The 72,089-nt window shown below is 43.3% G+C and overlaps 2 protein-coding genes across 2 annotated transcripts; one reads left to right on the top strand and one right to left on the bottom strand.

The window, feature by feature from the left end:
- Positions 1-12,119: 12,119 nt before the first annotated feature.
- On the top strand, positions 12,120-46,824 carry LOC309977514 (low-density lipoprotein receptor-related protein 2-like; the record flags this gene model as incomplete). The annotated part of the gene is made up of 30 exons (XM_082863626.1): positions 12,120-12,216; positions 13,635-13,754; positions 14,151-14,390; positions 15,223-15,336; positions 16,377-16,496; positions 17,784-17,909; positions 18,488-18,691; positions 19,417-19,585; positions 19,887-20,055; positions 20,887-21,112; positions 21,904-22,029; positions 23,402-23,626; positions 27,085-27,396; positions 28,058-28,270; positions 29,565-29,759; positions 30,327-30,542; positions 32,176-32,411; positions 33,303-33,432; positions 33,671-33,852; positions 34,684-34,870; positions 35,437-35,655; positions 36,045-36,228; positions 37,250-37,451; positions 37,540-37,704; positions 37,881-38,081; positions 38,933-39,482; positions 41,116-41,226; positions 42,605-42,841; positions 44,732-45,200; positions 46,677-46,824. 30 exons carry the CDS (start codon positions 12,120-12,122, stop codon positions 46,822-46,824), a joined length of 6,093 nt encoding a protein of 2,030 aa, XP_082719752.1.
- Positions 46,825-54,110: 7,286 nt separating this feature from the next.
- On the bottom strand, positions 54,111-54,992 carry CLDN23 (claudin 23; the record flags this gene model as incomplete). Its single annotated transcript, XM_082863643.1, has 1 exon — positions 54,111-54,992. One exon carries the CDS (start codon positions 54,990-54,992, stop codon positions 54,111-54,113), a length of 882 nt encoding a protein of 293 aa, XP_082719769.1.
- Between the last annotated feature and the right edge of the window lie 17,097 nt (positions 54,993-72,089).

Below are 72,089 nucleotides of genomic sequence, written 5' to 3'. Positions count from 1 at the left end.
TAGAAATATATCTAATATATTACACTTAATATTAATAAAATCTGGTAAGATTTTATAGTTTTAATATACATCATGTACCCTTTTTATTCTAAGTATTTTATAGGTTTTGTTATTTCTAAATTTTTTTTGCTTTTCCATTTCAACTGCTTTTTTGCTAGCAGAGAGAAAAAGATACTGTTATATTGTTTACAGGCATGTTAGCCAATTCTCTTATTTCAGTATAACTTAGTGTTTATTAAGTTTTTTGGATATAGTGACATAGAAAAGAAAGAAAATATTTTATTTATTTTTTAGTGTTTTTTTTTTGCGGTACGCAGGCCTCTCACTGCTGTGGCCTCTCCCGTTGCGGAGCACAGGCTCCGGACGCGCAGGCTCAGCGGCCATGGCTCACGGGCCTAGCCGCTCCGCATGTGGGATCTTCCCGGACTGGGGCACGAACCCGTGTCCCCTGCATCGGCAGGCGGACTCTCAACCACTGCGCCACCAGGGAAGCCCGAAAGAAAATATTTTATTTATAAAATACATTTTATTATGCTGCTTATTTTGTTCCCTTGCCTTGCTGCCTCAGCTAGGATCTCCAGGACAATGCAGAGTAATCATGAAAGCAGTGTTTCAGCATTTGTTTATCATGATGCTTGCTGCTGCTTCCATTTAGCTCTTAGACTATCTGTGAAGATCTCTCTATTCCCATTTTACTTATACTCATAAAAAATTAGGAATGCTGCTGAATTTCACTGAAGGTTTTGAGCATATATTACAAATCATGTGGATAATGTAGTATTAATCCTTCAATTTTTAAGGTAACTAATTTTACTAATAAACTTCTTAACGTTGAATCAACTTTGCATTACCAGAATAAACCCTACTTGTTATTCAGTACTATGTTTTTTTAAGTACCTAATATAATTTACTTTAGACTTTTGTCTCCATTTTCATGTGTAATATTTGTCTACTATGAAGTACTAAAATTATACTAATTTCATAAGACAAACTGGAGTTATTTTCAGTTTTTTCCTCTGAGCTGTAACAGTCTTAATAGCTTCCAAATTATTTACCCTTTAAAGGTAAGCTGGAACTCAGGTTAAAAAAAAAAAATCACCTGAGTCTAATACTTAAAAAAAAAAAAAAGCATCTATTTAGGTATAGCTTACAATGCCTCCATTTTACATGAATAGTTCAATGAGTTTCAGCAAATCAACCTGCAATCACCATTCCATGAAAGATGCAAAATATTTCCATCAACTCCAAAAGTTTCCTTGTATACTTTTGTGTGTGTGTGTGTGTGGTACGCGGGCCTCTCACTGTTGTGGCCTCTCCTGTTGAGGAGCACAGGCTCCGGACACGCAGGCTCAGCAGCCATGGCTCACGGGCCCAGCCGCTCCGCGGCATGTGGGATCTTCCCGGACCGGGGCACGAACCCACGTCCCCTGCATCGGCAGGTGGACTCTCAACCACTGCACCACCAGGGAAGCCCCTCCTTGTATACTTTTTCAGTCAATTCCACCAGCCTCAGGCAACCACTGGTCTAAATTCTAAAACTATAGCCTAGTTTTGCCTGTTCTAGACCTTCATATAAATAGAACCATACAATATATACTCTTTTGCGTTTATCTTTTTTGCATAACACAAATGTTTTTGAGATTCATCCACATTATTGGACCTATCAGTTGTCTGTTCTTTTTTATTGTTGAATAGTATTCTGTTGTATGGCTGTACCCCACACATTGTTGATCTACTCATCTTTTGATGAACATCTGTTTTATTACAGTTTGGGGCTAGAATGAGTAAAGCTGCTGTAAAATTAGTGTAAATGTCTTTTATGGACACATTCTTTCATTTCTCTTGGTTAAATCTCTAGAATCTAGAGATATTGCTGGGTCATATATTAAGTAAATGTTTAATTTTATAGGAAACAAACTGTTTTCCTAAACTTGTTGTTCTACTTCCCCTACTTATCAGCAATGGATGAGAGTTCCAGTTGCTTCACATCCTGCCTAACACTGCATACTATCAATTATTTAAAAAACATTTTAGCTTTTCTAAGTGCTTGTAAGCTATATTTATCTGTGGTTCTAATTTGTAGTTCCCTGACAACTACAGATACAGAAATCTCTTTTTATGTATTTAGTGCCCACCCATATCTACTTTTATGAAGTGGCTCTTCAAATCTTTAACCACTTTAAAAATATGGTCATTTGGTTTCTTGTTATTGAGGTATAAGATTTCTTTATATATTCAGGATATGAGAACTTTTTGAGATGGTCTATGGATACCAGTGAGTCCATAAGGTCAATTATTTTCAAAATAATACCAAACTATTATGCACCCTTTTTTGTGTGTGCTGACATTTGCACTGATGGTAAAAAACAAACAAAAAACTAAAGGTTGGTAAAACCACTGACTCCTTTGTGTGAATCAAGGTGGTGGCACCAACCTATACTAGTGATCATTTTACCCTTTACCGCCATACACTTTTAATTTTATTGGTTTGGCCAAAAAGTTCATTCGGTCTTAAGGAAGAATAAGACATTTTTCATTTTCACCAAGAACTTTATGAAACATTAACTGAACGAACTTTTTGGCCAACCCAATAAAATATGCCTATTTCACTTAAGCATGTATTTGATGATACAATCAAATAGTAAAAATTATTAATTTTATTACATTTTAACCCTGAGGTGCATGGCTTTTTAATACTATCTGTTACTACATGGGAAGTTTGCATAGGCCCTGCTGCTGAATGCCAAAGTTTGAGGAGGAAAAAACTTGTGCAGTTGTCCAAGTTGCAAGCATACCTAGACACTCTTTTCTCAGAATATCATTTTCACTGGAAAGAATGACTGATAGACATCTGGTTATTCAGCCTCAAGTGTTTGGCAGACATGTTCCTCAAAAATGAACAGTGTGTATGTGTCATTTCAAGGAAAACGACTGACAGTGTTTGTTCCCAATGATAGAATTTGAGCTTCCAAGGTAAAATTAGAATCCACCATCATGAGCTTGATAGCTTCCCAATAGTTAAAATCGTTTCTGATGACATTTGTAGTGACGTTAACAAGTACGATTTTTTAAACATTGTATAATAGAAGGTGTCAACATTTGGAATATCAGCATAACTTAATGAACCAATATTTTCCAGATGAGCCACACCTGAGGTTACAGTTTTATATGGGAAGATCCACTCAAAGTACAAGACAGGACAACAGATATTAATAAGAACAGTATGAAATGCTCGTTGATATGGCTTCAGGTTCCACACTACAGCTAACCTTTAAGAAATTATCATTTCTTGGGCTTCCCTGGTGGCGCAGTGGTTAAGAATCCACCTGCCAATGCAGGGGACACAGGTTCGAGCCCCAGTCCGGGAAGATCCCACATGCCGTGGAGCAACTAAGCCCGTGCTCCACAACTACTGAGCCTGCGCTCTAAAGCCGCGAGCCACAACTACTGAAGCCCGTGTGCCTAGAGCCCATGCTCCTCAACAAGAAAAGCCATCGCACAAGAGAAGCCATCGCAATGAGAAGTCTGTGCACCTCAACAAAGAGTAGCCCCGGCTCGCCGCAACTAGAGGAAGCCTGCTGCGCTCAGCAACAAAGATCCAACGCAGCCAAAAATAAATAAATAAAATAAATAAATTTTTAAAAAAAGAAATTATCATTTCTTAAATGTTGGCGTTGGTATCTGTATTAATTTCAAAGGGCTGACATAAACAACCCACAAACTGGGTGGCTTAGAAGAACATAAATGTATTACGTCACAGTTCTGGAAGCTACACGTCTGAAATTAAGGTGTCAGCAGGTACATGCTCTCTCTGAAGGCTCTAGAGGAAGAATCCTTCCCTGCCTCTTCCGGCTTCTGGGGCCCCAGATGTTCCTTGGCTTGTGCAGCATGATTCCCATCTGTGCCTCTGACTTCACATAACATTCTGCCTGTGTCTTTTTCCCTTCACGTGTTTTCCTTCTCTATATGTCTGTGGCCGAATTTCCCTCTTATAAGGACACCAGTCATACTGGATTAGGATCCACTCTAATGCCCTCATCTGAACTTGATTAAATCTGTGTAGAGCCTATTTCCAAGTAAGGTCAACTTTCTGAGGTCCTGGGAGTTAGAACTTCAACATATCCTTTTTGGGGGAAGCACTACTGAACGCATAACAGTATCAAAGAAAAATATTTGCAGTGATCTGGAAAGGCTAGTGAAATACTTCTGTGGCCAACACATATCTGTGTGAGGCCAGGTTTTCTTCATATACTGTAATCAAAACAACATCGTAACAGATTGAATGCAAAACCACATGAGAATACAGCTGCCTTCTATTAATCTCATTAAAGGGACTTGTAAAAATGTAAAATACCACCACCATTCTCATTAACATTTTCGTATTTTGGAAAATGTGATTATTTTTCATAAAAATACATCATTTATGTTAACATGTATACATTTATTATAGTGACTGAATTAAAGTGTTTAAAATTGTTTTAATTTATGATATAGTAAATATTGATAGGTACAGGTAAATATTGATAAACAAAACCTCTTTGGTTGGAGGGGGTGTCCTTAATAATATTGTGAGAGTAGTCTTCACTAAGGGCTAGTGGCCTTGTAGGCATCTACAGAATGTTCCAGGTGTTCCATAACTGCTCCAAATGTCTTTGAACTCTGTCAAGGTCAGGAGTTGTTCAGCTTATAACTACTCTTCAGTAGTTATTCTTCACCTGTACCCATGGAGTCTCACTCCATACATGTCCAGCTTAGAATCCAGCGAATGAACCCCTCTGCAGAAGCTCTTTTTCTGTGTAGCACCCTGTTCTCCAGCACTCCGCCCCAGACAATCCAGCTGCTTCAGGCTCCCTGGACTCTCATCTGTCCCTCTGTCCCGAGACCACTGTGTTCCCCCTCCCTTTCAAGGTTTGGTAAATGCCTCCAGGTAGAATGCTTTTTCAACCTAGGTGTTTGGAAGATAGAGCACAACGTAGATTACTTTCATCATTAGGCCTACCGTTCTGCTTTTTTGTCAAACTGCACACGCCACTGCCCCCCTGAACCGTTACTGGAACGTACGCTCTATGAAGGGACGTAGTTTTGTTCGTTTTGCTCCCTGTTGTGTCCTCAGTGCCTCGAACAGTGCTTGGAACAGAGAAGGTGTTTGACAATTTGCTAAATGAATTCAAGGAAGGTGTGAATTTTAATGCTTGTCATTATATGACCTGGATTAAAACATTTGACAAGGAGAATATAATAATTTAGAGATAAAAGTCTTATTTATATTACTTATTATTTCTATCACCTGTGTCTGGGGCTTCCTCAGATGGTATGCGTTGAGAGCTGATGCTGGCTGTTTATAACAACAATAAAGCTGCTATTTCTGTGTCTATATAATCTTGTTTAGTTGAGATTTGAAGGCAGGTCTACGGTACTGCAGTCCCAGGTACCTTACCACTAGCTTCAGTGCTTTCTTGAGGACCAGTGAGGAAAACTGGTCTATATTCTTATACCTCTGAGTTACTGTGTCACTGAACATCATTAAGCAGCTCAAACAAGCTGGTTCCAAAGCAGCAACATTTCAGTAGAAATCGATACATCTAGATTTTTGTTAAAAGCAGAAGGGTCCTTTTAATTGGATTATGCAATCAGAGCATACAGTGACTTTAAAGAAAGCTCCAGAGCATATGGCATTCTGAAGTCTTCAGAGTGTGGTTTGATGGGACCAGCAGCGAACACGAAGAGGAGGTAAGATTTAAAAGAAAGCTGTTGGAGTACTGTGTTGCAAATAAAATCTAAGAAGGCACTTGGCAATTCACTTTTCTATTTTTTTCCTGCTGTTTTCCTGCTGCCTTTCATTCCCAGACACTATAAGTGTTCCTTGCCAGTTTCTATTCTAAATTCAAACTCCATCGTGTTCTCTCCAAGAATCTGACACTTATTTCTCTCAGTAGACTGGAAAGAAGGAATGTCACAGCTTAGCTAAGTAAGGGGGTGAGAGGGTGGTCTGTGCCTCCCTGGAAGGTGTCACATGGTCTCATTTTTATCCACAGTCTAATCCCTAAATGGCAGCATGTGGGTAAAATGACCTCTAAATTCTTCCAGTCCTGTAAATCTACCATCCTGCAGGGATTATGCTCGACTCTAGTTCATACCCATTCAATTTGATACACGTCCATGTCCAATTGCTTGTTAAGGCATTCCCCTCCTGGCTGTGACACAGGCTGAAAGGGGGATAGTGTTCTTTAGGGCTTTTGTTACCCTGTATTTACAGTGTGCTGATGACCAGCCGAAGAGGACTGCAATCTCAGTGCTGTCGTTACAGACCCGGGGTCAAGAAGGCCTATACTGCCCGAGTGAGTGGGAACACGGGAGGCAGCGAGGGGTCCATTAGGACAGGAGCCCAGGGGTTTGAGTCACAGTGAAGCCCTCAGTTTGGGGCTATCAAGCCCTTGCTTTTCAAAGTGATGTCTGAGGGCTGGCAACAAAGGCATCACCTAAGAGTCTGTTAGAAGGTCAGGCTCCTCCCCAGACCTGCAGGACCAGAGTCTGCATATTCAGGAGGTTTCCAGGTGTTTTGTAGACACACAAAAATCACAGCAACAAAAAAACTTAGGAATAAGCCTGAACAAGGAGGTGAAAGTTCTTATATGTTCAGAACTATAAAACACTAATAAAGGAAACCAAAGATGATCCAAAGAAATGGAAAGATATCCCATGCGCTTGGCTTGAAAGAGTTAATATTGTTAAAATGACCATACTACCTAAAGCAATCTACAGATTTAATGTGATCCCTATCAAATTACCCATGACATTTTCACAGAACTAGGATAATCCTAAAACTTATATGAAACCATAAAGGACCCAGAATTGCCAAAGCAATCCTGAGGGAAAAGAACAAAGCAGAAAGCAAACCCTCCCAGACTTCAGACAATACTACAAAGCTACAGTCATATAGAAAACAGTGTGGTATTCGCACAAAAACAGGCATATGGGTCAATGGAACGAAACAGAGAGCCCAGAAATAAACCCACATACCTACAGTCAATTAATCTTCAACAAAGAAGCTAAGAATATACAATGGGAAAAAGTCTCTTAAGCAAGGGGTGTTGGGAAAGTTGGACAGCCACACATAAATCAATGAAGTGAGAACACACCCTCATACCACGCACAAAAAGAAACTCAAAATGCCTTAACGACTTATACATAAGACATGACACCATAAAACTCCTAGGAGAGAACATAGGCAAAACATTCTCCGACATAAACTGACATAAATTTTATTAGGTCAGTCTCCCAAGGCAATAAAAATAAAAGCAAAGATAAACACTGGAACCTAACCAAACTTACAAGCTTTCACATAGCAAAGGAAACCATAAACAAAATGAAAAGACAACATACCGACTGTGAGAAAATATGTGCAAACAATGGGACTAACAAGGACTTAATTCCCAAAATATACAAACAGATTATGCAACTCAACAAAAACAAGAAAAACCAAACAGTCTAATCGAAAAATGGGCAGAAGAACTAAATAGATATTTCTCCAAAGAAGGCAAACAGATGGCCAACGGGCACATGAAAAGATGCTCAACATCACTAATTATTAGGGAAATGCAAATCAAAACTACAATGGGCTATCACCTCACACCGGTCAGAATGGCCATCATTAAAAAGTCCACAAATAAATGCAGTGCAGAGAAAAGGTTACCCTCCTACACTGTCAGTGGGAACGTAAGTTGGTGCAGCAACTATGGAAAACAGTATGGAGGTTCCTCAAAAAACTAAAATAGAGTTGCCATACGATCCATCAATCCCACTCCGGAGCATATATCCTGATAAAACTATAATTCAAAAAGATACGTGCACCCCTACTATGTTAATAGCAGCACTATGCACAATAGCCAAGACATGGAAGCAAGCTAAACGTCCACTGACAGATGAATGGATAAAGTAGATGAGGTACACACAAACAATGGAATACTACTCAGCCATAAAGAACCAAAATAATGCCATTTGTGTAACCCAACGGGACCCTATGGAGCCTTCCCAGAACAACCCCCCACCCCATGTTAGTCAGAGTGTATTTAATCAGAGAAATTAGAAAATGCAGAGAAAGGAAAACAGTCAAGCAAGACAAAATAATAATAGTTTAGCCATTAAACAAAGTCAAGTTCCTCCTCAAGGGCTATAGATCCTATTCTGAGCCACACCATTTGTTTTGCAGCTACTGAAACCCCCGCCAGGTGGGAGAAGTTAACTGTATGCTGCCCACAAGCACTTAAACCCCAGACCAGTTGGAACCAGGTTGATGATGTTGATCCTGATTACCTCACCACCAACCAATCAGAAGAATGTCCAGGAGCTGATCACACACCCCACAACGCCCCTCCCTCATCCTGTCTTTAAAACCCTTCCCTGAAAGCCTTCAGGGAGTTTGGGTCTTTTAAGCACTAGCTGGCCCGGACTCCTAGCTTGGCCCTGCAACAAACGCTCTGCGGTCCTTCACCACAACCAGGTGTCAGTAAATAGTAGGTTGGCTTTACTGCCCCCAGCAAGCAGACCCAATTCTGGTTCAGTAACATTTGCAGCACTGTGGATGGAACGAGAGCTTATCACACTAAATGAAATAAGTCAGAAAGACAAATACCGTATGATACCACTTACATGTGGAATCTAAAATATCACACAAATGAACTTATCTAGGAAACAGAAACACTCCCACATACAGAAGAGACTTGTGATTGCCAAGGTGGAGAGGGGTAAGGGAGGGATGGAGTGGGAGTTTGGGGTTAGCAGATGCAAACTATTATGTATAATGGATAACAAGGTCCTACTGCAGAGCACACAGAACTATATTCAATATCCTCTGATAAACCATAATTGAAAAGGATATAAAAAGGTATATATATATATATAACTGAATCACTTTGCTGTACAGCAGAAATCAACATTGTAAATCAACTATGCTTCAATTTAAAAAACAAGTTTGAGAAGCTTTAAGTATTGTCGACCGTCCCTACCTTAAGTGTGGCAAGGGCTTTGAATCAGCTTAGCGTCTGCTGTCCCACTGCAGGAGGGGCGCCAGGTCCCAGGCCCCAGGCACTCGTGGCCGCTGAGCACCCCCGGAGGAAAGGCACGCGAGGCACCCCAGCTCCGTCTACAGCCCCGCTCCTTCCCGGCAGCTCTTCTCTGGGATCTGGAGAGGCCAACTCCCCGCGCAACCCGCCCACCGGCGCCGGCGTTCCCAGTGCGCGGCGGGAGCGCGAGTTAAAGCCGCCCGGGCGGCCAGTGCGCTCAGCCAGCCCGCGGCGGCCTCGCGCAGCGCGCCTCGCGCCCGGGTCCCCGCGCTGTCTCCTCGCGGCCATGGGACTCCGGTCGCTCCTTCGGCTCCTGCCGCCCGTGCTGGCCGCGCTGGGCGGCCTCGGGGGTTCCGCGACCGGTGAGTGGGGCCCGCGGGTGGGGCGCCCCGGGAGGGACCGCATCCCGCTCTGCAGGCTGCGGGGCGCGGGGCTGCCCGGCTGCCGGGCGGGGGCGGAGGAGAGCTTGGGGTGCCCTCGCTGGGTGTGCGCGGCTTGTCCCCCGTCCTGCAGTGACCTTTTGCCTGGGAGGGCGAGGCTAGACCGTCTGGAGGGGCCCCCTGCTTCTCAGCCCTTTACTCCTTAACAAGCCTCCCTGGTGGGTGGGCTCAGCGGATGGATCGGATGTCTTTTCCTCTCTGGCCCTCAGGCCGGTGAGAAAAGAAGCTCCTTCCGCACCTGAGGGCAGGGCGCACGCTCCCTTCTAGGTTCTTCCTTTCCTCAACATCCAAGGGAGTGGGATTGGCTTTCTAGCCCTGGCCTCTGATGGGCCCGCCCCCTAGGTTTAACCAGGCAGCAAATTTAGCCTCTTGGAGGCCCGGGACCTTGGGAAGAGGTGCTTCCCTCCAGAAACAGCCCGGGGGAAACGGAGCTTGGGCCCAGGTGCGATTAGCAAACAACTTCCAGCGCGCTTGTTAATACCACTCAGGTGTAGGAGGACCCCAAGGCAGAGGAGAGCTGAGTTGGGGTCCCAGGGTGACTGAGACACCCTGAGTTCCCGTAGGGCTGGTGGCTGGTGACCTGGGCAGGTAGGTGCCCAGTGTTTGTCAAACGCCCTGGCCTGCAGGATTGCCCATCTCTCCTGACAGGTGCTCCCAATTGGCCCTCATGGATGAAGGCAGATTTTAAATCATTTTTTAAGTTATGCAGACACTTTGTTGGTCAAGGTACTGTTAACTGGTTTGCAGGAGATGTCACTTAGTCTCTGAGCTGTTTGCCCTCCAGGAGGGATTCTGACCCTCAGGGTTTTTGCCTAACCTGGTGGGGCGTCTCTGTGGCAGGAAGCCCTTGCCCTGGGTGGTCTGTTTGCTCCACCCCCGGAAACACGGTTTAAAGTTACTTGCCTTTTTCACTAAGCAGTGTTGCCCAGGCCTTCTGGTATGAAGACATCTTTGTGATGTCTGTTGTAGAACAGCCCATGATCATTGTACTTTGTATATTGACAGACTCGGAGAAAGCTACCATGAACTTAATATGTAAATAGATTAATAAATACATTTTAAATTTATTCACAGCAAGTATGTACCTAAATTTGAAAAGTAATGTTTGAGACCCATCTACAGATGGTGTTCAGAATCCATGTGCACACTGGGTCTCCAGACTGAGAATCACCAGGGCAAATAGTGGTCCAGGTGGGACTCGCCTAGCAGTGTGAGTCTTTGAGGGTTGACTGCAGCCCTAACTGGGACCCTTCTGGAAGGATCTGTTAGAAGAGGTAGCAGAAGAGCTAACACTTTGGGAGCATTTGTTTGGTGGTTATTGTGCCCAGTGACTTTGTACTCTTTTAATCCTTGCATTTTCCTCTTAGAACCACTTATTTACTAGCCTCACTTTACAGACAGGAAAAACTGAGGTCCAGAGGGAGGCAGTAACTCTCCCGAGGTGATGTTAGTACGTGGTCTAACCAGAACTCCAACCTAGTAATTAGCCTGACGACTGAGCCTGGGGTCTGAGGGGTTGCTGACCTCACCTGTTCGCAATTGAATGGTTTTGGTCAAGTGAAGTGGGATTGCCCGGATGGTATGTGAGTAGCTGGCAAAGTTGTTAGCTATTCATTAATAACCAGTGCCTCCTGAGTCTTTCATTTATAATGCAAATTATAAGCCAGCCTTTTAAAATCAAACACTGAGTAACTATGCTAAAAGCACTATCTTAGAGGGATGCAAGTAAGACTGAGGTCTGGTTCCTTACCAAAGAAGGTGTAGTCTACGCGGTGGGCTTCCATTGTCAACTCCCATCACATAGCTTTGCACACGACTTTCCATCCCGTATGCACACACTGTCCCTGGGGTAGGATTGCTGGGTCTTCACTGCGTCTTACGGAGACTTCTGCCAAATGGGACATGTGGCTTATGTTTTCTCGGAACCAAGGATTGGCTTTTTCTCTTTGAAAGTTAGGCAAAATAGTAAACTAAGTATAACCAGGCCTTCTCTGAGCACCACATCCATAACAGGCTTATTTTTGACCATTAATCGTTCAGGGTTGAGAAACACAAGTTCATGATTTGAATAAAGCTGATAATATAAATCAGTATCCTGCAAATAACGGAAAACTTAAGTATTTATAACCAGGCTATTAGAGGTATTCTTATAAAGATGGCATGTAGGACCCCAAACCGTAACTTCATTTGAAGCTGTATCGACCCATGTCTAAAAGGAAACTAAAGTCAAGTGCTTTGAGCCTAGACCTCTAAACTTGCAACGCTTCATACTCTGAGTCTGTAAGACCGAATCAGGCCTAGAAGATAGTTGTATCTTTTTAAGCACAAGTGTAAGTCTGAGCCATTCTAACAAGACAACAGGGAGGAGATTGACAGCTCTCCAGCAACAATTCCACAGCATCAGAAAGAATGGTCCCCAAGGATCGTCATGGCAAACCTGCATGGGTTTTCAGGGTACTGAACCCCCTAGCGTTCTCCTAGATGATAGTTGAAGGAAGGTCTTCCAAACAGAACAGTGAAAGCAGCTTACATGAAAAGGTCTCCTGGACCCAAGGAATCCAAGAACTCTCATGGCTTTGCTTCTTGGTCCTTCACTGCAGATGAAATACAGTGTCAGATGACGAGGCAAGCTGCATGTGGTGGGAGATGCATTCCTGTGGCCTGGCTCTGCAACGGAGAGCAGGAGTGCCCGGGTGGGGCGGACGAGCAGTGTGGTAAGTGGTCTCACCACCGTGTCCTGTTGTGTATCATGCACTCACCCACACCTGGCCCTTATTGCTATGTGCCTGGTTGACAGTTCTCATGGTTTTCACCCTCTTAGGGGGTGTTCGGAAATGTTGGGTGTTCTGCATTGTTGCAGGCTTTCAGTGGGGAAGGCCAGGCATGTTTCTTTAATTGTTGGCAGCACTGTTGTCCAAACAAGTGTGGAGGGCGAGTTGGGATGGAAAAATCCAGCAAAGGTCTGGCTCCTCATCTTAAACTCAGACTTAAACATCTATGACAGCGTTACTCAAACTGGAATAATACAAGGATTCCTTTATAGGAAATCCCTGCAGCCCCCAGTGCACACAATTACTTTTATATACAATAAACTAGTTCAACTCTTATATGCTTAGAGATTTTATACAACTGAAAAAACAGCTTTCAAACTGGGGACAGGAACTATAAAACCAACAGAAATCAACCATTTGGTAAATATCTTCCTGAAATAAAGTTCAAGTAATTCTCTGTGCTAAGAGAGCTCAAAACCCCAGAAGGGAGGCCAGAGCACCTGTATGTGAGGAAAGCCTCTCACCAGGTGCCTTGCCTCCCTGTGCAGTGAATGTGGAAGGGAACTTTCCTCATTAAAAGAGGAGAACCCCCATAAGCACTTGGTGAGTGCTACCCCTCACGCACATTCCTGGGGTGGTCACTTACTGTAACTACTTTAACATGAAACCGTGGATATCAAAATGTGTACTATTACAGGTTACAGTAAAATTTCAGACTTGCAGAAATGCCTTGTGCTTGGACCCCCATACACTTTAGCCCAGCTCCCCAAGTTTACTAGCTTCAGCCAGTAGGCAGACTTAAGTGGAAATACTTGAACGTCTTACTAAACCCCAAACCCCAGTTCGCAGGTTGCCATAGATCTTAATCATCTCAAACACCAAAGGAATTCAGAGAAGTGAACTCATAAAACTGGACTAACACAGGGGCCACTAGCCACATGTGAGGATTTAAATTTATTTAAATGAATACAATTAAAAATTTGTTTGTGTATCATACTAGCCACATTTCAACTGCTCGATAGCCACATGTGACTGGGGGCTGCCATTCTGGACAGCATAGATGTAAAAGGCTTCCGTTGTCACAGAAGGTTTTACTGGACAACGGCGTTCTAGAATAATGGCAGGAGATGTTTATCGATATGCTAGGTGATTGTCCCTAAGGTAGGGGTACTGAGGGATATTGTCAGAAGTAATGTGAAAAGGACAGGCAAGTTTAGGGTTGACTCCAGCGGCAAATCAGGAATTAATTATTCTTTTGCTAATGAAAGTACTTAATATGAAATCCAAATTTAAAAGCTGCTAGTGCCCTGACAAACACCTCTTCCTTTCTGCCTCTTCTTGGACACCGCCACTGCCTGCAGAGGAAGTATGTCACGGACACCCACAGGCCTGGCAGTGTGATGATGGGAGATGTATTTCCATTCACTGGCTTTGTGATGGTGTCAGTGACTGCTTAGATGGCTCTGATGAGGTTAACTGTGGTACGTACAACTTATTTTTACTTTCAGTGACACTCTCTGTTTATTAGCTGCATTGATTAACATCAACAGTGAAACAAGCCCGTCACTAAACAGCCTTACGCATGCATGCTAAACCCAGACATTAAATTGTCTCTGGTATTACGGGTAACTGTTTTCATCTCTTCTCCATTTTCCAAAAGTACTTAAAATTAAGAAGATTATTAGCTCTATTGACTTAAAAAAACCTATTTGGGGTGAGACTTCAGAATACAAAGTTGTGGCCGCCTCTCCCATGGCTCCCCTCCTTTCTGTTCTTGGTTTTCTATGGATTAAATTCATGAGCAAACCACAAATCCCTAAATAAACAAGGCCGTGGTACAGGGGTTCTACCTCACCAAGCCAACTCCTGCCTTTTAGAGAGAATGACGGCATGTCCAGACCCAAAAATCCAGTGTCCAGGAGATCCTCAGTGCCGTGATGCCTGGGAACCCTGTGATGTAGATGAGGACTGTGGAGGTGGGTTCGGGGAAGCGCACTGCCCCCGGCACCGGTGCCTGGCTGGGCAGTGGCAGTGCAGGAACGAGGTGTGTGTCCTGGACCGCTGGCGGTGTGACGGCATCGACCACTGTGGGGACTCCTCAGACGAGGAGGGCTGTGGTGAGTCTTGCCCCTCGCCCCACCTTTTGTTAAAGGGAAGGTTGGACTATGTGGGCTGCTTTCTGCAAGTCGTGTTTTAATTCCTACGACTGAGACTGACATCCTGTATCTAAACACGGGATGTTTCCTAGCAATAACCAAGATTGCCTTATCCATGGAAACGTAAAGCAGTGCTTAAATAGTAAGTCTGCAATGGACACTCTAAGCATTGCCTAGAATGTTTCCACTATTCAAGTCTGGCCAACGCACAGAACACCTGAGCACCAGTATCCGAAGGAAGTCTCCTGCATCCTTCTGTAGTGAATATGGAAGGGGAACATTCCTCACTAAAAAAAGAAAGCGCTCCCCCCAAAAAAACTTGGTGAATGCTACAGTCCCTTTTTTACCCTCAGTACACAGTGTAGTGGAACCTCCGACTTTTGGGTGAACCACAATTCCATTCACTCTTTCTTCCCAGAGTTAAATTTGCAATATCAAATGTGTTCCGATTCTGACATTTTAATAATAATTTATAACCTGGTTTCTTAAGAGAATACTTCTATTAGGGCTAGTGTTATCTGACTTAAATACGATTTCAGTTAGAACTATTTAATACTAGTTCAGTTCAATTTTAATACGATTTCAATCTAGTGCCCTGATGTCTTAACGTAGTTGCTATCAAGTCTTAAGTCCCAGTTCCTGATTACTCTGCTTAAAAAGATAACTTCCTTTCCTACCTAGACTTGCCTTGGGTTATGGAAATACTGCTACCTTCCTGACCCACTATAAGAGTTGTCTATTTTTACCACCACCCCAAGTATTAATGAAAAGGAATGCTTAACTTCCCGCACAGCTTCCTGTCCACAAGGCACGGTTGGATGTGATGAGGGGAAATGCATCCTAGAATCCCTGATGTGTGACGGGAGCGTGGACTGTACAGATGGTACCGATGAACCCACTACATGTGGTAAGAAGTCAATTGCTTGGCTCAACATGGGAGAGGGAGAGTAAGTGAAATAACTCAGGGCCTTAGTTAACATGGGGGTCTCCTCTCTGAAACAACACTTGGGCTCAAACTCCTCCAGAAGCAATTATCCTTCAGTGATGGATCCCTTATATTTTGCAAGTTCCAGCCCTTGGCTTTGGTCTCCTGAATGTGAGCAAATATTACCTGAGCTGTAAAAATTGAGGGCCATTCTCACTTTGTAGCTTTATGGAAATAGACTAGCTAAAGCCCTCAAACTCCATGGCTCCTAAAATTCTGTAATAAGGAACATAAACTTTGCCACAAAGAAGCAAATCATTTATTCAAGACAAAAACGTAGATTCTCTAAGGATTTAACCAAAGAAGGACGGAGGAAGACTTTCCTGCCTCTGAGCAGGCAGCTCTGACTTTTAAACCCTTGTGGTTCTCACTATGAAAATCACTGTCGGTTCCAGCTGGGGCAGAGGGAGAGTGGGTATCTGTCCCCAGTCATTTGGTCATCTGTCTCTTATTTCCCCCCAAATCTGGTCTTAGACATTATGATGAAAGCTCTTTAGTACTGTTAAAGGCCGTGAAAGAAGCTTTTCATGAAGGAGACACAATAAGAGATATTAAAAGCATAAACAGTGGTACACAAAATACACGTTTCTGGTCCTGTATAGATAATTCATTGGGATTAGTAAATTATTATGTCACTTGCTGAGCTAAGAGTACCAGCTGTCCATAAATTCTGGAGAAAATAGAAAAGAGGTCGCTGGTTCCTCCACGGGTGAACAATACACAAACACTTGAAATGGTCCAGACCGTTCTCCTTCCCCTGCTCCAGGATTCCTAACTTTCCCTCTTCTCTGGTCTTCCCCCAAAGCCTCCAGTTTCCTAGGTAAGAGAGCAGGGTCAAAAGTTATCTTTAACCAGCCATCTACTCCTTACACAAGTGTGTAGGGTTGTGACACAGTGTGGTTTATAAAACGTTTGCTCTTTACCATGTTCAACTGTAGTGACCACTGTCCTGTCTCTACCAGGGAAAAACTGCTCTCTGGCCAACGGGGGCTGTGAGGGGCAGTGCAGGGACACAGCCTGGGGTGTCCAGTGTTCATGTGGAACCGGATGGCGATTACAGCCGGATGGTTGGAGCTGTGGAGGTCAGAATTCATTAGGCTCATCTTTACAACTTTTTATTGTAGTAACATAAAATTTACCATTTTAATCATTTTTAAGTGTGCAATTTGATGTACATTCACAGTGTTGGGCAACCATCACACTATCCATTTCCAGAACGTTTTCATCATCCCCAACAAAACTCTGTACTCATTAAGCAATAACTCTGTCCCCCCTCCCTGCTGAACTTTATCACCTTTCTGCCTATGAATTTACCTGTTCTAGTACTGCATATAAGTGGAGTCATACAGTGTTTGTCATTTTGTGTCTGGCTAACTTCACTTGGCCTGTCTTTAAGGTGCATTCGTGTTGTAGCATATATCAGAATTGCCTTCCTTTTTTAAGGCCAAATAATATTCCTTGTATGTATACAGTTTGCTCTTTGAATATGCAGGTTCCACATTGGCAGAGTCAACCAACTGCAGATTGAAGATACTGGGGTGTGTGTGAGGGATTCTAGAAAGTTCCAAAAAGCAAAACTTGAATTTGCTGCCTGCTCGCGACTATTGTATTTACCTCGTATTAGGGATTCTAGGTAATCTAGAGATGATTTAAAGTATATGGGAGGGTGTGCCTAGGTTATATGCCAGTACCACACCATTTTATATACGGGGCTTGCGCTTCCATGGAGTGTGGTATCCACAGGGGTCCTGAAACCCATCCCCTGTGGATACCGAGGGGTGACTGTAATCATATTTTGTTTATCCATGCATATGTTGATGCTCACTTGGGTCGTTTCCACCCTTTGGCTACTGTGGACAATGCTGCTATGAGCACCGGCGTGCGAGTGTCTGTTTCAGTCCCTGCTTTCAGTACTCTTGGGTGTATACCAGAAGTGGAACTGCTATGTCACATGGTAAATTCTACGGATAACTTTTTGAGAAACCACCACACAGCTTTCTGCAGCGGCTGTGCCATTTGACATTCCCACTAACGACGCACACGGGTTCTGATTTCTCCACATCCTTGCCACTCATTCTGAATTAGGCCCTGGCTGGCTTGGCAAGGGGCTTGTCCCCTGGAATGTTGCTAGGGTAACAGAACTAAGTCTTCTGTGGCAGCCACACATCTAGGGTCCCTGTATTGACGGTTCTGCTGAAATATATTCACATTTGTGGGAATTCTATGGAGGCAGGGACTTTCTGTCCCAGCACCACAGAGTGATCTCCACCTAATACACGTTCCATGAGTATCTGAAAAGTGGCCCAAAAGAACAAAAGTACTTGAGATTGTTCCTTGTTCTTCTCTAATTTCCGACTGTCTATCATCAGATGTGGATGAGTGCTCTATGGCATACAGCCCCTGTGGCCAGCTGTGTCATAACACAGCAGGGTCTTACTCCTGCGGGTGTATTCGAGGTTACCAGCTCCACAATGGCACCGACTGTCGAGTTACAGGTGAGTTTCAATACCAGAAGCAAAGCCTAGCTCCTGCTCTATTCTTAGCAGCATTTATAGGTACGAGTGATATAGACGATTCACTTCAAGGTCTGGTATTAGAGGTGATTCGACTCTTTCCATAAGGAAGCTGCTATCAGTATTATAACATTAGTTGATCAATTTTGAGTGTCAGTTCCTATTATGTGTCTTTACAATGATTTAGTTTCTCTGCAGGATCTACAGCTAGGTGCTCCAGAGACCCAATTGATGATCTTAATTTGTCCTGTGCTGCTTTCACAATGGGACACTTAATTTGGCTGCTGTATACAAGGCATGCAGAGGACCTCTGTCTAGGGGAGAAGGGCTTAATCTGAAATCAGGCAGAAAAGTTCCAAAGATTCATTTCAATGTGCTGGAGTTCAGAGGAGGAACTGAGGCTTCACGTGGCCAGCCAGGTCTCCTCTAGATCCACCTTAGTCCAGACTTCAGGGATAAGTGGGTTTTGGCATGGGCCGTGAGCCAACATCTTTAGTTAAGGAGAACGGTGTGAAAGAAAGTTTCATAGTCACATGTCACTCCTTCTACTTCTATTGCAGATGATGCTATTAAAATTCTTATCGCAGCAGACAGAGAACTTGGTGTACTGGATCGAAGAACAGGCGTCTATGAGACTCTGGTGCCTATAAACTCAAGGCCTACTTCTGTTGCATATGATCTGGAGAGAAGTATGTACTTCTGGGTGGATGAAGTCTTAAATATGTTTGTTCTTGGGAAGCCGGACTCTGTTCCTCTCTATCCAGGTATCTTTCTTAATATTAAGAGCCCTAGCTTCTTCAAGCTACTTGAACATAATGTCAGAAGCATATGTGTTCATCTGGACATCTTCTGTGACTCACTTGTCATGAATCACGAGAGTACACAAAATCTTGATTTGAGATAAGTCTGTGTAGTTTGGTTCTACAGGAGCTTTGTGGAGCGTAACCTGAGATGAGACTGCTATCAGGCAGTACTGGAAGTAAGGGGGTGTGGGCTCTGGCCAGGGTTAGTCTCAGCCCCATAACTAGGTGTGTGACCCTGAGCAAGTTGTTAACTCCTTTGAGCCACCGTATATAAGATGAAGGTAATAGCACTTGTCTCACTGGGTTAGTGTGAGGACTGTGTTGGACAGTGCAGGGAAAGAAGTGCTTAGCATAGCCCTGGGCACACAGAAATCCTCTGATAGCAGTTAAGAGGTAGCATTCAGTAACAGTTCCCCGGAGACTTCTATAATGAATATTGTCCCAAACTGAGGTCTCATTCTCTTGGATTTCTTGGTTATGCTTCTACTGAGGCCTTACTCTTTCCTTACTGCCCACTGTATACTGCAAATACCTCACACAGCTGTGGCCCTCATTCATTCCTTGTGTTGCCTTATTGTATGGCTTGAAATCAGAAGATGTAGACAAATTTTGTCTGAGTCTCTTTTTTCAAGGTAAGGTGGATATAGAGGAACAGAGAAACATAATACTGTCTCCTGTATCCCCAGAACTTAAAGCAATCAACAGTATCTCTTTGGACTGGTTCACGGGACAGTTGTATTGGGCTAGCAGCTTTGCCAGGGTCATCTGTGCTGGTTTAAGCGATGGCAGAGGCTACGTCAGAATCCTGGAAAAGGATCTTGTGCCAGAGCAGCTAATAGTGTTTCCTGCAAAGAAGTAAGTAGCGCTTCTTTTGGAACATATCCAAAATCATTGGTTATCCTAGATATTTAAATTGATGAGAGCACGTCAACCTTTTCAACCTAGGTCTCCTTTGCTCCAAAAAATTCTTAATTTTGAAGTTTAAATTGAATATCACAGAGCCAAACTTTTCAAAGTCTACTGAGTCTGAGAGCAGCTTTCTTAGCAGTGCAATGATATGAGGTCTGTGCAAGAGACCAGGGGAGCCTGGCTGGTCAGAGTCGTATACACACTCCTGAGGGGATTCTCTTAACACTTGTGCCTTTGCCTTTCTCAGGTACCTGTACTGGGTAAATAGAGGAGGGAAAGGCCTGAGGACTATTGAAACGGCAGGGATGGATGGCTCTGATAGGAAGGTGCTGGCAGTGGTGAACATGGAGGAACCCTCAGGGCTGACACTAGACCACGTGGCTGGCAGGCTCTACTGGATCAGTGCATATAAAGAGGTACTGCGATGGGTCAGAAAAAGGTAAACCCATTTAGCAGGGGCTTGGTATGACTGTGGGTAAGTACAGAGTTCTCTTATGTCTTGCATCGTCTTAGTAAAATATCTCTGGCCATGAAAACTGAGAAGAGCACAGAATCTTCAAGTAGAACCAGACTGTATCAACGTAGGTTGGAAGACTTAATGTGACTTTCTTAAACTCTCTACAGTCAAACTCAGCACCGGAATTTCCTGGTAGTCTAGGTTATGTTTGTGTGGTACCTGGGATACAAAACATTTTACGATGGCAGACCTCTTCCTTGAAAGCATGCAGTTACTTAAGTACTTCAGTGTCTTGTACTCACATTTCTAGGTCTTCATATTACAGTTCATGCCTTCTCATTTTGGGAACCATCAAACTAAAAGACCAGTAGGACATGGGGGCTGAAAACATAGGTTTGGAAGTTGTAGTTTTAAGCCTATTTCTTCCAGCTGTGGTTTCTGGCTACTTAGGGTACCTCTTTGAGCTCCCACTGCCCTCTCTGAAAAGAGAGAATGCCTACCTCAGAAGATGGTTGGGGAATGTGGTGGAAGGATTTGGTACACTGTCTGGATGCAGACGCTAAGTTACAGTGGCTACTTGTACAACATACGTGACTCCAGTTTATATAAGAAACAGCCCAATCCATTGGCTTTGACATTAGCCTCTGTGGATCCCAAGATAAGTTCATCTCTATCCAGTTGATATCAGATAAAGGTGTTTAATCAGTGTCCAAGAAACTGAGGTGCGCTAAGGGGGTCAGCCGCTCTTCCTAACACTGCCCTGCCCTCATGAGACCCTCTCACCCTTCAGTCCATAGAGACGGTGAACGTGGATGGAGCTGGGAGGCACACCTTCCCCAAGGTCTTCTTGGAAGGTGAAGATCCAGTGGGACTGGCTGTATTTGAGAACTCTTTCTTCTGGACAAATAAACTACAGCTGTTTCATGCTTCACCCCACAACCCGCAGGAGAGAGTGGTGCTGCTAAACGCTTCCATATCTGCCTTCTCGGTGCTCCACAAATCCCAGCAGCCTAAGAGTAAGTTATTGCTTGCTTTCAAAATGCTCGTGAACCAGAACGCATACTGAACGGAAACCCCCTAAAGTACTCCCTCCGTCTGTTGGAACTTGCTATTTTGGGGGGAAATGTTCTGGGTATCATTCCAGACCTATCCAGGACTTCTGAGTAAGATGAACGGAACAAAAATATCTGCTGGGAAACTCATTCCAGGCATGTACCTGGCTCTTGTCTAATGTAGCAACCAGAATTTTAATACACAAAACCTCTGAGATACACAAAACGGGGAATACGCTGTTCACAGAAGGGCTAGAATAGCTTCCTCACCGACACGTCAATTGATAACAGAAGATGGAACCAAGCCCAACATCCTGTTTATAGGAGGAAGTCAAATGTTCATTGACTAGGAGTTAAAAGCTTGTTAATCTGAAATTGTATGTCAGCTTCAACTCAGATAATGCTTCTTCAATGGGTCCAAGAAACTAACCAAAAGGGAGAGCCTAGAACCACTATTTACTTCCTATCAGCAAATTAGACAGTCATTTTGTCTCAACTCCAAGAGGGAAGATGCTGTTGGTTGAAGCTTTCTTGGCCCAAGCTTCATATAGAGAGGTCATTGTCACTGTCTGAAAGACACGGGGCTCCAGGAGTTCAAGGTCAGCCTGCCTAACCTAGAGGGTAACAAGTATATTGGGATCCTCTTAAAGCAAAAATGCCTTAACTCCCCTTGAGTCTTAGGTTTTGAACTAGTTTGGATAAATACATCTGAAATTGTATCCAACCTAATTGTATCTGTTTTTATTTTAAAACAGGCAGATACCCAGCATGCGTTCCAGGTTCTTGCAGCCACTTATGTCTCCTGTCCCCCGTCCATCCCAAGGGCTATAAGTGTGTTTGTCCAGAGGGGATGTTTCTTTTACCTTCGGGCACATGTAGTGGTAAGTATGCTGGGTGAAATGGGTTTGGCTTCAGAAGGCACATTCCATGGTAGGTCTGGAAATAATGTAGCTTCTGTTTTTGGATCAATTGCTTTTGACCTGACAACCTACTTTGATGATGAGAGTTTTGTTATCAAAAGATCTTGATTAGTTTTTTATTGTGCTAAAATATACATGACAAAAGGTACCATTTTAACTGTTTTTCAGTGTAGTGTTCAGTGGCATTAAGTATGTTCACATTTTTGTGCGACCATCACCAGAGCTTTTTCATCTTCCCAAACTGAAATTCTATTCCTGTTAAACAGTAACTCCTCATTCCCCTCTCCCCCCAGCCCCTGGCAACCACCGATCTACTTCCTGTCTCTATGAATTTGACTGCTCTAGGGACCTCATATAAGTAAAATGGTACAATATTTGTCCTTTTGTGACTGACTTATTTCACTTTGCATAATGTCTTCAAAGTTCATCCATGTTGTAAGATGTATCAGAATTTCCTTGTTAAGGTGGCTTCCATTGTGTGTAGATACTACAGTCTGTTTATCCATTCATCCGTCAATGGATATTTGGGTTTTATTAGTTTTAAAAGAAGAAAAAATAGCTTATACCACTCAGCTTTACATGAAAGATTAATGACTTAGTATAAGAAAAAAGCCCTCTGCAGTCTTATGTCTGTTGTGTATTCTGACTTATGTTTGTGGGCAGAGCGTCTGCATTGACATAATTCCTCATGCTGCTGTCCCATCTTCTGAAGTAGTAAAGCCTGCATAATCCGTTGAATGTCACTGTCCAAATGTCTTGACTTCTTTTCTATAGAACACTGAGGTTTTAAGAAGAATAAATGCTGTGAATGTGTTGATGTTCTAACCACCTTTGAAGAATGCAATTCACAATGGGTAGCCATGGAACGTGATTATGGTGTAATAAGCCATTGTGCCAAACTCAAGACTTAGCTTAAAATGTTTTTAACATGATATATACAGTTAAATTCCCAGGTAACTTTTCTTTATATCGGCAGTAGAGTTTAAAATTCTTCGTATTGAGACTTGTGTGCTACAGGCAAGAATTTGATGACATTACTGAATTAAATGGTGCAGCCCTGCAGCCCTAATCCTCAGGATTCTGAGTTAACCTTTCAGCAGAAATTTAAAAGACTTGGTGCCTTGGGAAGGCTGAACAATGCTTTCATTTGCCCAAATGACTCCCTTCTCTAAGGAAGCCAGGGCATTCGTGGTGAATACCTGCTTCAGAAGCAAACTTTATAAGATCCCTTTTTGGGGAACCTCAGCTTGAGAGAGGGGCATTGCTCCAGAGGGGAGTATGGGGCTTCTCTGACAAATGGTCAAACAGGACATCTCTCCTTTTTCCTTGGTAGAGTTAAAACTAGTGTTTTCCTCTGGCAAACGTCTCTACTTGTTGAAGGTTGGCTTTATGGGAACTGCTATAGAGAGGAGCCTAGTGCAAGAGCATCCAAGGAACATCTATTTACTGGACATTGACTGGAAAAGAAACCTTGTCTACTGGACAAATACCCAGGGACATCTGTTCTGCTCAACTGGCTATTCAGGGGAAAAGCAAGAGATTTGGACAGAGCGTACAGGTAAGTTGGGGTGGTTACTATTTTGGATTTTTTCCTTTATTTTCTGGCTCTAAATTTAAGTAGGGCCAACCCCCACCCCCACCCCCGGCACCAGAAGACCCTACCTGTCCCTGATCTGAATCAAGCTTAATACCAAAGAGTGGTTTTTAACTCATTTAAATATTAAGTGTCTCTGATTTACCCTTGTTCTTATGAAGGGTATGCAGACTCTTAAAAGGCTTCCATGATTTGGAAAATCCTAGGTTTTTAAAATTCTATTTTTCTGGCATTAAGTCTGGATAGGATGGAAACGGACCTTAAATACTTCAACTTTGCATTGCAGATTTTTCTTACACTAATTTAGAAGCAATTTGCAATGCAGATTTCAGAGAGAACTAGCAAGATATTTTCTTAATATGATAATATATACTTTCTCTCCCCTCCCACACTCCTACATGGCATACCCCACCCTTAGCTCCCTGTACTCAGCCTAAATGCAAAGTATCTATTTTATAAAGGAAAACTGAGACTTGAGTTCCAGGGTGAGTAATCTGACTGCTGAATGCCTGTGCCATGGGTACTCTAAGTGCCAAGGATCTGCTTTACTACAGGAAGTGTTGTATTGGAATCCATGCTCCTGAGACACCCTTCAGAGCAGTAGACTCTACCCAGAGCCCTGTGGGCAAGAGCAAAGCCTGGCACATTGGAGCTTTCAGTACCTGACTGAAAGAACTTTGGGGAGAAACTGAAATGGGCAGTGATCTTGCAGAACATCTGATGGCTGTCTAGGAAACCCTGATCGTGGATTTCCTCCTGTTTAATTCAAATGCTACCTACCCCCACTGGCTAACCTTTGATAATTGGTTTCTATGTTATAATTCTACCAAGGATTCGTAAGAGACTGACAATTTCATTTAAGCTGGCTCTGTGGTGAATACTGAGACTCTGTAGTAGGTGACCCTGAAATAATAGAAAAAAATATAGATTTTGCTCTCTGTCCCTGGTTACAGGCACAGAGCTTCTAAGACCTTTGTAATTTCCTAAGTGATGGGAGCATCTGACACAGAGTTCCTAAATCCATTAGAATTTCCTGGGTGATAGGAACAGCTTTTGTTTTAATGAGACAACTCTTGGTGGGTTTTGCAATACAATGCAAAATTGAATTTAAAGTCCACTTCTATCTTACTCAGATTCAAGGCCAGAAAAAATTTTGAAACCTTATCATTGCCTCTAGGAGGTTGGTCACCAGAAAGACCAAGCCGTGATGAGAAGCTAAGAAATTTCAGCCCCACTCCTTACTCTCTAGAGAGGGGAGAGGAGCTGAAAATGGCCTTAATAATCAATCATGCCTATGTGATGAAGTCTCCATAAAAATCCCCGAAGTATGGAGTTCAGAGAGCTTCAATACGTCTGTGTGTACTGAAGCCCAGCTCCACAGGGACAGAAGTTCCTGCACTTGGGACCCTTTGGACATTGCCCTACGTGTCTCTTCATCTGGTTGTTCATCTGTATCCTTTATATAATAAACCTGTAAACGTGTTTCCCTGAGTTTTGTGAGTCATTCTAGCAAATTATTGAACTCAAGAAGGGGGTTGTGGGAACCCCGATTTAGAGCCAGTGGGTCAGAGTGACAACCTGGGACTTGTGACTGGTGTCTGAAATGGGGGCAGTCCTGTGGGACTGAGCCCTTAGCCTGCGGGACCTGACGCTAACTCCAGGTCGACAGTGTCTGAACTGAACTGAATTGTAGGTGTCGACTTGAAAAAAAATGCACAACGTTAAGCTATGAGCCCAGTTTATTCAGTGTCTTACTGAAGACTATAGCCCAGGAGACAGCCTCTCAGTAGCTCTGAGAAACTGTTCCAAAGAGCTAAGGGAGGAGCCAGGATACATATGAATTTTTTGGCTGGAAAAACATGTAGTCAAGCATCAGAAGAGTACTACTAATCATGAAGGACAGCTACCTCATGTTAATGATTTTAGTGTTTTTCTGTGCATGGGAAGATGCAGGAATCTGGGGTCGTTCGAAATTTTTCCTTAAATAATGCATCTTAACTACCTAGGGGCCAGTATCGAAAGCACAGAATGCTTCCTATTTTTCTCCATCCTGAATTCCTCTAGGGGAGCACTGCTGGTGGGCGACTGTGGTGGCTGATGGCTTGATCCTTGCAGAACTGGAATGGCAGCTGGCAGCATGGTTTTTTTTCCTTACATAGGACATCCCACTTGTGTTGCAGAATTGCTTGGTGTGGGGGGGAAAAACACGCATCTGGTGTCACAAGTATTGATGTATAGTAAAGGAGACACACAGGAGTGCTTGTCCTATACAGTTGGCTGGAAAGCCTGACAAAGCCAGGAAGGCCTTTTCTAGGTAGTAATCAGCTTGACCTCTGCTATCAAGACCTGTTTGCACATCTCAGAGCCTCCTTACAACTCCTGGGCCTGCAGCTTTCAGCTTATTCTTAGATCAAAGTGCACTGACATCTGTGGACTTTTCTCTTGGATGTGTTAATCTCACTCTCATATTGAAAATTGAGGACTTCCCTGGTGGCGCAGTGGTTAAGAATCCGCCCACCAATGCAGGGGACCCGTGTTCGATCCCTGGTCTGGGAAGGTCCCGCATGCCGCAGAGCAACTAAGCCCGTGCGCCACAACTACTGAGCCTGTGAGCCACAACTACTGAGCCCACATTGCTGCAACTACTGAAGCCCATGTGCTCTAGGGCCCATGTGCCGCAACTACTGAAGCCCACGCACCTAGAGCCCATGCTCCGCAACAAGAGAAACCACCGCAATGAGAAGCCCGCGCACTGAAACGAGTAGCCCCCGCTCACCACAACTAGAGAAAGCCTGCGCACAGCAACGAAGACCCAACGCAGCCAAAAAAAAATTTTTTTAACAAATAAATAAATAAATAATAAAAACATTTACATAGATCTCAAAAAAAAAAAGAAAGAAAAATTGAGGCTGGAAAATACTGATGAAATTCTGAATCGAAAATGAGAGGGCCTCAAATTCTGTTTTAGGAAAGAGTGCATGTTTTTAAGAACCTTTGTGGAATCGTTCTAAGAACATTCTGTGATGCTGGCATGCTGGGCTGGCCATGGTTGAATCTGACTCCAGAGGAGACCACGTGTTTCCTGCAGAGGGCAGAGCCCAACGAGGATAAGAGAAACAGAACCCAGTGGAGCCAGTGTGTTCTTAGGAACTTGCCAGTCTTTCACTTAGCTACTAACATAAAATGCAGTGCGTGTCTACCTTGCCAGGGGTTGTCAAGGATTAGATGAGCTCATAGGACAGACAAGGTGCTGGAACCAGAGTAGGCATTATGGGACCATCGTGCGAACAAGGTGTGTAGGCTTGTAGGAACTGATCTTTGCATCCCCCCAACTGTCTCCCTTCTATCCTTGACCCAAAGTTTAAGACAGTATGTTAATGCATTTGAGTGTCCTTTCTAATGGGAGCAACTTGTCCTCACAGTCTGTTCAGCAAATGTGGACATTCCGACTGGGAACTTGTACTGGCTGCCCTGTGACACAAGTGCTATTCAGAGGACTAGAATCACTGGCCCAGACACCCATACCCTGTATAGAACGGGCAGAGTTATACTGCATCTCCTTCTCGATTGGCCCAAGAGGCTGCTGTACTGGGTGGAGAGTGGGGAACACTTGCAAAGCATGACCCTTGATGGCAAAAGCAGATGGGCAGTCTGGAGAGGAACCTGGACGGCGGACACCCACGTGACCTTAGACCTTGGCTCGTCTAGCATCCTCTGGACCACCAAAGGGTTAGGTAAGCACTGCACAACGAGTGAGGTTGGAAGAAGCTTGAGGGGATGAGTGAGGGTCTTGTTTTTAGTATAATGATTCCATTTTTAGAACTAGTCAGACATAGGCTCAAACTCTGATTTTCATAGTTAAAGCTTGGGCACAAGTCACTGACCTCAAACTCTGTTCTCATTTATAGTTTCTAGAGTTATGATTGAAGAGATAGAAAACTTCAGAAATAACATAATTTTGAACACTGCAAAAAGCTATTTGTTTTTACTTCCGTAAGTAGAAGTAATGGAACCAAACTTCCATTGCAAATGAAGTACAGGTGCTCCAGTTATAACTTGCAGCAGGTACCAATTATACCTTTGTAGCAGAATGTGATAGTCTTTTCACCCAGAAGTCATCCTTGAGACCTGGCAGCTGTGTGCTGATGACCGGGGGTTGTAGGACTGTACCTGGAAGGTGGTCAAGTCACATCTGATGTTTCCATGCAGCAGACCTCACTTTCCTGGAGCTTTAAACGCTTCCTTGGATTATCTTTAACTATAAAACTAAAACCTACAAAACTCAATAGAAGAATCTGTGCTTATTTTACCTTTCAATCCAATGGTGGCCTTGCCTCCTTGCTGTCACAGGTTACTTGTTCTGTATCAGCTTATAAGAACCTGACTCTTCCTTAGGGTTGCAAAGTCTGAGTCTCCGAAAAAACAGAACCTACATTTTGAACAAGACCTGGAGTGATGGGATGATCGTGGCCCACGAGCCCTACCTGGTGACTCTGAACAGAACAGCTCTCATGCTGTGGAACAGGAGGAGGCCAGAGCCCTTCTCAGTGTTGAAAGAGCCCTACATACAGAAGATGATCATCCTGGCAGAGAACCTGGAGGTGCCAGGTGAGTCTTCCCCTGGGAGGTGATTCTTGGGGATCCACTTTACCCGGGTCCCCTCGGTGTGTTTTTCTAGGAGAAAATCCTGGGTATCTTCTAGTTTGTATTGGCAGTGGTCCCAACCCACAGTTCAGCAGGCCTTCTCCCCGATGTGTCCTTGTCCTGGAGGAGTGAGAATCTAACACTGTTCTCAAAGTTGCTAAATGACACCAGTTCCCGAGTAATACCCCAAGCAGGGTGCGCACCGCAGCCCCTTTTGGGAATCATCTTTCACCTTAGCATGTTAAAGCTCTTAGTCTGGCAGCAAAGAGATCCATTTACCTTGCTCTAAACCCCTTTCCCAAGCTGGTTTTTTACCAAGGAACCCCTTTTCTCATAGCAGTGACATCTTGCAGGGGACCCTCTGCTCTGGGTCCTGGTTACCAGGAGAAGCAGCTCTTCTGTTGAAGCTGCACCTTGGTCACTCACGTTAATCTGCTTAATGCTGGTTTAACTCTTTTCTTTTCATATAAGCCTTTGGTATGGCACCAAAAACTCTGATTCTGGACCTTGAGGCAGAAGAAGAAGAAATCCTATCACAGGATTCAGGGGGCTTTCTTGCCAGAAGCAGTTGGAAATCCCAAGGAAGAGTAGAAACAAAGATGGACAGAACTGTTCCTCCTCCTATATACCTGCTCCCCAGAGGTCTCTAAACTCCCCCTGCTGTCTAAACTACCTTAATTTTTGATTCACTGGTTTAACCTGATTTGGGGGGCTAAGAAGCGTTAGGCATAGGAACATAGTTCTTAGGTGGTAAAGTATGCTAATAAAAAGTTAACTGTTTGGTAAAAAATCCAAGTTTGATTATTCTACTAACAAATCTATTACGTTGCTGCAACAGTTGCTGAAGAGTACTAAATGGTAACTTTTGGTAGTGTAACTTAGACATCTCAGCATCTCTAGGCCCCTGTCCTGGACCATCAGATGCTACAGCAGGAACCAGACAGAACAAGTCCCTGTCTTCAGAAACTTACTTTATTTTGCATGCCTAGAATATAGTACCAGGCAGTGAAAAAATTAAGGTTAAAGTTTATAGGCCTGAAAGGAGAAAACAATTTGCCCAAATTCAAAGCCGTGAGATGATGGGCCAACACACCACACACGTAGTCAAAAGATCAAGGGTCCTTATTCTTTCTTCCTATGAGGTAGAAGAACGTAGCTACCCAGCCATGACGTGGGTTTTCACGGAGGGGGGCAGTGGAAGCACATCTCCATTGCTGAAACCAAATGGACTGACATGCTGACACACTGTTTATTCTAGATCCTGAGGTCAAAGGAGCTGCCACACCCACCCCTCCTCCACCCCCTCCGCCACCCCCTCTCCTCTGCACCCGATCTTCTGTGCCGTGTCGGGATGGGCTGGAGTGCATCTCCCGGGGGTACCTCTGCGATGGCAAGCAGGACTGCGGGGACGGCTCGGACGAAGAGAACTGTTCCCGCTTCTGCAACAGGGCAGGTGGGTCACCGTCTCCTGTTCTCAGTCTCCTGTTCCAGGTATGCTGATTCAGCCTTGGGGGCATGATGTGAACTGCCAGAGGGTTTATTATAATCACACTTGCTTTCCCTATAAATTCTCACAGGTAAAAGTCCCAGTCTGTCAGAACACGGATCCTATGATTGCCCATTTTATGACATTTAAGTCCACAGTGTTTTGCCAGGTATAATTTGACTATTCCTTCCTTGCTCCCTCAAATTTGCCTAAGTATTCCAATATCTGCCTTTATATTGGCACAGCGTGACCTAAATGGACCACTTATAACCAACTTGGTAGTGTTTTAACAAGTTGTTAAAGTAACCAAACCAGTATGAGGCCTTAGTGTTTCAAGGACCTAGTTCAGCTTATTAACCTTAGTACTTTATTAAAGCTCACTTATGGATCAATTAAGCAAATAATCAATAGGACTCAAACAAGTAAGGTCGGTCTACATACGCCTCAAACTCCAGAAGGAGTGTGAGTTAATCTAATTATAAATCTTCAGTATGATGAGCATATGGTGCTAGCTTTTGACCCTTTCTATTGAAGGGGTCTTCCAGTGTCTGGATGGAAACAAGTGCATTGAGGAGAAGTACCACTGTGATGGGGCCCGGCAGTGCCTGGATGGCTCGGACGAGCTGGGTTGCTGGAAGCCTGCTGAAGACTGCTCTCTGCGTTGTGACAACAAGACCCGCTGTATCCCCAAGAGCTGGCTGTGTGATGGCAACCCTGACTGTTCTGACAGAAAAGATGAACAAGGATGTAGTAAGTTCCATGGGAGTTCCTTGGAGTATTTCCAACTGCATTACAGTCGATTCTCCTTATTCATGGTAGTTATATTCTATATGACTATATATTCTATAAAGTTGCCATGAACATTGAATTCAAGGATATTGAATCATTGCTCCTAGATAAAGTACAGGGTGGGTTTCTTTGAGTCTCTGGTCACAACATTTTTGTCAACCAATCAGTATATAACCTTATTTTATGTGTGTTTCTGTTGAAAGACGACTTAACATAGAGTGTTTGCTCATTAACGGCAAACTGTAACTCATGCTGAACAAAGCTTATCTAATGCACGTATTTTCTCCATAAGACACACCGTGGACTTATGACCCTTAGGAGCACCAGACAGCAGTTGAGAACTATGGTTGGGGCCATTTTAAACAGCAAAATCACCAAAAGGTACAAAAATGTGAAAACCACGGTCCGAAATGGACACTTTTTTTATATGAGTATGAGAACGGAAACAAGAAGGCAGAACGGTGCCTTGTTCAGCCTCAACTGGAAAGACGTGTGTTGGGCAACTCACATTTTTGCTGCTTTGTGTTATCTCTTCACATGACCATGGAAGTGTGGGAGTGTTGATTTGGGGGGTTACAAATTTTAGCAAGTAGGTGAATGAGCAAATACTGAATCCACAAATAATGAGGATCGACTGTACTTAACTACTTAGTTAAGACTAAGATGCAGGTTTCTGAGTTACAGGGACCTTGGTGATCATGCTGTAACATTCCCCTTTCCATGACAAGAAGAAAGAATAATTCTATTAGTGGACAACCAGTCTGCATATCAAAATAAAGTATTAGTTCTCATTGGGCGAAAAGCTACCTCCTTGAAGATTTTGATTTTGGTCCTGGGTCTTCTCATGGGATGGACCACCTCATTGTAGATGTCATTGCTTTCCCCTCATTTTTATGGGATGCACATCTTTACCTTTATTCTTCCGAAAGACATGCTTCAAAGACCTTAATCATGTTGTGGGATTAGGGTAGAAGAGGGAATTTGGAGAACTGAAGTGAAAAGAAGAGGAGGCCGGGTAAGGCACCATGATGGATTTGGATGTGAAGGTGGCTGAGTGGGTAACCAGAGGATGTGACTGCACTTGGGCTTTAGGAGAACATCAGGAGGCAAGAGGTACAAGAAAGAAGTAGGGAGGAACCCAAGCTATAATTTACTTTTCAATTCATATGTATAGTTTTGCCTAGGGCCTGACTCTTTTTCTTGAATCAAGCCAATGAACTTCTGTCTGGAGGAACTGAGTCCAAGAACATAAGTTGTAGGGTCTGTTGGGTATTATGGGAGAATCTCTTTTTTCATGCGTGACATTAGGGTTTCAGAGGGGAATCCCACTACCCTGCCTATCCCAGCATCCTTCTACAGTCCTCCCATCCCTGTCCCTCAGCCCTCGTTCTCCAGGACAAAGAGGATTTTCTGGGCTAGCTTAGTAAGTCTTTTCTGCCCTAACACTCTAGCTGAACCACCTTCCTGCCCTAATACCTGCTGGGGCTTAGTTCCCAAGGTGATAGCAGAAGACTGGGAGTCTTCAAGTCATTTTGTTTGCCATCAAATTGCTTCTCCATCTGGCTGAGTTCTTACCTAGAGCTTTGTTTTTCAGTTCATGAAAAATGCAGTGCATCTGAATTTAAATGTGAGAATGGCCAATGTATATCTTCTTCCCTGCGTTGCGATGGGAACCGGGACTGCCTGGACCACTCAGATGAAGAGGGCTGTTCTGCCTGGCCCCTGCCATGCCCGTCAGGGGAGGTGAAGTGCCCGAGGAGCGGAGAGTGTGTGTTGGCAGACTGGATATGTGACCACGACTTAGACTGCAAAGATGGAACTGATGAGAAGGTAGCCCAGTCTCTTTCAGAAAAACACAGTAGACTTCTAATTGTAACAGTAACACATGCTTCCTCGTAGAAAACTTGGGAAAATGCAAGAACAGAGAAGTCTCCCACAATTCCTGCCCAGAAAGCCACTCATAACTACATCAAAGTGTCCAGAGTGTTAAGATCCTCTTGTTGAAAGTCAAACCTGTAAGAGGTTTTTATGGGAGGTTTGCAAGTGTTAGGTCTTGATGGTCGTGGCTTAAATGTCGTGCTTAGAGAGATGCTTTGAAGCTCCACCTAACAGTCATCAAGACGTACAATGATGCTCCTGCATCGTATGCAGTGCAGCCCGGGTTTGAACCTACTGCTTGCATTTGACCTTAAGAAAGCACTTATACCCTGATGCTCTATTTCCTCATCAGTAAACTGAGTAGTGTCTGAGGGGCTGAGACTGTACCTCAAGGTGCTGGGGTATAGCAGATGCACAGGTCTGAGATATCCTTCCCTCCTGTACCAGACATCCTGCACCAGATCTGAGAATCCAAGTCAGATTAGGTGCAAAATGCTGGAGTGTGCATTAGAAATGGTGCGAATTCTAGAGAAGAGTTTCTAGAGCAGACATTTTTTGCTTATGCTTCTTAAATGAAATTAAGACTTCCTGGATGCTCAGTTTGCAAAACAAGAGATCTCCTTCCACTTTCCCACCCACATTGGTATCACCTACGGCTCCTTGCCTAAACTCCAGCTGTGGAAGGAGTTTCTTATAATCCACGTCGCCCGACTTTTCCGGCTCTGGTCTCGTTGCAGAAGGGACTTGAGGGCTGTCTTGTAACCCAGGCTTCCTCGTCCTCTAAGGACCCTTCTGGGCTCTGAATGCAGGTGGTGTTGACCAAGTCGCTCGCTGTCTCCTCAGGACTGCGACCCCGAGGAGCTTCGCTGTGGCTCGAGGCAGTGGCCCTGTGCCAGTGGAGACCAGTGCGTGCCTGAGCCCTGGCGCTGTGATGGGCAGAGTGACTGCAGGGACGGCAGTGATGAGGCCGGATGTAAGTGCAGGGGGAGAAGGCAGATGGCTTCAAAGGGGCGCCTGCCGCTTGCTGCGTCTCGGCGTGGGAACCCAGCTCAGCGAGCAAATGCTGCAGGACCTGAAATCCATCCCTTTGCCAGGATGGAGGCATCCTGATTGTATGCACAGGAGAGAGCCTTGCTGTGGGAGGGATGTTTGGCGGGGAGCGGGGTCGGGGGGGTGGTTTGACTATAAAGGCAGAAAGTCATCCTCTCCAGGCCCCCCGGAGAACTGCGGGAGTTCCGAGTTCCAGTGCCGCTCTTCTGCCTGCCTGGACCTCAGCCTGGTGTGTGATGGGAAGGAGGACTGTGCCGACGGCTCCGATGAAGGCGAGCAGTGCTCGTCCGCGTGTAGCCAGAGACAGTGTTTCCACACCTGCTATCCATCTCCACGTGGGCCTGTGAGTTGCTTCAGTTCCTGTGCTCTGGCAGCTAGAGACTTGGTGTAGGGAAAGGGGCGCTGTCCTCATTCAGGGTGTCTGCTCCCTATGCGCTGAGTCTTACACGGCAGAGCCGTGCTGACCCGTCCACCCACGTCCCTGTGCTTGAGCCTTTCTGCTGAGTCCTGTCTAGCTCCTTTCCTATCTCATGTCTTCTGGAACCCTACTACCCGGCTCCAGAAACTCTCCTATGGTGGTCCTTCCCACGCCATCTATGAGCACCGGGTGACATTTAGGGTGAAGCAACAAGTTTTGGGGGGATTGTCCCAAGAGCCAAGCAACTCCCCACCATGTTGCAGCTCAGGAAATTGAGTACATACCCATGTGGAAGTCCTTTCCGTGTGGGCATTTAGAATATGACTTGCCCTTCAGTGGAGGACTGTCCGTGTTCTGGTCTGGCATTATTGAGTGGCTAGACACGGTGAACTTGATTCTGATGGGCAAGTGGAAGAAAACTGTGCTGATGTCTGGTCCTGGTAACATCTCTATTGGCAGAAAACCAGTTCAGTGAAGTCTACGAGTCTCCTCACTTACGGATTCTGCTGGGGTCTGGGCGTCCTGGGCTGAACTGGGCATCTTTGCTAACTTGGGGCCCCTGGTGGTGGCAGGGGTGTGGAGTGTGCGGCAGGAGATGGAGAGAGTGACTGCATTCGAGATGAAGTCGGTTCCAGGAACAGTTTGAGTTGCTGACATCGATTGTATCGCCGTGTGCTTTTTATATCAAGGCTGAGGTCCTTTTATCGATATTGTACTTGTCTTCAGAAAGTCTTCATGTTTTCCAACCTCTCTCAGGTATGTGCTTGTGAGCGAGGCTTTGATCTGAAAAGCGGTGGCCGAATCTGCGAGGATGTGGATGAATGCCAGAGATTGGGTGGTCAGCCTTGCAGTCAGACCTGTATCAACACCAAGGGCTCCTATAGCTGCACCTGTCATCCTGGCTACTCGCTGGAGCCTGATGGCCATACCTGTAAAGCAACAGGTAAACTGGAGCTGGGAGTATCTCCTAAGCTGTGGGTCGAGAGTTTGGAGGTCCTAAATCGTCCAGGAAAACCAATGCACATCTCTCTTTCTTAGGTCGTAAGTGCTCCTGCCTGCTTTGTCTGTCTTCAGAACAAGACTTGCACAATCCCAAAGCTCCCTTTTTATACCTCATATTTCAGACTGAATTCAAGTCTGAAAGTATCTACCAATAAGGCATTATTATAAGAAAATCGTAACTTGAACCTCTGTAGGCATGGATCAGCCTTACCAGCAGTTAGAATAAATAGCCAAAGCCCTGAAAAGCACTTCTTTCCTACCCAACTACCCCCAAATATTTAGTTGTAAATGTGGTTTTCAATTTAAGCTAATTATGCCTTATTCTGAGTATCTTCAAACCATGGGTATTAGCTTAACCATTACATGAAGGAAAGAACTACTTAGATGCCAGCTAGGTGGTTTCACAGCCTTGGCAATGAGAAGGCAAAAACTACTTTGTCCTCTGATTCCTTAGCAGTGCTGGGTTCACTGTTCAAACTCCTTAAGAAAGCAGTTCTTTTTTGACAGGTACTGAACCGATCCTGCTTGTGGCAATTCAGTTTAAGCTACTCCTCTATGGACTGCGGAGCTTAAAAGAAGATATTCTGGCAACTATAGACAAGAACCTGATTATTTTCTCTATTGACTATGACTTAGTGGATCAGAAAGTCTTCTGGACCGATACCAGTGCAGAAAGTATTAGATGGATAAGCATGGACACAAAGAAGAAAGGGACTGTGGTGAAAGGTATGTCCCCTTATAGAGACTCTCACCTTGCCCTTACTAAATACATGTAGCATGAAAAATAAGATGAGTGGCCATGAACTTTCTAAACATTGGTTTATACCCCCTTAACACAAAGGGATCAAGCCTTGCTAGTTGCTTAGAAATGAGAAGAATGCGTCTCAATAGATATGGAGTCCAAAGATAAGTCAGTGATCATTACTCGTAATGGTCATCTTCCTCTACAAATAGTACTTTGGGAATGTTTAAATGAAGACTGCTCTGATGGAGATGCATATACCAGTTGGAAAATGAATTAACATGGCATGCAAGTCTGATGCCTGTGAGCTTCAAGCTTGTAAAAACCTATAATTTAACCTAAGTACACATGTTGAATGGTTTCCTTTCTTCAGGAATAAAGTCAGACTATATAGCGGTTGACTGGATTGGGAGGAATCTCTACTGGACAGATGGGACAGCTGGTCAGATTTTGGCAATTCAGTTGACTGCTGTTTGGAGAGGAAAATCTGAGTACACGATCGTCCTGGACGATGACTTGAACCAACCACGGTCTTTGGCTTTAGATCCCCTAAATGGGTGAGTCCAGATGTCACAATGCCTGGTCAAGTCTGTTAAGTTTGTTGTTCTTCTTTAGTTCTACTTTGGTTGTGTTCCCTCAACACAGAACGAGTGAATAGAAACCTTATCTGACTTTATTTTAGATCTCATGACGATGTGAGTCAACCATACATAGTCGTTTTGAAAGCTCCTGGAAAAAGTCCTTTATTTCAGGAAAGTGAGATGCAGGTGTGCTCACTTGGTGGCCCATCTATACTTTCTTTTGCTAAAATAAACAAATATACCTCAGAGTGGAAAATTATTATGGCTTTAAAATGGCAGGAGGAGGGAGAATGAAACTAAGGATTGTGTTTAATTTACAGTAATGTGATTGGTGGTGGTGATGGGGTCAGAGTAATTGGGTGTGTGGGTGGAGCCTGGGCTCTTTTGTCTAGAGCCCTTCCCTCTGCAAGGGCCAGGAACTTGTAGACAGCATTTCCAGCTTGTCTGAGCTAAGCCCTGATTGGGATGGCCACGTGTATCAAATGTAAGAACAGGACAGAGCAAAACTCGAGATCCAGAGGTGACCCAGATCAGTTACCTTCCCTCTGCTTTTCTCACCTTTTCAATACCTCCAACCAGGAATCTGGTAACATGGTTCTCAGGAAATTGGCAGGAGCTTCCTGATGCATCTAATGACTTGTGGCCAAGAATGAGTTCTGAGGCACACATTTGCACGTGGAACTAGCCTACTCGCTAGCCCAAAAAAGATTGGCTAGCCCAGAAAAGATTGACATTTTCCAGGCTAGGGACTAATATATTTCTTAGACTTTTTGTACAGCTGTCATTATAGATATTTTATCCCTAAATGACAAATAAACAATCACCATAAAATTTCAAGGAAAACGTTTTACTATCTTACAAATTATGCTTAAGGCACAGACCAAGTTTAATTTTGAAGGAAAGAAGTAATTAGGCTGTAAGTCAGTGTTTTAAGGAATGAGCGGATGTTATTTCCCATGAGGTAATGCTTTATCTCAAGGCTGACTTATCCACGTAGGTTAATGTACTGGTCTGAAATTGGAGGAGAACCTCAAATAGAACAAGCTGGAATGGATGGGAGCAGCAGAAAAATACTCCTCAATCAAGGTCTTGGCCGGCCAACTAGCATAGCTCTCGACAAGTTGAGTTGGAAGATATTCTGGTCTGATGACAAATTTCACTGCATTGGCTCTGTCAATCTAGACGGTACTGGTATTAGCGTAAGTGTTCTTTTGGTATTAGGCTTGTGTGAGATGTCATGTACCTTGTGTAAAACTCACCCCAGGAACCTCACCATCACCATTTTAGATGTTACAGCTAACACAAATCAAGAGCCCCTTTTTGGTTGCTGTGTTTGAAGATGAAGTCTTCTGGTCTGAAATGAAGACGAGAACAGTACAGCGCATGAAAAAGACGACGGGCAAGAACAGGGCTGTCCTCATCAAGCGTTTGGAGCAGCCTTACGGACTTAAGGTCTATAGTTTACGTTGCAAAATATCCCCGATCCTCCCTGGAAAGGCTATATGTATGAGCTGCCCAAGGACAAACTGTAGTGACATCCATCTATAATGACTAAAAGGCAAGATTGAGCCACTTGCCATTTTGAAGGATTCAGCAATGCAGAGTGACATCTAGCTGTTTTCTTCCAGATAATGCACGAAGTGCTACAGCCCAGGTCTTCGAATCCTTGTCTGGACACTGGATGTTCTCACTTGTGCCTTCTGAGCCCACAATCCAAGGGGAGCTGTCGTTGCCCAGTTGGACTCCTGCTTGCAGATGATGGCGTCAACTGTGTTCCACTCAAGGAGTCTGCGTTTCTGTTCCTTGGGTTGCCCACAGTTATCATGCAGGTACTGTCCTATCCTGTCACATGTCTGTGCTTGGGCCTCAGTCTGTTTCAGACTTTGAGTAACTTGAATTCTCTTGAATTCAAGAGAATTCCCCTTGGAATATTCTTCAAATGCAATTTAAATTTGAATAGTCACTGTGTTGGGAGCTATGATGACCAAAATAAGGTAGCTATGAAATGAAGACCACCTCTACTCAAATTCCTTAAGAAATGCTTAGTACCTCAGAACACAATGAGGTTAGGAATCTGACAGTGTGTTTAACTCGGTTGAGTTGTCCAAGCACCTAGCTGATGATGTAGAGTAATTCCAAATACAAGCAACTCAGCTGGGTTCTAGCCTAGGGGGCAAGTACATTTTGTGAGGGAACTTTTCTTAAATCATAGGAGGATAAAAGGTACTAACAAGCAATTCACCCCTACCTTCTACCATCCAGAGGACTTGTCGACTTTGGCATTTTAAAATGACAAAACATATTTCGGGGTTGGAAGACCGACTTCAGTTTCAGTAAGATCTTAAAAGTGGAATCTCCTTTAAAGAGGAGGGTCTTTAACATACGAGTGCATCAAATCCACACGTTGTACACCGTAACTCACGCAGTGCTATACGTCAATTTTATCTCAATAAAAATTTTAAAAATTAAGGGGAGGGCCTTTCACAGAGGAGTAAATCTTCAAAGCACATGGATTCAAGGAATTTTAAGTGCTTGAAGCTCCAGGAAGGGAGAGAAATACGATCTGCTTTTAGACGATAGACTATATGAAAATCTGAATTTAAGTATCTTAACAGCAAGATCAAGATGAAGAATTAAATTAGACTCAACTGGTACCATCCACTTAATTTTTTTCCCATAGATTTATCTGAAAAATCTAGAAGCTTCAGGAGGACAAGCAACCTTGCCAGAACATAGGCTTCTTCCCTTTACCAATGTGAACCAGCTTGCATCAATGGACTACCTTGTCCAGGAGAAGGTACTCTACCTGTCTGAGATGAATAAGGGTGATATCTGGCTACTGAGGCTCAAAGAATCTGGAAAGCTCTCTTGGAGGAAAATCGTATCTGTGGAGGGCACAGTGATTGACCTTGCTGTGGACTGGTTGAGTGGACACATATACTGGATTGACAGTGAGAATCCTTACATCAACGTAGCTTCCTCCAAAGGCCAGTATGCCACGGTCTTGCTCAGTGAAAGTCTTTACCGCCCAACCTCTGTCGTGCTCCACCCGCCGAGTGCAGTCATGTGCTTTGTGGACCTGGGTCCCCAGGATGATGGTAGGCGTGGCTCCAGCATTGAATGTGCCTCCATGGATGGCAGCAAGAGGAAGGTGCTCTGGCAGAAACCCCAGGTCCCTGTGGGCCTGACCTTTTCTGATGCAGGGACCCGATTGTACTGGGCTGATCCTGGTAAGCAGTTATCTTCTACACCCTAAATCTGAGTGTGAGGGACCCTGCCAGAGAAATAGAGATTTCTGCTTTCTGGTCTTCAGCTATAACTTCAAATAGCTTTTAGGTCTGAGTTTACATTTTCTGCACCACCTTCTAAACGAATACAATCATTCCCCATCCTGAGCAGCATATGGTAGCCCAGAGAGTCTTGCCGTTGCCTTTTGGTGAAGGAATGAAATCAAGAATTTAACAAATATGCATGAGCAAATCTTTGTGTATTACTGTTAGAGTAGAATAAATAAGAACTGGTCTTCAAAAAATGCATGGCAGACAGTGATCTCCTGGAGGGGAGGCAGGACAAGACATAAAGAGCTACAGGATGGAGTACAGCTGTTTGGGCTCCGAGAAATTAACTGAACCTCTCCTTCTAGGGAGAGGACTCATAGAAAGTATTCAACAGGATGGCTCTAGATACAGACTAGACCGCAGAGGAATTCAGGGCCTTAACCTCTTTACGTATGGCCAAGGCATGATGTTCTGGAGCACAGTGGATGATGGTAGGTCTTAACTCTACAATTGATTGTCTTTGTGAGCTGAATTAACTAGTGGGTATCTAAAGCGAAGCTGCTACTGCTTAGCACTGATCTTTGGCAGTGCCTTTCTTTTGGAAGAATAGCTAAGCAACTTCCCTAATTTAACATGTATATGTTAATAGTGATTCTGTGATTTAGAGGAGCTTTTACTTATTTGGTTATTCTTTGTATATGAATATGCTTAATCCTGTTCTGCCTGAGATTTCTGGCTGTGATATGAGGCTCTTGGCTTTGGAGGACACCAGGGTATGGTACAGACAGAACTGGGTCAGGAATTGGAAATAGGTGGTAAAACTGCTTTGTCAGTTAGTAGCTGTAACACCTTACCTATAACATGAAGGAAGTGTACCTGTCACAGCTGACTAAGTACACATGAAAGTACTAGATGAACTGTAGAGCATTCTATACTTGCAAGGTATTTCTAGTATTCAAAGAGATTGTCTAAACCACAGTACTCTAGTATATTATTTCCGACTAGTCTAGATTTGGTAAAACTGGAAAATGCTGCTTAAAGTAAATCTGTCTCTTTATATTTCCCAATGTTGGTCCATTGACCAGTTGGGCTGGTCTCATGAAAATTGCAAAAATAAGTTGTCAGATCCTACCCCAAACATGCTAAATTATTAGGTATGTGGTGAGACCTTTGCCATTTATTTTAAGATCCCCTGGTGACTCTTGTTGCAGACAAGCCATTTTCAGAAATATTGTTCTGGAGCAATGTTTAAAATCATTATCCATCAATTGCACGAGCTGCATTTAGGTGTCTCGTATCCTAATTTTCTGTCTTTATATTTGGATGTATATCAATGTGCTGGATGTAACTTCCACCGGACTTTATTCTCAGCAAAGCCATAGAACTGTTTTTTACTGATCTTGAAGTTTCTTCCCAGAAACAAGATTTAGAAAAATGCATGTCTCTTCTTAAAACTCTTGTTATTCACCTGGAATTTTTGCAGATGAGTGACAGTTTTCATACTGAGCAATGGTCTTTGCCTAGGAAATGGTCATAAGATAAAATATCACTTCTGTTAATGATTGTTCACTGGCTTTTGTTTCAGCCCAAATCAATAAAGTTTGGTACAGCAAAGCAGAACTTTCAGAAAACCAGTGGTTCCAAGTAGACCAGAAGATTGTGGATTTAAAAGTTTATAGTAAACTTAGCCAACAGGGTAAGCAACCTTGCAGTGATTATAACAACACTGAAGTCTACTGAATTTCCCCATGAAGGGATTGTTCCATCCTGCAATATCTCCTTGGAATATCTTTGTGTTTCCCATTAAAATACTTCTCTGGCACATTCCTGTAGATCTGCATAACTCTCTTATCTTCATGCATTATGTATGGTCTGGTTCTGGTATATAGCTAGTCCTGTTATGGAGCTAGTAGACACAATGGTGGTAAGGATGTTGGGCTGGGGTTTGGTATACTTGGGTTCTATTTTTAAGTTCTCTTACTGTAGACTGAATTACAGCTGTGATATAATCGAAATCCCCTTTAATTCTAAAGTGAAACTGGTCTTCATTCTACTCATTGTCACTTGTATCTACTTGTGATGTTAACTTTGAAATATCAACTCCGGGTGCTCAGATGTGTTTCTCCACCTTTCTTATAGACACAGATGCCTAACTGAGTGTTTGAGGAGGGTGCTGGGCTTAACATAGTAACAGATGAAATCTGCTCCTAGTTGAGATAAACACCAACAATAATTGGTGTTAAACAGTTAACCATACCTATCACTGCCATATATGATGGGTGTGTTAGTCTTAAGGGAGTGTGCTTCTCCACTGGTTGGTTTTTGAAAGCTAAACTTTATAAACCAGTACGAGTCATGCTTAAACTCCTCGAGTCTTGGCTTTGTGGGGAGAACCTTTTTAGAATTCTTCAGTGTAAGAAAGCGTCATCCAAGTGATGATGATCTATTACTTACTTCTGAGAACCAGAAGGAGGGTCCCTGTCACCTCTGAAGTACATTTTATCTTCAATATATCCATAATCTATTCCAGAATTCCTGGAATATGTCAAGAGGTAAAACCACTAGAAGTCAAGGCTTGAGATAGAAGCCTTAGATATAAATGGCTGACTTAATCAGATTCCTGTCCCCCACCCTCCAACCCCCACCCCCTAGCAACCACCAATCTGTTCTCTGTATCTATGACTCTTAGAGGGATGAGAGAGACCACAGCCTCCATGTTCTCATCTAAAGAGAGCTTTATTTCTAAGGCCCTTCTAGTTCCAATGTTGGCTACATGGTGCAAAGGGAAAAGAGAACTTATAGTGGATCTTGGATGGGCCAGAGTTCACCTCAATTTTTCTTAAGCTGGCCCTTTGTCTGAACTCCTGGCCTTCTAAAACCATCCTTATCCATGAAGAAGAATCACCAGTCACTTGGTACTTAGTTGGCTAAAACGAATTAAATTGAAAAGCTATCTACTCTGGGAAAAAACATCTGGGTCCTTTAACTCTGATAGTCTATTTGTAAAAGTTGGCAGAAGACCCTTCTGAAATAGTCTAAATCAATATTTTTTTGGGGGGGGTGGGGATCCACAGGTAGTAACCGTTGCTCAAAAGACAATGGAGGATGCAGCCATATCTGTTTACCAAACCCGGAAGGACAGACTTGTAAATGTCCCAGTGGGTACTACTTGGCTGACATAAAGAAATGTATTGAAGCTGTCCGATGCTCTGCGCCATCACAATCCTGTAAGGATGGTCAGAAATGCATTTCTGTGGCGCAGGTTTGTGATGGTCGTGCTGACTGTCTGGATGGATCTGATGAAATGGACTGTGAGTAACTCCTACCCAGGACCCACCATTGGTCACCACGGTGATTTACCTTTAGTAACATCTAATTCCACAGTGTCACTCAAGATTTTATCCTTTCAACTGTTACTTCCTTCTCACTGTGTACTCTTGAAACTGAACAATATGAAACTTCTAACTGTGGGCAATTGGATATAGATTATGTGGACTCTTTGTGAAAAGCTTATGTCCCCGCTGATTTGATTTTAGAGTAGGGTGTATGAGAGTGTGCTCCACAGGGCTCAACAGTGTATTCTGTCTGAAAGAGCACTCATCTAACCCAGATCTGATTTCAGTCCATGGAAACTGATCACAATAGTGAGCATCGCCTAGGGGGGTAAGCAGTTGGGCAAACTATTTGACTTGTCTTGGTTCCCCCTTTTTAATGTGGAAATAGCACTTTCTATCTCATAGAGTTGTTAAGGAATCCAAGAGAATGTGTAGAAAGCTGTCATATTAGTATATAACACCGTCATGTTAGTACTTAAATGCTAGCCTCAGATGGTTGTTACAGAAATATTGTTCCAAATCGTGCCTTCGTGGGAAGGTGTCACCGTGGCCATTCAACTGAGTGACCATAATACCTAATTCTGCTGGAACCACCAGCTATAGCTACATTGATATCAAAGTCCCCTTCACTGTAGAGTCAAAGAGACAGTGGGCTTGGTACCAAAACTGGTCATAACCAGTAAAGGAAGAGATTTGGAAAAGGAGCCTTACAGTGAAGAGTTCTCCTTGACTTCTCAACTTAAATTCTTGTTTCCCTACAACCTGACTAACTGGAAGACCACTTATTACCTCTAAACATTTCATCTTAAATAGGAAAGATAAGCGATTTTGATTCCCAGAGTTGATTCTATTTTTTAGCAAATAAGGGTGGTTTTGTTGAAAGTCCTGTGTTGGCAGTGACTCAAGGATGGGGGTAAATGAGTGAGAAATTTATCACCTTTACCCTTTAGGTTAGGTTAGGTTTCTGATTTAAAACGAAACCAGAAACCTAACCTAACCTAGCCTTCTCTTGCTCTTCCATTCTTGATGACCCGGGCCCAAGTATTGACACTGCTGCTTAATGATTTCACCCTGACTTTTACATAAAGCTTTTTTGGGGGAAATGGCTCTGGGTGTATAAAATTAGGCTGACTTCCTCTGGATGTACCCTGCCATCAAGGACCCTAAATGCCCAGGAGTGGAGATCCTCCTGTGATGCCAGCTTAGGGCAGAGGCAAGAAGTAGTTTTTTTTGCTAATTCTGCTGTTTTCACTCCTGGTACTTCTGTCTTCCATGTGAGGAATAATACTTGTGCCAACAATGATGGAGAATATGGTGAAATGCCTTAAACACAAACTTAACTCTTGGATTCCTCTTTGGTTAGAACCCTGTTGCCTACTCCCTGCTTTATGAGTGCCCCTCCCACACTGCCACCAAATCTGGTTCAATATTTGCAACTTGTACATCTTGATAAACCTAGTTTACTTGGACTCAAAAAATTTGAAATATTTACCAATAAACGTAATCCTTCTAGTCTGGATATTTACTACTTCGATCTACTACACTCATCCTTATAGAGTAAAACATTTTTGTAACTGGTGGGATCGACCTTGGCTAAAATTCTGCATACCATCATTTGAAGACAGATTGGTATGATAGACTACACTGGTCCTGAAACCAAGTATTTTAAGTGCCGTAAGATATGTAGTTTTTTATCAGCTTTTGATAGTTTTTTTGTTTAGCCAAAAGTAATGGTAGTGATCATGATTTCATAAATTCAAACTTATCTGTTTAAGTTCACTACAATTCTTGTTCTTCTGAAATAGTTCTTAATTGACGATGACAAACTTGTTTACGTACTCACACTCACACCTACGGTTTTTGTAGGTACCTATCCACATAAAACCCATTCGACACCAACACCTAAAATGTCAGAGACTGGGAAAAGACTGACACCAAAAGCTGCCCAACCTCTCCAGGGCACCAAGTCTACCAAGGCTAAATCTCCAGGTCCAGAGGCGATGAATTATCCTGTCAGAAAAACGCTAACCCCTCTGATGCCTGCTGTAGAGAGCAAGACTCCAGAAACCAAGGAAGGAGTTCAGCCCAAGGACTCACAGAAGGGAAAACTTCTGCTCTGTAGCAGTGATTTCTGTAATGGGAGGGGAATCTGTACAATGGAAGGAGAGCTGAGAAAATGCAGCTGTCTGATGGGATATGGCGGAGAGTTCTGTGAAGAAGCAGCACGTAGACCTGCCCCTGGCCACATGCCCGTCAGCTTAACCATAGCCCTGTCAGCTGTTCTGGTCATGCTGGGAGCATTTGTATATTTCAGAAGAGAACACAAATTAAAACGGTGAGCAGCTACTAATGTCCTCATGGGAGAATTTTATTCCAAAGAAGGCTTATTAAATAAAATTAAAACAAGATTAACGAGGTTGGAGATATGAATCCATTCTAGAAATTTGCCCTCTGAGAAGAGATTTGAGCAACAAAGCAGCCTGGATGCTGACCTGGAAAAATCATACTTGGGACCATCTCTTTGAGTGAGACCTGGGACAAACAATATTGTAAGGGGTACGTGGCATTTATGCAGATAAAATCTGCCTCAACCGCAGTCAGTGACACAGTCTCAGGGATGATGTGAGGAGAGTCCCCTCCAACGAGGCAGAGTTAGGGCCAGTGACCGTTTGGAGGAAAAATTTGTTAGGTGTGTTAGTTTGCTAGGGCTGCTTAAACATGTACCACAGATTGTGTGTCTTAGACAACAGAAATTCATTTTCTCACAGTTCTGGAAGCTGGAAGTTTGAAATCAATGTGTCAGTGGGGTTTGTTTCTTCTGAGGCTGAGGTTTGCTTTTCTCCTTGGATTGTAGATGCAGACTTCTCCCTGTGTCTTCACGTGGTCTTCTCTCTGTACATGTTCATGTCCTAATCTCCTCTTCTTATAAGGACACCAGTCCTATTGGATTAGGGCCCACACTAATGACCTCCTTTTCATATAATTACTGCTTTGATGACCCTATCCCCAAATATGGTCACATTCTGAGGTACTAGGGGTTAAGACTTCAACATATGAATTTTAGGGGGACACAACATAGCCCTTGACAGGAGGTGAGATAAACTCATGAGAGGTTTAAGGCAAAAGCATAAAGTTTTGTCTAAAACCAAGAGTCACTGGGTTAAAGAAACAAACAAGAATGACTCAAAAATGACTAAGAATGACGACAAAATAAGCTTTAGGAAGATACACTAACTGAAGAAATTGATTCGATAGACATATTGGCAAAGGACATTAAGCAGCCTATGTATGGAGAGATGTTACAGAGAGGACTGAAATCCTTAAAAGTTACATTTCCTCTGTCCAGCCTTCACTTTGCAGACTGAAGAAAAGGCCAGGAGAAATGATATATCTTTGCCTAAAGTAACACTGGTCAATAGCCAACTGCTTAATGTTAAGATGAACTGAGGTGCTTCCTTTGGGCTTCTGACTCAGTCAGGCCTGTCTTCTACATTAACCTGCTTTCTGAACTCACCTGTGTCCAGTTGCTACTTACCTGTTTTTGGATTCAGTTCTCACTGACTCCAATTTCCTAGTTTCCTCTCAATTGAGAAGATGTATCATTTTGGAAGTTAAGTGAATGCCTAGTAACAAATCATAACTGACTCAAGTATTGGCCGTTCTAGGCCAGTTCTTTGTTAAAGGGACATTTAAAATAGGGCATAGTTCCCATAACAACTTTTGATAGGGGACGAGTTGGCCATTTCTAACCATGTCCCATTCCCAGCTTCTACCTTAAGGAACAACTCTTTTGACTTTCTCTGATTTCTAGAAACAGTACAGCATCATCAAGGAATTTGACCTGCCATAAAGAAAATAACCAAGAAGAGGAGAATCTAATGAATAGTGAGACTTTTGTCAATGAAGCCTATGATGAAGAGGTATGCCTGGGAACTGTCTTCGAGGAAAACAGGTGGTGAGATCCAGTCACAAAATGCCCCTTCCAAAATATCCTAGCAGGGTGAAAGTAGGCAGTGTTAACTTAAAGAGTTTTTTGTTATTGGCGAATGATGTTATCATGTAGACCAAATGAATGCTCAGTAACTGTTTTGATTTCAGATTCTGTTCAGTCTCTAGTTGTTCAAACCAAAGTGAAACATACATGAAATAGTAATCCAGAAATTTGGCTTTTGGTGGACTTCCAAAAGGAGTTCAATACTCTTGTGGGGTGGAGTGAGGTGTATTCAGGGTTAGTTAACATTACCCTTAAAATTTATGTCCCTCCCATCCCGTGATCTCTGCTAACTTCCACATAGCTCAACCACCTCTGTGTTTTTGCTTTGTTTTAATATAATGCGTATTCTCTAATTTCAAGTCTCTTTTTCTACAGGAATTCTTAACCTCTTTACAAACTGACTAACCTGACAAAAAAGGAGCTGAAACATCTCAATAAAAACTGTTTATATATTTCACTGTGTACTGTTTTAACTTCTGTAACAGTTCGTGGTAAATGGTAACTTCATATTAAAATAACTGCTTTTTATTTTTTTAATTTATTTTATTGAAGTATGGTTGATTTACAATGTTGTGTTAATTTCTGCTGTACAGCAAAGTGTTTCAGTTATACATTTACATACATTCTTTTTCATATTCTTTTCCATTCTGGTTTATCACAGGATACTGAATATAGTTCCCTGTGCTACAACAGTAGGACGTTGTTGTCCATCCATTCTCTATATAATGGTTTGCATCGGCTGACCCCAGACCCCCCATCCCTCCCTCCCCCACCACCCACCTTGGCAACCATAAGTCTGTTCTCTATGTCTGTGAGTCTGTTTCCATTTCATAGATAAGTTCATTTGTGTCATATTTTAGATTCCACATATAAGTGATATCATACGGTATTTGTCTTTCTCTTTCTGATTTACTTTACTTAGTATGATAATCTCTGGGTCCATCCATGTTGCTGCAAATGGCATTATTTCATTCATTTTTATGGCTGAGTAATACTCCATCGTATATAAGTACCACATCTTCTTTATCCATTCAGCTGTCAAAAGACATTTAGCTTGCTTCCATGTCTTGGCTATTGTGAATAGTGCTGCTATGAGCATAGGGGTGCATGTATCTTTTTGAATTATAGTTTTGTCCAGATATATGCCCAGCAGTGAGATTGTTACCAAAAGTGGGGTCTAGCTGCTCACTGCTCAAAAGCCAATAAAGAGGCAAGGTTGGTGGAAAGTTTGCTTTATTTCTCAAGCCAGCAACTGAGGGGGAGGGTAGACTCCTGTCCAAAGGCCAACTCCCCCTGTGACAATCAGTGGACAAGAGCTTGTACAGGTAAAGGGAGGGGGCTACACGCAGAAAGAGCACAGTCATCTTGAAATTGGTCAGGCTGTGGTCTGATCAGCGTCATCCTGACTTGTAAGTACAGTAATCTTCAGTTCCAGGGTCAGTTTGTTCCCATTTCTTTGAGGCCTGTTCTCGGAATTGTGGCAGCTTAGTCATGGCTACAGTCTAGTAATCATGTAGTTAACTTCTTCCACCTGGTGGGGTTTTAGTATCTATAATACTAAATACTAATACATTTTTCCTTAATGGTTAAAGCAGATGTACAATGTATGTTTAATAGGCCACAAACAGGCTGTTTTGGTTAGCCTAAAGTGCAAATTAAATCATGTATAAGCCGGAAGGACTTCCCCATACCTCAATATGTGAAAATTTCTTCTATCATTTTCCCCTTTTAATTGCAAATCTTTTCATAGAAAGCATTGATAATCAGTATATTTTTCCAGCATTGCCAGACTGACTCAGTTGCCTGCTCTGGGTCCATTCATGTCCCTTGGTGCTAGGCCTACTTTTTGTTTATCTTTTGGCCTAGTTATTCACGTTGGATTCTAAAACCAGACACACAGAGGTATTGGCACAAAGGGGCTTTGGACCAGAAGTCATCTCAACCAGCTCACGTCCGTTAGGGAAACATGTAAACGCTACTTAGATCCCAAAGCCCCTTTGTGCCAATACCTCTGTGTGTCTTCCTGGATCATTACTTTATTCATACCCACATAAGGAATCAAGGGCATTGAATCTGTGATGGGACACAGGCAACAAAGCAGGAGTATGGTCTAAAGTTCAACAGCAGCAACCCTGGGCAAATCACTCAATCATAGAGCTGTTACCCCAATGATAAACATAGGATTAACAGAACCTACATCAGGCCATTTGGGTATCGAATTAAAACACAAAAATGCCTGCTTAGCCTGGTACCTGAGACTGATGACATGAGACTAAATTTTAATAAACACAATGATTTGGAAGACTTCTTGCTTGGAGCTTTTCCAGACTATTCATATTTAGTTTCTTGCAGAATGAATTTGTATAGGATGCCAAGGATTAAGAGAAGTCCTAGGCTTATTACTGGGGTTGTAGTGCATAAAACAAACTGTGCTTTGCAGTCAAGTATAAAAATTCCCAAGTACAGATCAACCTGACCTGAAGAACACACGTTGGGGGCTCACCTTCCTTGAGGCTGGGAGACAACGTGGAACATCATCAAATTGCCTCTGGGGCTCAGCTGTACTTGAGAGAACCTATCTCAGACGCACAGTACCCTAGACCCCTCTCATCCACAGGGTGAATCTCACATTTCTCTTGCCATCTCGCCCAAGAGCCATCCTCACCGCCAAGCCTGCCCTTGGCAAAGCTCTGCCTCTGTCCGCAAAAATGCATACCAATGACACAAAAGCATCCAGATTGAAAGCCTGTATGGAAGATATACAACAGAATTATCACTTTCTGGACATGCTTAAGCCGCTGCCTTGGCTCCTTAGACCCCAACCCTCCACCAGACTTGTAGGGCTGGTGTCCTGGCTGGCTCAGTCCACTTTTGTAGGCTCTGCTGGAATGGCACTCTCAGCCCTCCCTTCTGCTCTGCAGACCCATTTCCTGTCTGGGCCCCAGAAACACCCCGTGTCTGCTCTTCCTGGGGAAAAGGGAGCTTACTGCAGCCAAATTGTCACATATGCACTCCTTCCACCCTGCCCACTCTTATTTATATCTTTCCTATTTTTGGTTCTTTATGAATGTGTGCCTAGGTGTTATCCCATCTGAAGTTACTTAACACATCCTGTTACGTTTTCTTTATTCAAGAATTCACAAAATATCTCAATGTCCTTTTCACCAGAAAGGCTTAATTTTATGAAAGAACACTTAAGATTTTATACTTAATTCCTAACAATCCCATCCCCTAAATTGATTGTAATATGTCAATTTCATGACCTTATCTATTTGGAGCAACGGGCATGTTATGAAGCATAAAGCTTGCTAGTGTGATAATCTCTACATTAATTTCTTAATTTCTCTACAGCTAATAATCATAGCAGTAAGCCTGTGGAAGATAGAAAATTTGAACTTCGTTATAGAAACTGAACTTCTGTAACCTGGTAAATACGTTTGAGTTTTCTTCTGGAAGAAAAAGAGCTTTGGAAAAGTTAATTGTTTTATGGTTTAGGCTCAAAGATCCCTACACAAAACTTGCCCTTTTGTGTCTATTGCTAGCAATTGAGTTAAATTAGGCATTTTATACTGTTGTCCCTTGGTATCCGCGAGGGATTGGTTCCAGGACCCTCGTGGATACCAAAATCCACGGATGCTCAAGGTCCTTACAGCCAGCCCTCTGTATCCATGGGTTGTGCATTGAAAATATTCCATTTGCATTTGGCTGAATCCACGGATGCAGAACCCGCAGATACGGAAAATGGACCAGAAGAGGCCCTCAGATTCACTCAGTTGTACCCCCAGCTTCTTCCTGTCCTTACCGTCCCTGTCTAGAGTGAAGGAGAAGCAAAGCAAGCCAGTACCAAGACCACTATGGAAACCTGTTTTCACTAATATTTCTTTACTGGGAAACTGGAGTTTGCTGTTCTCTCTGACGTCCAATCTTTTCTTTCAGTTCTCTGCACAAGCCCCCTCTCCTTCCCGACCACCTTTCTTAAAATACTGCCTTTTTTCTCCAGTCCTTGACCCTGGTTTATTATTCTTCATTTTCCTTGTTTATCTTTCTCACTCTAGAGTATGCAAGTTCTACAAACTTGGGCCTGGAATAAATTTGCTTTCCAAGGCATCCAAAGACGTCCTGACAGGATGACAGGTGCCCCCAAACTTACAAATGATCTAGGCCATGAAGAGGAGGGTGCCTGCTGAAGCATCTCTGACAGCACCTCCACAAGGGATCAACAGCCTGTGTGCCAAAAACCTTACTTCTCCTTAGTGAGGGTGGGTGTCTAGATCAGAGCCCGACTGGCAGATGGGCAGAGCAGACGCTGTGTTAGTGCAGGGTCTGCTCTACTTTCACAGATTCCTCACTGCTCCAGGCAGAGCTTGAGTAATCTTGAAAAGACTTCACCCATTAATGCGGACACATACTCTGTGTGTCAGTAGGATGATTAAGAGTAAGTCCTCACAACATTGTAAATCAACTATACTTCAATTAAAAAAAGAGTCTAATAAGAAAAAAAGTGAGTCGTGATGCGCGTCAGAGGTGTGAAGGGCTTGAGGCCAGGAGGCAGTACTATTTCATGTTAGAGTCTCACTGGGGTGTAGCTGCTTGGCTAGTTGGGTATTAGATTTAGGATAAGTGCTCACCAACGACAGCAACTCCCGAGGCTCCAGCCTCCTCCAGCATCTTGAATCTCAAGCCCATTGTCATTTTTTCCTGCTGTAGCACAGAAAGACTCAGGTCAAACCCAGATCCTGCCTGATGTAGGAGTCTCATGCCATCTTGAATATTTTTATAGCAAAAAGAAGTTAAGTTTTCTTAAAGGGATTTTTGGTTTTATTTCTGTGGATGAGGCAAAAATGCAGTTCTAACTCAGAGCAAATCTTAATCACCAAAGAGGAAGTGTTTTGGATATAAGCCAGTGGACAGTAACTGGGCAGGGAGAAGTAAAAACATACAAAGCACCAATATTGATTGTTTTTACCACAGATTCCCTAGAAACAATGGAAATGTGATGCAGGCAAGATTCAGTAGATTCGGTACTTGCCAGAAACCCAAAATCTTTATGTTGTCTGCCAGGTCCTGACTTCTCAGGTGCCCAATTCCTGCCTTTTGAGGTGTCAGCTGAAAAAAGCAGGGTTGCCTTTTCTCCATTCTGGCTCTGTTCCCTAAATCAAGTCCCCTAACTCATCTAGGCAATAGCTCTCAAAGGTCTGATTACGTGCTGCCAGTTGGGATTGAAATTTGAGTGGGGCACAGTCACAGTGAAAGCCATGCAGCCCCAGCAGATGTCTGTGAAGCAGCAGCATTGGCACCTCCTGGGAGCTAGTTAGGAAATCAGTTTCAGGTCTCACTCCAGACCTACTGAATCAATCAGAATTTGCATTTGAAAAAGATCCCTGAGTGATATTCCAGCACATTGAAGTTTGGATGCAAAAAGAAATAGGTGATTCCAGTACAAAATGGCAAGGGAAGTGAATCTATAATATCCCTTCCACTGCTAAGAAGCAGTGTGTGCTGTTTAGTTAGTTCTACTATAGCTGTGTTGTCAGTAATTACTGCACTGAATGTTCCTACCTCTGAATTGGCTACCCACAGCAGGTGTGGGGTTTTTTTGTTTTTTAATTTTTTAATTTAATTTAATTTATTTTTTGGCTGCATTGGGTCTTCATTGCTGTCCGTGGGCTTTCTCTAGTTGCCACGAGCAGGGGCTACTCTTCGTTGTGGTGCACGGGCTTTTCATTGCTGTGGCTTCTCTTGTTGCGGAGCACGGGCTCTAGGCGCACGGGCTTCAGTAGTTTTGGCTCGTGGGCTTAGTAGTTGTCGCTCGTGGGCTCTAGAGCGCAGGCTCAGTAGTTGTAGCGCATGGGTTTAGTTGCTCCGCAGCATGTGGGACCTTCCTGGACCAGGGCTTGAACCCATGTGCCCTGCATTGGCAGGCAGATTCTTAACCACTGCGCCACCAGGGAAATCCCTCGACAGCACGTTTTAAAGATGAGATTCAGTTCAGTTCAAGACGCCCTTAAAACCAACTAATTGGAATTGGAGCCGGTCCTGCTAGAGATTTAGTCCTGAGCATGGAACACACAGCTGCCTACCTGTGATTTTAGGCAGCACCGTTACAAGAGGAAAAGATTTCTAGTCTCACCTCATGTGGAAACTGGTGCTTCTAGTTTTTTCAACAATAGACTTGGCTTTGCACAGAAAACAGCATGAACCTGAAAATAAAACAATCAGGGATTGAAGTGGGGCCCATTGGCTACTTTTAGTAATCTTATGCTAAGAGGTGCAAAGATCTGAGTGCTAGATTTCAGAACAGTGCATAGGCAGCCAGAAAATGGTTAGTAATGAATGCTTAAACTCCTAAAGATTATACTGAAGACAAAAGAAAACTTGTGTGAGTTGAGTAAAACTCTTGCTTTCAAATTTTATTTATAAATAAGAGATATATATACATGTACGGTAGCCTAATGTGATTAACAGGTTCCATTTTGTTCTAAATATTTAATATATAGTCTTTAATGTCCAGGGTGAGGTAGCCAAGAAATAGAACAATACAGCATCAGTCCCTTCATTCTCCTTCTGGCTTCTGGAAGAGAAACTCTGCAGTGACCTCAACCTTCACACCAAAAATAAGTGATAAAAATGATAGATCCTATTTATACATGAAGAAATGTAAATATGAGTTAATCAGGTTATTTCATTCCATAAAAGCCACTAAAGCTGCTGGTATTTGCATGGCTCTATGTTTATTTTAACAGCCCCATTCAAATATAACCAGAAAGGTACCGGTCTCTTGACAGTTTGTGTGAAAATGAATTATGCAGCAGAAAATAAATTAATAATAATTATATTGATACAAGGTTCATCAGCATTTCAGAATGTTGTTTGGAGATTTAAATCGGTTTTGAGCCTCCATTTGCTGATTCTGACATTGTTATTATCAGCAGGATGCAAAGTCACCCTTCCTATGTCTCCAGCTAGAAGTATGAAAAGGCTGTCGTCCAGAAGAGGGCCCTGATCCCTCGGGGGAGAAACACTAAACTCTAAAAAGAAAACCAAACCCAACCTGAACTAATCGTCCAAGGAGTCGAATTTGGCTAGGAAAGGAAGATCGCCCTCCAAACCAGTTACAGGAATGTGTCCGGGGGTCCGACTCCGAGCCAGGTGTTTCCAGCTGAAAGGTAACAGCCAAGTTCAAGGTTGGACCGTGGTGGGGCGAGTCCTTCATCCAGACAGGGCCCGGCCAGAGCAGGCTGGGGGCGCCGCCTACAGGTCGGAGTCGCAGGGCAGCGTGCTGCCGCATGACCGGGTGCTGCGGGAGGACCCGCCGTGGTGGGATTCGGGAGCCTTCTCCCCATCGAGCACTTCCACCGGGTTGCTGTAGGCCTTGGGCGGCGGCCGGGGCATCGGGAAGCCGGCCTTGCGCTGGCTGGCGGCGCCGAGCTGGACGGGCCGCGGCCGATGCTGGCCGTCGCTGTAGTACTTGATGGCCGGCGTGAGCGCGGGCTCCGGCCAGTCGACGTACACGGTGCTGATGCTGCTGCGGCGCGCCCTGCCTGGGGGCGCCTTCCGGCAGCTGCGACAGCGCTCGGCGCACCAAGGCGCGAAGCTGAGCGCCAGCGAGAAGCCGCCCAGCAGCAGCAGGCAGCTGCCCAGGTAGCCCAGCACCAGGCTGTAGCCGACCTGCACGGTGACCGGGCTGGACTGGGCGGGCAGGACGGCGCGATCCGCCAAGACGTGGTTGTACCAGGAGACTGGGATGAGGCTCAAGAGGCCCGCGGCGAAAAGCACGACGCCGGAGAGGCCGGCCAGCGCGAAGTGGGGCTCGTCCTGCCAGCAGCGCACGCCGACTGTCGCCAGCAGTAGCCCCAGGGCCGTGGCGGCCAGCGACGTGATCATGAGTCCCCGCGCCACCCGCACGGGCTCGGCGGCGAAGTAGCCCAAGTCGTCTGGCTGACCGCATTGGCGCTCGCTGCTGCTCTGCTCGCGGCACATGTCCCACAGGCCCTGGTACAGCACCACGTCCACCGGCTGGTCAAGGAAGCCCTTCACCAGTCTCCAGCCGGGCGTCAGCGTGCCGGTCAGGGTGAGCAGCAGCCCGCAGGGTGCGAGCACCATGCCCACAATCATCACCACCGGCGTCCTCATCCTGGACGGCGCACCTGCCCACTCCTGCGCCTCCGCCGCCGGCTTGCTATCTCGAGCCCTTGCGCCCCCGGAAAGCGCTCCAGGTTCCGGCTCCCTGAAGTCCGCACGCTCGTCGCCGCCACGCCCGGAGTCCTGCGCCCGGCTCTCCTCCGGCCGTTCTTTGTCTCCGGCGCGGGGCCGTCTGCGCTCCGCTACCCGTCCCTAGTTTGCTCCCCGCGTCCCGGCCGCTCCGCCCTACCTCCCGCCCAGCCGCCTAATCGAAACCAGCTCGCGGGCAAGTCTGACCGAAACCTGGGCCCGAGATGCCGGCGCGCAGAGGTGGCGGCAGCCGCGGCCAAACCCGTCCGGGTGGGAGGGGCTGGAGTGGCGAGCAGGAAGCTGCGCGGCCCTGCGGGACTCGGACCGAGCAAAGGTCGCCCCGCCCCTGCACCTCTGCGCGGCTCGGCAGGGCCAGGTCGGCCTGGGGCGGGGAAGGAAAGAGGCGCCGCCCGAACGGCCGCACCTGGCCCGGGCACTGCGCAGGTCCCTGCTTCTCAGCAGATCTCGGTAACTAAAGTTTTTCTCCGGTCCCTGCCCGTCGACCCTGCACCTGTAGCCTGTCCTCCCTCCACCCCCAGCGGGGATCCGATGGCCCCTCGAAATTTTGCGCTGTTAGCTTGCAGACACCCACGGCTGAGTGGGCGGAACCGCCCGAGATGCGCTGGGCAGGTGTGCACCGAGGGTCCTCCCGGTCGAGAAGCGTGTCCCAGAGTGTTGCACTTGTGTATTTTGTTTAATTTGCTTAATAAAGACGCCATACTCCGGATTAACCTTTATGGAAAAGAATCAAAGCGACTGTGTTTCTGGGATGAGGAATTACCGAGGCTTTTATTTTCTTTGTTTGGCCTCTTGAAAGATTTTGAAACTGACGAAAAAATAAAGGGGTGTGTGTGTGTGCCCTGTCTAGCACACTTTTCAGGTTTGTCCACCTCTAGGGTCCTGAGACTTTCATTGTCTTTGAGCTGTTTACAACTCTGTAAATTACAGAACACCTGTAGTGTCACAAGTGATTTTTGTCCATAGTAACGCAAATGAGTTTGTCAGTAGAATGTTAATGACTATTGCCCGATGGATACAGACTGCTTTGGCATTGGTTTGTAAATTCACTTTAGCAGGCCTGTTTGCCTATATATGTGTGTCCTTTGCATTGTTCTTTAAATCGGTTGTAACATACTGGTTCCCTTAATAAATTAAATAAAATCTTTGACACGCGTTCATTTTACATTTGTGTGAGAATCATGATTTTACAGTTTCCTAAAAATTATTATTTCTAAAAATCAAAGTTAATTAAGCATTGGTTTGAAGTAATTTTGAACATTCTAGAGTAGACAATATCAAGGATGGGTCTTTTGTTTTTTGAAGATTTTTAAATTAAAAAAATGGTGGTAAAATATACATAAACATAGAATTTACCATCTTAACCATCAAGTTACAGTTCATTGAAATTAAGTATATTCACAGTGTTGTGCTACCATCACCATCATCCGTCTCCAGACTTTTTCATTTTCCCAAACTGAAACTCTACTCATTTATCGATAACTCCCCATTCCACCAACACCCCTCCTACCCGCCAGCCCCTGGCAACCACCATTTTACTTTCTGTCTTTATGAATTTGAGGCCTCTAGATGTTTCATTCAAGTGGAATCATGCAGTATTTATGACTGGTTTATTTCACTTAGCATAATGTCTTCAAGGTTCATCCATGTTCATAGTGTGTCAGAATTTCCTTCCTTTTTAAGGATGAATAATATTCCGTCACATGTATATACCACATTTTATTTATCCATTCATCCTTTGATGCACACTTCGGTTGCTTCCACCATTTGGCTCCTGCAAATAATCCTGCTACGAACAAGGGTATAGTACTATCTCTTGGAGTCCCTGCTTTCAGTTCTCCAGAAGTGGAACTGCTGGATCATATGGTAACTCTGTTTTCAATTTTTTGAAGAAATGCGCTACCGTTCTCCATAGCAGCTGCATCATTTTCCATTCCCACCAACAGTACACGAGGGTTAAAATTTCTCCAATTACCCCGCCACCTCCTCACCCCACAACTCAGGAAAACTGGATTTTTTCCTCATTGTTTCCGAAGTGTTGTGCTCCCTTTTGCCTCTAGACCTTGGCATATGCTCTTTTCTTTCCCTAGAGTCCTGCCTGCCACTTCCCAAACCCAGTGCATCCTTCAGATCTTCGCTTAAATGCCATTTTCTCTGGGAGGTTTCTCAATCTCATAGATTAGCTTTTCCTATTGGACTTCTATACACACCCTCTTCTGTTGTAACACTTGCCACAATTCCTTATTACTTGAATCACTTAGTTGTCTAGGGCAAGGATAAATTCTTTGAGGGTAGGGATAGTGTTGTTTGGTTCCGCCCTAAAATCCATCTTGATGCCCTGGCCCATAGTAGCCACTCAACAAATCCATTTTATCTTTTTCCGCCATGTCTCCTTTCACGTAGTATCCACGGAATTCTCTTACAGATGACTGTCTGGTCAAAATATATTGTTAATGCATTTTAGTAAAGTTGTTGGTTGTTTGAATGATTTTTTTTTCCAGCATAGAAAACAATGAGATATAGGGTAGCTCCAATATTTATGACAAAAAAGTGTAGCCCTGTGGGGGTAACTTTCTACGGTAATAAAAGATGATTGCACTAAGTGTGGCGTCTGATTCTAGATCTGGGCTCTTTGTTCCATTGGGCCTCTGAGTTTATCACAAGGCTGAGTGAGAAACAAAGCATGAACCACAATGTGGCAGGAATGAATTATTGCTGAGATTAGTACCCATCTGTGTAAACTGATCCTCAGGCCCTAGAATACCTTTCTTTTCTGCAGAGAGGCCCTATGGTAAGGCAGGAATCTGTTTACAGTGCCCTACGTTTCCAGATAATAGGGGGCTCCCAGCGACTAATTCTAAACGGACTAATGCTGGGGCCCCTGTTAGCCTACATACCATCATGTTGCAAACTCCGGGGAGCAAAGATCAGTGTGCTGTTATGGGGTGTCCTCAGAGTCCCTATATCAGGTCTTTATATTTTACTCTCTCCACATAAGGCCCTAAACACTGTTGTTAGTCTTCCAGTGGCAAATCCAGTTCAGTAGGTTATAGAATAAAAATTAAACCACATGGGGCTTCCCTGGTGGTGCAGTGGTTGAGAATCTGCCTGCCAATGCAGGGGACACAGGTTCGAGCCCTGGTCTGGGAAGATCCCACATGCCACGGAGCAACTAGGCCCGTGAGCCACAACTACTGAGCCTGCGCGTCTGGAGGCTGTGCTCCGCAACAAGAGAGCCCGCAACAGTTAGAGGCCTGCGCACCGCGATGAAGAGTGGTCCCCGCTCACCACAACTAGAGAAAGCCCTCGCACAGAAACAAAGACCCAACACGGCCAATAATAAATAAATTAAAACAAAAAAACTAAATGTGTGACTCTGTTCTGTTTAAAAAAATAAACTATGATCATTCTCTTTTTAAATAGCATTAAAACAGCCTGAAGTGAACGAAGACCATCCACATGTCATTAGCTTTCCTTGTTGACCTATAGCCTGACAACTGGTTTCAAGTTTTGTGTGCCCAATATTGTAGAAAATAAATAGATAACCTTTGACATCCAATTTAAAGTAGCCCCCAATTAGCTCAGTATCACATCACCCTAATTTATTTTCTATATAGAACTTATCACTACCAAATGTTTTCTTATTGTGTATTGACCTATTTATATTCTGTATCTCCCACTGCATTGTTAAGTTCCAAACTCTAGGGACCTTGCTGGTCTTGTTTGTGGCTATATCTCAGCACCTGGAATAGTGCCTAGCTCGTAGGAGGTACTCAATAAATAGTCTTAGTTTGTTAAGTCAGTGAAAGAAATTTTGTAAAATTCCTACACAGTGAAAGGAAGATACAGCATACATCATTTTAAAAAATCATAGTAAAATACACAGAACATGAAATGTATCATCCTAACCATTTAAGTGTACAGTTCAGTAGTGTTAAGGGCATTCACATCGTTGACTCCACATAAATGTTTTCATCTTGCAATACTAAAATTCTTTACCCATTTAACAACTCTCCGTTCTCTTGTCCTCCCAGGTCCTGGCAACTACTGTTCTACTTTCTGTCTCTGTGACTTTGACTACTGTATGCAAGTTATGTAAGTGGAATTACACAATATTTATCCTTAGACTTATTTCTTTTAGCACAATGTCCTTAAGGTTCATCCATGCTGTAGCATGTGTCAGAATTTTCTTCCTTTTTAAAGATGAATAATATTCCATTGTATGTATAGACCACATTCATTCATTCATCGATGGACATGGGTTGTTTCCACCTTTTGTCTATTGTGAATAATGATGCCATATTAGTAAATCTATTTATTTTTTTATTTGGCCTCGCGGCATGTGGGATCTTAGTTACCTGACCAGGGATCAAACCCGTGCCACCTGCAGTGGAAGCGCAGAGTCTTAACCACTGGACCACCAGGGAAGTCCCCAGTAAATCAGTTTAAATTTATTCTATATCATTCCTGTGTAGTGATTGACTATCTAAAGCAAAAATCTACTTGCCATCCCTCTTGTACATATCAGAAGGTACCACAGGATATCATGCCACTTAAAAAGAAAAAAAATTGCATAAGTTTTATCTTCTAGAGGCTTCTAACCCTTCTTGGCCTAGCATCAAGGCTGCCTCCTTTACAAAGGTGGGGATGCATGGTGGGGGTAGGGCTGGTTCCAGGAATCAGTAGCTGTGCTTACACAGCCTGCTTCTCTTCAACCCTGTCCATTTCCATCTACTGCAGGGGAAGAAGATTTACCAGGCCACAGACTACGTTCATTCAGGTCATTATTTTATATTATGAAAACATTACATCTCCCTTTGATTACTTTGTCATAGTACCTGGACAAACAGTTGAAAATTAGTAGGCATATTACAATGAGGATGATAATCAAAATGCATCTTTGTATTATTCTCGGAATGTGTTCTTTTCTCTTAATGGTTAAAGCAGATATACAATGCATGTTTAATAGGCCACAGACAGGCTGTTTTGGTTAGCCTAAAGTTCAAATTAAATCATGTATAAGCCAGAATGACTTCCCCATACCTCACTATGTGAAAATTTCTTCCATCATTTTCCCCCTTTTAATCGCAAATCTTTCCATAGGAAACATTGATAATCAATATATTTTTCCAGCTTTGCCAGAGTGGCTCAGTTGCCTGCTCTGGGTCCATTCATGTCCCTCAGTGCTAGGACTACTTTTTGTTTATATATTGGCCTAGTTATCCACATTGGGGGAAAACTAATCAGACATAACAGACAAGTACAGAGGTATGCTGATGGAGAAATATTTTATAGGCTATATGTTTTATCACTTATACCCAATTGTCACACAAGCATTGTACATGTGCGTTTAGCAGGAAACTTAAAGCCAGCAGTGATACACATCATGAGTAGTTATACGCTGTGACAACCTCACTAGACAGTTTTTTCCATCCTGAACATTGGGGTCAAAAATATGATTTGAAGCAAAACAATACTTTTCCATTAGAATTCTTTAAATCTCTTACCCAGTTCAGTAGTGTGAGCTGAAAGTTATCAAATGTTTTCCATATAATTTAACATACCAAATAACAATAGTTACTTTAATGTTTCTTCTAAGATGCTTAGGGGCCCTCTGAAATACTCAAAGTTAGCTAGAGAAAGAAACTTATAATCTGTTACCAAAAGCAGTTCAGTATTCCAGGAAAATTTTGTTCTCTTAACAGGGAGAAAGAAAACCAAATTCCTGTCTTATACCAGCTTACTATTAATAACAAAGTTCATTGACCTAATTAAATCCAGTCTAATTCTAATCGCTCCTGACAATGTACAAAATTCTTTTCTCAAAGTTCCATTTTTCCACAAACCTTTTATCACTTTTTGTATCCATATGTTTTGTTCCTTATTTTTCCCCATCCTGAAACAACCAGTGCTAGGAAAAAATTATTATCATCATTTTTCCTCAACAAAAATATCTCCATTCTTTGTACCTTCTCTCACCGACAACACATATCCTACTTGATTTACACACTGAAATGCTTCCCTTGTCACTTTTAGTAGCTTTAATTACATATGACAATTTTTAACCCTTAAAAGCCTTAACAAAACCAAGAAACAAGTAATTGAACTGTTATACCAGCATTTACCGATTGGCAAACTTAAGAACATATTCCATAACCTCTAAAAACTTACGTTTTTCTCATTGCATCATTTCTCTTTAATGTGGTATATGATGCATGTTTAATAAACCCAAACATCTTTTGAAGTACTGCTAATTAACCCAAGGCTAAACTCTCAGGTAAAGTGGGACGTGCCTGTATTTCAAGGACACGATAAGAGTTAACTTTAAGCTTTCTCCAAGGCATATTTTTGTTCTCTCAGGGTCAGAAGTCTGAAAACAGTATTTTTATTAAGCTAGCTTTCTCTAACTGCATATGCAAAAAGAACCAGTTTTAGAATTTCAAAAGTTTCATCTTAACTAATTTTCTCTGGAGTTTGAAGACTACTGTTGCCATACATTGTTTTAAAAAAAATCATCAGGCTTCCCTGGTGGCGCAGTGGTTAAGAATCCTCCTGCCAATGCAGGGGACACGGGTTCGAGCCCTGGTCCGGGAAGATCCCACATGCCACGGAGCAACTAAGCCCGTGCGTCACAACTACTGAGCCTGCACTCTAGAGCCCGTGAGCCACAACTACTGAAGCCCGCGCGCCTAGAGCCCGTGCTCCACAACAAGAGAAACCACCACAATGAGAAGCCCGCGCACCGCACCAAGAGTAGCCCGCCTCGCCGCAACTAGAGAAAGCCTGCACGCAGCAATGAAGACCCAACGCAGCCAAAAATAAATAAAATAAATAATTTTTTAAAAAATCACCTTTCTTTTTCTTTAGTCAAAATTTCATAGGGGCTTCCCTGGTGGCGCAGTGGTTGAGAGTCCGCCTGCCGATGCAGGGAACACGGGTTCGTGCCCCGGTCCGGGAGGATCCCACATGCCGCGGAGCGGCTGGGCCCGTGAGCCATGGCCGCCGAGCCTGCGCGTCCGGAGCCTGTGCTCCGCAACGGGAGAGGCCACAGCAGTGAGAGGCCCGCGTACCGCAAAAAAAAAAAAAAAAAAAAAAATTCATAGCTAAAATTTTTCCAATGAATTGAACCTGAATTTCCCATTTTACAAAAGACCACAAAGGTAGCAATCACACAAATGGAATATACATTCACACACGGAAGACAGAACTGTCAGAAATCCGCCAAGAAAATGACCAATACGGAGTCCCAAACACTTCCCCAACCCAAACGGTCCTTGATGTCAGACACACATCAGAACCAACTGGCAAAAATGACCAATAGCACTTTGTACTCACAAACTGCCCTCGAAGTCAAACACAAGTCAGAACCAATTGGCAAAAATGCCCAGGTAACACTTCGTGCTCACAAACAGTCCTCAACAGTAGACACACGTCAGAACCAATTAGCAAAAATGACCAATAGCACTTCGTGCTCAAAAGAGAAGTTTGCCGGGGCGACCGGTGGACTTACTCGGTCTTGGAACTCGTCAGCTTGTCCAGATGCATGTTTCCGTTCCACCAAGGAAAAGCATACATTGCCACGCAATGCCAAGCAGAGGAGAAACAGGGAGGATCCCCGTAACACATGGTTTCGGCAGCTGCTAGGAACGTCCCCCAAAATCCCCCTCTTGGGGCCAGCAAGCCTTGAGCAGCGGGCTTCTGACGGCCCTCCTGGCGCGCCGCCATGGCTGCGGCTCTGCTTGGGGAAAGCCCCGGGAGCCAGATGTCGCGAGAGTACAGCCTCACGTTGGAAGCTCAAGAAACTTACCAAAAGTGGGGATCCCGCTGCTCGCCCCTCTAAATCCAATAAACAGGCAAGGTTGGTGGAAAGGAAAGTCTGCTTTGTTTCGGAGGCGGCAACCTGGGAGGGGAGGGCAGACTCCTGTCCAAAGACGGATCCCCCCGAACCCCGCTGACAGTCAGCGGGCAAGAGCTTTTTTTTTTTTTTTTTGCGGTACGCGGGCCTCTCACTGCTGTGGCCTCTCCCATTGCGGAGCACAGGCTCTGGAAGCGCAGGCTCAGCGGCCATGGCTCACGGGCCCAGCCGCTCTGTGGCATATGGGATCCTCCCAGACCGGGGCACGAACCTGTGTCCCCTGTATCGGCAGGTGGACTCTCAACCACTGCGCCACCAGGGAAGCCCAGGGGCAAGAGGTTTTATAGACGGAGGGAGGGGGCTACATGCAGAAACAGCACAGTCAGCTCTGACAGTCATCTTCAAATGGTCATGCAGTGGTCTGAACGGTTTCATCTTGATTGTTTTAAGTACAGTTAATCTTCAGTTCCAGGGTCAATTTGTTCCCATTTCTTGGAGGCCAGTTCTCAGAATTGTGGCAGCTTATGTGATGCTACAGCCTGGTCATCATGTAGTTAACTTCTTCCACTTGGTGAGGGTTTCAGTATCTACAAGACAGCTCACAGGATACGGGTCAGAATATGATCTATAGCCCTTGAGGAGGAACTAAAGGTCCTTGACTTTGCTTAATGACTAAACTATTATTATTTAGTCTTACTGGACTGTTTTTGTTTGTTTTTGCATTTTCTCACTTCTCTGATTAAACTTATTCTTTAGCTAAAGTTTTTCTATAGACAAAAGGCAGGTTGAGGACATGAGGGGCAAGGACCCTACTCTGTTTCATTAGGACAAATCTTTTTCATTTTTGTGGCAGAAAAGAGGTTAATATTTCATATCTCTCTGGTAAATCAATAAGAACACAATATCACAACAAAAAATGGGCAAAGAAAATGCACAATCACAGAAGAGAATAAACACCTAATAAGCATATTCAAAGGTGATCAACTAAATGACGCTTTTACTCATATAAATGCAAAATAAAACATGGGGGAACCATTTTTTCTCTTTTTAAATTGGACAAGTTAAGGGGAAAAAAATGTTACCAATTTTGGCTAAATTTGGGGAAAAGTCGCTGGAGGAGGTAGAGTAAGTGTTATATTTCACGAGACGTTGCAGTTTGTTCTGAAAGCCTTAAATATGTGCCTTCTCTTTGATTTCTCAATTAACCTTCCAGGTATTTTCTCCAAGGAAATAAACAGAGTATGTGGAAAGATTTAGCTATAAGGATATTCACTGTAGTACCCTTTATAATAAGCAGATTATAAAATAGTACTGAAGCATGAAACCAATTAAGTTAAAAAAAATTGTGTATAGAAAAATACTAGAAGCAGATATACCAAAATGTTAGCTGTTCTTGGAGTGATGGGATTCACAACCGATCTTTATTTTCTTTGAGCTTTTATACATTTTCAAATTTCCTTTTTCTAGATTGTTTTAAATTTGAAAAAGATTACTTTTAAAAGTTCATGGCCAACTAAGTTTCTCAATTTCTCTAACTTTGAAATCAAGTCCCATATTCTTATGACACTAATTTTTCTTCCATAGTTGTGAATTTGCAGTCTTTTATGGCTATAACTAGGCCTGGTCTTATGTAAAAAGTGGAAGAGCTGAATTCTCTTTTGATGTCAAATCAAGTCATTCACAGAAATGTACACACAATAAACAATATGTACATATACCAGAAAGAAAAACTGGGTGGTATTTTTCTGTATTTCTAAGTATTTTTCATGTTTACGCATGATACAGAAACACTCTTTAGCTAGCAACAAATAGTAAGGGCAAAATTCAACATATAAATCAGTCATGAGCCTCACAATTCACATCTGGCATTGACTTTGAACTTCAAGAATATATTTGGCAAATATGTTGTAGACTGGTAAACAGAGTACCCATACAACAAATTTCCTCATTTTTACATTATTTCTTCTTTCAGAAGGTCATTTTTATTAATGTCTTATTCATAATAGTGGTGAGTACTGTATACTTAGAAATAGTAAGAAACATATTTTCTTTCATCTTCCTGGAACTCTGAATACAATTTCCTGTGGTAGCTAAGCAGATAGGACAATCCTATGAATGACCTAATGTTATGTTTACAATGTCATGCTATGTGAATTCTAAATACATGTGAGCAATGCATTGAACCTAATAACACAGGCAAAGACCATATACTTTTAGTCCATAAACTTCAGTTAGGAAGTTTAAATTAGATATAAGAGGAAATTTTAGCTTAAAAATATCAAACAGAACTATAGTGGCTTTATGGGGAACTATTGCTCCATCCCATAAGATTTAATTATTTTGGATGAAGTAAAAGTGAATAAATTTAACAAGCAGTTGTTTTGACTGAAGGGTCCTCTGGACTTGGGAATGAAAAAGGAATATGAAAAAGGGTCTCCCTCCTGATTTGAGGACAAGATAATCCCCTTGCCTGGACACTTGCAGAATATATTTGCTTTCTGACACTCCTTGATGAGTAGAAAACAGTGTAGAATTGTTCTGGAAAGTTTTTTGTCCTGTCTTGCTCCTGTGCACAGCTATGTTTCACATTAGCAGACAAAAGTGGGGTGAATTTCACTGAAACAACTAAAATATGAGAGATAAAGGAGTTACACATCACTAACATCTAGATGGCTATCGAAACATGCAGAAATGCATATTACTCACTTTATGGTTGGCATGAGATTTGTTTAGTGGCTAGGAAGCAAATGTTAAAAAAATTGAGACCTTTCTAAGCATAAGCTTTTGAGAAAGACCATTTTCTCCTCAGTTCAGCATTCCTCTCCACCTCAATCTTGTAGAAGCAATTCAGAACAGAACCTGTTAAACTTGCAAAACTTGTCAGTGTGAAGCTTGATGCCATCACTCAGGCATTTTATCAGTTTTTCAGTTCACCTGGATCAATAACAACACATAATGATTACAACCAGACAGGCATACTTCAGTTCATGACCCAGTTACCCATCAGAAAGACGTGGACAAAACCCAGCAATGGAGAAATGGGCAAACCCACCATGGTATGTGCAAATAAGCTAACGCTGGGGCTGGAAGGACCAAGAGAGCAGGGACTCTAATCTCCTTATTTTCCTGATGTGAAATCAGAGGTGCAGCGAGGAGAGGCGACTTCAGAATGATGGAGTGAAGGTAACCGGCACCAGCTTTGACACAGAGCAGACCTTCTGTGTCAACCAGCTCTGCTGTGCATTGCTTACCATTGGGCCCATCTGAGCTCTCAGAAGCTTAACTTTTGTCTTCAAGTTAAAATGGAGCAGTTAGTTTCTACTCAACAGAATTGGTATAATGATGAATGAGATAACCTTTATAAAATAGGTAACATAAAGTAGGTACTTAAAATAACATTTTATTAACATTAATGAAACTGAATTAATCTATATTTGAGTGATATCAGCTTAAACCTCATTATACTCTTTTTTTTTTTTTTTTTTCGGTACGCGGGCCTCTCACTGTTGTGGCCTCTCCCGCTGCGGAGCACAGGCTCTGGACGCGCAGGCTCAGCGGCCATGGCTCACGGGCCCAGCCGCTCCGCGGCATGTGGGATCCTCCCAGACCGGGGCACAAACCCATGTCCCCTGCATTGGCAGGTGGACTCTCAACCACTGTGCCACCAGGGAAGCCCTCATTATACTCTTTATATAGTGTTTCTAAAATTTATAATAAAAATGGGAACCTAGAAGTCTTAAGAGCATAGCGGAGAGCAGTGTGTTCATATGGGTGATGTGGTAGTGACTTGAAATAAAAGGTAATATTTAGGTACATCTAGTTTTCCGTAGCTGCAGGATATATGATAAAGAGGCAACATATGAAGTGGTGGCATTAGAACAAGGGTGTCCAGTCTGCAAACCAGTGAGAGCATGAACCCTGGGCTCATACTCCTTTTGTCTTTAGACCTGAGGTATTCATTCTGTAAGTCAAATTCAAGTGTTGAAAACCTAGACGCTTTTTAAATTGAGTTCTTTCTGCAGAAGGAATTATATAAAAATGTTAGAAGTTGATTCTGGCCAATTTTTTTTTTGGCCATGCTTTGCTGCTTGCAGGATCTTAGCTCCCCAACTGGGGATTGAACCCGGGGCCACAGCAGTGAAAGCACCCAGTCCTAACCACTGGACCACCAGGGAATTCCCAATATCTGGCCAGTATTGATACAGAAGTCTAAAGCTTATTAAATTTTTTTTCTCAGTCATTGAAAATGTAATGGAGCATTTCTGAAAGTAGAATGTACATATATAATTGGACAATGCAAATGCAAAATTCCAAATTGGAATAATACAATTCAAATGTAAATTCCAAATTGGAAAAATACTTTGTTAAGGGGATGCAAAATACAGCCACAGCCAGTATAATGAGGAAGACAGAATCAAAAGAAAGTGAACACATTGGGATTTGAATCTCTCTTTAAGAAACCTGGAGGATGGTCAGTCGATAGATACCCTCTTCTGTTGTCAGACCACAGCTACATGGTATTTGATTTGAATATGTTTTAAATTTCATGGACAATTGATTTCATTAGGGTACAATTCATGAACAATTCTGATCATGATGTTACTGGGCTGCTGGCCAAGTTAGCTGGTCGCTCTGCTCTAAATAACAGACTTAATTAATTGAAAGACGCGTGCTCCCTCTTTTGCCTGGGGACTTGTTGATCCCATGGGGAGGAGGTTGGCTTTAAAGGATTAGTCAGCTGGAAGGCTCCCTGGAGAAGTAATGACCTAATTCAGAAGTGCTAAATCGTTAGTCACATCACCTATGAAAAGTTACTTATTGTTGGGGCAATAAAACCTACCTCATGGAGGTGAGAGTGCTTATCTATAAATGGTTAGGAGAGGAGGAATTTTCTTGAGAGAAACCTATAAGGTATGTACATTGTGAACTGCGTGATAAGGCAGGTGAAAGTAAAAGAACATTGGTAAGAAATGACATACTGGTGAAGATTTAGCTAGTTTAAAATCCATTTGTAACAGACTTGAGATAATTTGGCAATGTGTTTTACATTTATATATAATTAAAGTGAATTATGACCAATCCTCACTACACAGATAGCATGATATCTCAAAGACTGAAAATACTGAATTAGTTGACCTTTGCTGCATAAAAATTATACCAACATTTCATGGCTTGAAACAATAATATTTTATTATTTCTTTTGATCCTATGGCTTGGCTGGGTGATGCTTCTGCTGGTCTTGTCTGGGCTTAGTCACGTGTCTGTGGTATCTGGGCTGGGGGCCAGGCTACGCTGGGACAGCTGGGTTGCCTAGCACAGCATGGCCTTTCTCCTTAGGGTCATCCTGCAGGAGGCTGCCTAGGGCTGCTTCACCTGTGGCTTCAGGATTCTAGCAGCAATAGAGGGCAGCTCTGATGCACAGGCACTCTTCAAGCCTCTGCTCCCATTTGCTAAGTCGCATGGACAAGCTCAGAGTGAGTGGGGAAGGGATTTTCTGGGGTCTGGATAAAGTGTGATGAGAGCAAATCCGGGCCATTACTGCCACCATCTATCACAGGTATGTTCACCCATCTTCGAATAGGAATGTCAAACTATCTCAGGAATGTTTACAACTAAAGAGTAGAATTCAGCTAGATCTGCTGTCCAATACAGATATATGTCGTTAGGTATGTACATATGTACTCATCTAAGTAAAAGTAATTTAAAATGTTCTAGTGGCCACATTAAAAAAAGAAACAAGCAAAATTAATTTTTAATACTATACTTATATTGAACCTAGTATATCCAAAGTAGTAGTATTTCAACATGTCCTCATTATAAAAATTCCAAATGAAGGATTTTACTATTTTTTGTACTAAGCCTTCAAATCTAATATGTATTTTACACTCATGGCACACCTCAGTTCATACTTGGTCCATACCAAGTGCTTAATAGCTTCCTGCGGCTGGTCACCGTTGCACTGGTCGGCACAGATGGAGATGTTAACAGATGAGGCAAACGGGAGGAGGCGGATTGGAAGACTGGGATTAATGGACAGTCTGTATTCAGGGCAGTCGTCCCCCTCCCAACCATGCACACAAACCTGGCAGCAGAGGGTGGGAGGTGGGGGAGGGAGGCTTTGTTTAAGAAATGGAATGAATGCCCATAATATAATCCATCATATTAATAAATCAAAAGAAAACAAATAATCATACTAAAAGGTTCTTTTTTGTTAAAACTCAACATGAATTACTAATTAAGACAAATGAACGACAACAACAAAAACCCTAATGAAATAAGAGAGAGAGAGAGAATTCCCTCAGTGGTAAAGAATATCTACTTTAATCAGTAGCCAATATTATAAGTGGTGAAATAGCAGAAGCTTTCCTGATAAGTTCAGAACTCGTTTTCAGCAATGACCTGGAAGGGCTAACCAGTGAAATTGGATAAGAACCTAAATTGAAGGGTAGAAATATTGGAAGGAAGAAGCAAAACAGAAAAAAAAAAAAAAGGTCCATTCACAACAGCGACAATGATACAATTAACTTAATAGGATTTCTATGATGTAGAGGATTAAAAATGACTACATATTCTTTGCCACTTTGTCTATCAAATGGTAGAGTCTAATTAAGTTCCCTCCCTCGTTGGCTGGGGTTGGCCATGTGACTTGCCTTGGCCAACGAGAACACCATGTATAACTAAACAGAAGCTTGACAAACGCTTGTGTAATGGAGCCTGTCCAAGTAAGTAAGCTAGTCTAGTGGATGGATGGAGGATGAGAGGAATCTTGGAAGACAATCAAGGCACCCAGCTGAAAGCTAGCACCAAGTCCCCCTGACGTGCGAGTCCCTCTTGGACCTTCCATCTCAGTCAGCTGAATGCAGTTGGATGAGTGAGCCCAGACCAGACCAGAGGAAAAAGCACTCATTAAAGTCTACAGAAATAATAAATAGTAAACCATTAAGTCTTGGGGTAGTTTGTTATGCAGAATAATTAACTGATAAAGAACACAGCCATAGAATCCTAGAGCTGTAATTATTTTAAAAACCATTGAATTGCATTCCCTCATAACAAAGGGATACTAGAAACTAGGATTAGAGAGTTTAAATGAGGGATGACATTGACAGGCTTGGTCCAGAAATCTAGTTTCCATCAATGCATTAATTTATTCATTATTCCACCAAGCATTCATTGAGTGCTCACACTGAGCCTGGTGCTGGCAACAGAAAGATCAGACTGGCTCCGTTTAGAAGACAAGATAGAATTATAAGTAAACAGTCGTGATGCAGAGATAGACACTATAAGAAAGGCGTGTACAAAGTGCTACTTCCGGGAACTCAGGGTCAGGGTGGGAGGGTCACAGAAGTGACATTTGCACTGGGTCATAAAGGATTAGTAAGATGTTGTGCAACAGAGGAGGTTGGGGAAGGACAGTCCAGGCAGAGACAGAGGGAGCGAAGGCCCAGAAATGTCTAAGTGAAGCCTGGTGTGGGGAATCATGAGCAGCCTGGTGACAGGAGGACTTGATTTGCCCTTTGCCCTTTGTCGACCTAGTTCTTCAATCCATTTTGGATTACCCTCCCCCAGAGAATCCTAATTTCAGCTAACTCTTCACCAACCTTTTTGCAAAAAGTTCCCGCCAGGGTCTGTAAATTTAAAAGGACACACCTTGCAATATCTTGCTAGAGGGTTCAGAATTTATACTTTGTCTCCTCTCTGCTGTTCTGCCTTTACTATGTCATACGTTTCACTACTGATTAATTTTATCCTAATAGACAGGTGAACATAATTCCCAGCGTGACTTCTGGAGATAATCTGCACTTGTAAAATGAACTGATTTATTTCCTTCTGGGCAGAAGATGGAAGAGGAGAACCCTACTAATTCACACCCACTCTGCTTCCCCATGTCTCCCTGCGTCATCAAAACATGCCCTTTGGTTTCCGTGCTGTGAATCTGAATATCATTTATTGGAATTTGGCCCATTGTTCCTCATTGTCTACAGACATAACTAGAGAAATGTGTTTTCTGGGAGTTTTAAAATTCCAGTCTAAAGTCTAACTAATCTTTTTAACCCTGTAGATAAATGGGAAAAAATGTAACAAACATTGTTTTTATTTTTACTAGCCCACATCCTCATTCAGAGGTTGTGCTGTTGACAGTAATAAGGAAATCAGGTTTTTTTCTAAACACCTGACAAATTACTTGTTCCTGGTGAATATAGAAATAAATAGCTCTTATTTTAAGGCTGGATTATACTATTCCAGTGCTTAAAGTAAAACTGGACAGAATATCATATCAAACCACTTGAAAATAAAGGTCGTGATATCATCTTGTCTCCTTATTTTGTGGGTTGAAAGTATGTACACATTGTCAAACATGCTTCGTTCTCATTTCAATGACATTTTAATTAATTTTTTAATTTTTGGCTGCATTGGGTCTTCGTTGCTGCACGTTGCAGTGAGCAGGGGTTACTCTTCATTGCAGTGTGAGGGCTTCTCATTGCGGTGGCTTCTCTTGTTGTGGAGCACGGGCTCTAGGTGCGCGGGCTTCAGTAATCGTGGCACGTGGGCTCAGTAGTTGTGGCTCACGGGATTAGTTGCTCTGCGGCATGTGGGATCTTCCCAGACCAGAGATCGCACCTGTGTCCCCTGCATTGGCAGGCGGATTCTTAACCACTGCACCATCAGGGAAGTCCCTCAATGACATTTTAAATTCATTTAGTTTGCTTCCATGTTTGTCATTTAAAAAAATATGTCCTCTTGTTTCTTTGATTTTGTTGAGTAGCGTAATCCACCCCCAGCCCCTGCCATTCTAGACACACACAATTATTCTGTCAGGTACTGTGCTGGATTCTTAGGAAGAAGAATATCTAACTATCACAGGATGTGGTGAGACCTCTTCCTGGAACACAGGGAGCAAGAGACGCCTTGCAGAAAGCTGCGGAGGGGATACAGGTGAGCGGGTGCTTGAAAGATGAGACTTCATTAGGCAGATAAAGAATGCAGGCAGAGGAAACAGTAGGAGCAAAAGCACAGAGGAGAGATTTTTGAGAGTCATCCCATGTGTATTTGTACAAGCATGTGTGTGTGTGTGTGTGTGTGTGTGTGTGTGATCTCATCATCATTGCTATGAGACTGCTAAGGCCGGTTCCAAAAGAACTCCCAAG

The sequence above is a fragment of the Leucopleurus acutus genome (assembly GCF_964270905.1).
Source record: "Leucopleurus acutus genome assembly, chromosome: 21".
NCBI classification, from domain to species: domain Eukaryota; kingdom Metazoa; phylum Chordata; class Mammalia; order Artiodactyla; family Delphinidae; genus Leucopleurus; species Leucopleurus acutus.
This window is presented reverse-complemented; position numbering and strand designations above follow the sequence as displayed.